The sequence below is a fragment of the Zingiber officinale genome, chromosome 4A (assembly GCF_018446385.1).
Source record: "Zingiber officinale cultivar Zhangliang chromosome 4A, Zo_v1.1, whole genome shotgun sequence".
Classification (NCBI taxonomy): Eukaryota; Viridiplantae; Streptophyta; class Magnoliopsida; order Zingiberales; family Zingiberaceae; genus Zingiber; species Zingiber officinale.
The window spans coordinates 57,878,860-57,950,948 of NC_055992.1; the positions used below are offsets into that span (position 1 = coordinate 57,878,860).

General features: G+C 39.9%; 1 protein-coding gene across 2 annotated transcripts; it reads left to right on the forward strand.

Moving 5' to 3' along the window:
• The first annotated feature begins 2,584 nt into the window (after positions 1 to 2,584).
• On the forward strand, positions 2,585 to 31,534 carry LOC121973315 (protein REVEILLE 8-like). Of its 2 annotated transcripts, XR_006109503.1 has the most exons (9): positions 2,585 to 3,144; positions 9,541 to 9,598; positions 10,190 to 10,313; positions 10,399 to 10,557; positions 10,637 to 10,762; positions 16,252 to 16,373; positions 17,096 to 17,155; positions 31,078 to 31,183; positions 31,256 to 31,534. XR_006109503.1 is itself a non-coding variant. In XM_042524822.1 (8 exons), the coding sequence occupies exons 1-8, from the start codon at positions 2,894 to 2,896 to the stop codon at positions 31,117 to 31,119; spliced, it is 942 nt and encodes a 313-aa protein (XP_042380756.1). In that variant the 5' UTR covers positions 2,585 to 2,893; the 3' UTR covers positions 31,120 to 31,534. The 2 variants fall into 2 exon arrangements, 1 of the variants encoding a protein (XP_042380756.1); XM_042524822.1 differs by having other exon boundaries at positions 31,078 to 31,534.
• Positions 31,535 to 72,089: the final 40,555 nt, after the last annotated feature.

The following is a 72,089-nucleotide window of genomic DNA, read 5'->3' on the forward strand; positions in this document are numbered from 1 at the left end:
TTAGTGTAGCGGGGCTCAGCAAGAGGGGAGTGAATTACCTGTAAAATTAAAATAATGTTTCCCGATCTTTGGACTTGATTAGTAGCATGATTAAATATAACAATAATAAAACTAAACTAAACAACTTAAAAGGAAGATTAAGAGACCAGAATTTTACTTGGTTACAACCTAGGTGGTTGTTAATCCAAAGCAATGAAAGACACTAAAAAATCTTCTTCGTTGCAGGATGAGAAGCCTTTTAAAATAGTTAAAAAGCTTAAAGAAATACTAGGAAAGTGTTACAAGAGTTGTAATTCAAGTTCTTGATTATTTCCTAGCTCCAGGGGTCTTTTTATAGCCCCTAGAAAACTCTATTCGAGGCTGGAAGGCACCTTCAAGATGGTCCAAGGCGCCTTCCATTAGATAAGTCTTATCCGTCGAAGATAAAACCTTATCCCTGCTATCGGTCACTGGATGGTGCCTTATATGGGCTGAAAGGTGCCTTTACACTATTAATCGAAAATGGTTAACTTCCAGAATTGAGCTCCAACCATCCGAAATTGAGTTCACCCAAACCCAACTCCTGCCTTCTCCTCGAGCAGCCTTCCTCCCCGGGTTCTCGTCCCTCAGGCTACCGCACGCGTCCTTCTAGTCTGTCGGTGTACTCTTTGGTAGCACCTCGTCCTTTGGATGCACCGAGCCCGTCACCTCCCTTCTCGTATCATCTTTCTCGCTAGTTGTATTTTTCAGTTGACTTATTGTGTTCATAAGTTCTTGGACACTTAAACACAAGGATCAAATACATACAAGACCTAACTGAACTTGGTTGATCATATCAAAACTATCCCGAGGTACTTACACCTCTAAGCTTCTTTAGCTATGCTTGAGGCGCCTCTAAAAGCCTTGGAGGTGCCTTCACTCTGAGCTAGTCTTCATGTGGGTGATGTCGGAGTCAACCAAAGTTGAGCTCACCTGAACTGAACTCTGACCTTCTCCTAAAGCAAACTTTCTCCCTGGCTCTCGTCCCTCGGATGTAGAGCACACCCTTCTCATTTTCCAGTGTACTGTTCCATAGTTTCTCATTCCTCGGATGCACTAAACTCATTAGCTCCCTTCCCTTGCCATCCTTCTTGCTTACTACATCTTCTGCTCGATTTTTTGTGTTCCTAAGTTCCTGCACACTTAGATATAAGGTATCAAAATCGCAAGACCTAACTTAACTAGATTGATTACATCAAAACTAATCTGGGGTACTTACATATCATGGACTTCCGTGCTCCCTATTGACTGATCTTCAGTCAATCCCTGTCATCAGAGCACGCCGTTCCCCAGGCCAGATTCTGCCATCATCAGAGTGTGCCGCTCCCAGGACTAGATATCGCTGTCATTGCCGATCGAGCTTTCGAGTCTCGTTGTCACGATTATTGTAGCTACCTCGGGTGCAAATTCAATTGCCATTGTCGCCTCCAGTGCATATCCCATTGTTGCTGCAGATGCCGCCACTTTCGGCATAGATGCCGCCATTGCCTCTACCACTATTGCTGCCTCCGGAGTAGATCTCAATGATGCCACCCTTCTTGTGCCCCTATCGTTCTTCACCTTCGGAGTTGTTTGGTCTCTAAGCCCCGTTGATCTTGATCCAGTTCATCTCCGAGTAGTCCCACTGTTCGGATGCTTCGATTCACATCCTACTCCGTGCTATAAGAAGTCCCATCCCTGTTAGCCAAGATACACGTATATTTTTACATACTACATACATGCATTTATTACTGTCCATATTCATCTCTCCCATCGAGGATTGATTTGAGCATTGGAGTGTATAAGTTGGGGCACCTTGACCTTCATTCTAACTCTCTCCTAGGCTCTTCTACTTCCCATAGGCTCTTCAGACAACTCAATTCTCTTGCAACGCTCAATGACGACGTTCTATAGCTCCACATGCATCTTTGATGACCTCATCTTCCACTAGGTCATGATGACTTTGTCAACATTTTTGACACCTTACTGGTGGCCCTTGCGGATAAAGGTCCTTTTTTTTTTATCTTCCCAATGATCTCTATGAGGAGTAACAAACGTCAATAAGTTTCATGACTATGACTTGACCATCCGTGGTATATTGGCCGGGATACTACTATTGATTAGAATGTGTCCAAAATGTCTAAAACAATCATTTAACATCTAAAACGTAAATAAAAATTTAGCATTACATAAAAGAAAGTATTATTGATCATGTTGGCCTCAAAATACATTGATGATCAACTACTGTTAGCAAAAATATTTAATGAACCATTTTAAATCAAAATTAATAGTTAAAAGTAGATCATTGATCTTGTAGATCTAAGAAGTAGATTGATTATTAGCATTAGAATGACATTTTAATAAAGGCACCAGTGTATAGTAATTTTAATCTATAGTAAAATAAATCTTAGTTAAATTTATATTCCAGAAGTAGTAATGGACAAAATCGATAAATTGCTTTTATATGATAATTTTCATTTTGAATGGTCCAATAAGTCACCTATATCACGTGCATCCATCGTGACAACCATTTGATTCTCTCCTTCCCTCTTCCTGTTTTTTTTTTTTTCCTTCCCTCCTCGCCTCGTTCCGTCTGCGTCGGCCGAACTCTTCCGCGTCGCCAAACCTGCATTTATCTCCTCGGTGGCATCCCGGGCCTCACTTTTTTCTGTTACCATGTGCTCGACGCTGAGATCCGCCCACTCCTTTGTCTCTGCGTTAGGCATGCCAACCTCCTCCCGCCCTCTTTCCCGCATTCACTCGAGCACCTTCCTTGCCCCTGTTCGGCTCCCATCCCATTCCATGCCTGCCCCGCCGACTCATCCCCACTCCCCTCCATTTATCCCTCCATCCGTCCTCCCAACTCAGGGCTACTGTCGTTTCCAGGTCGTTGTCGATGGCGGTCCATCGGATTCCTAGCCTCCGGATCCTTTTCTACCTGTGCTTCCCTCTCTTTGTCTCCTTCCGCTTCTTCCGATGTTTCACCTACCCACCGGAGAGCGCCAACCCCTCGACCCCTTCCACTTCCCAGGCCGCGCCGACTGCTGAGCGGACTACTAAGAAGCTGCGGAAGCCATACACTATCACCAAGTCCAGGGACAGGTGGACGGCCGAAGAGCACGAGAGGTTTCTCGATGCTCTCTTCCTGTAATTTTCCTTTTCCATCGCTTATTATTTCCATGATTGAGCTTAGTTTTCTTTGTTCTGAAAATTAATTTCATGAACATCTTCTATGTATTGTGATCCTGGATGGTAAGGCGGTAAACACGTTGCTTAATCTGGTAGTAAAAGAAAGTTGGAATTTATCCAGAAGTTGAAGATCATACATGCATATGTTAGTTGTGTGAGAATTTATCAATGTAATCAATCCATTAAAAGCACTTTCATCTCCTACATAACATTCAGAAATCTATATCTTCACGCCATCATTATTAATATAATATTTAACTTACTTTAGGGTTAATTAATCAATATAACACAACCTTTGCACCTTACTTCAAATTGATCACAACATTTAAATTTTTTTATATCTAGCACAGCATATTCTTTTTGCTTCAAATACAACACACATTTAAGTTTTCATCTTCTAATTTTTATTTCACCCCAAGGATTTGATAAATTAAACTCACCCCAAAGGTTGCAAAATTGTAGTAGTTTGTTCCTTAAGCTAAACGCCATTTGGTAAATATAATGGTAAACAATGATTTTTTTTTTTAATTTTGCCCCTATAATTTACCTTGTTTTTTCGAAATGCTTCTAGAATTTTAAAATGATCAAATTTCCTTGCTATATATTTTAACTCATATCTTTTTATCCCTTGAATATTAACACCATTATGTTATTGACGAGAAAATGACATGACATAATTACCAAGATAGTGTTCAATCAGATAATTAATTAACAATGTTAATGACTAATAAAGAATAAAAACTTACTTGCAACCCAAATTGAAAATTTGAATTGAATTGGCTCTAATTTTTTTTTCCAAACAAAGGCTCCAACATATAATAAATTATATCTCATATGGATCTAATTTTATATTTTTATATGAAAAGAAAAAAAAATACTCAACATAAACAAATTTTCTATATGATAACTTCTTTGTGATATTCTATAACTATATTACATATCATATACACGGTTAAACAATTAAAAGATAATTTAATTAGCTCATTATGATGTTATATAATATATGTGATAATCTGTTCTAATGTTTGTATAAGATATAAATTCTGAATCCATAGTTGAATTATCTAATTACAGAATTTAAATTTTGAATTCTCTTGCTTATAGTTGATCGTCCTATTTCAATCTATTAGATATTTCAATAGAGTAAAATAAAATATTGTTAGAACGTTAATGGTTTAGTTGGGGGAGTGAATAGTCATGCTAATTTTGCTCAAATAAAATGAGCAAAAAAAAACTCATATGCTATAATACAACAAAAATATATATGAAAGGAAATTACAGTGCTAGAAAGATGATATAATATATTAATTATGCTAATTCCTAATAGTAAGCAAAAAAACTCATGTCTAACCCAAATTGAAAAATCACATAAAATTAACTCTAATTTTTCTTTTTCGAGAAAAAGCATATAATATATCATATCCAGTTTTCTATTTTTATAGAAAAACAAAAAAATACTCAATGCAAGCTAATTCTCTATTTTAAAAATTATTTGTGACTTATTCTATAACTATATTAACAGACCCACTTAGTGGGGTAAGACTTGGTTGTTGTTGTCATTCTATAACTATATTGCATATACTATATAGTCAAAAAATTAAAATAATTTTCCCATGCTTTGTTGGTAAATTTTATGTTTTTTATGATTACATACCATTATAAAGGGAAAATGCCTAAATGTTTCATAGCTAAAGGGAATGCATGAGTTTTGAGATATTAAATGCTTAATACTTACCACTTGACTAATATATTATTGTGTTCATTCCCATGTATTGGTATTTTATCTATCACATGTTTGATGTTTTGATATATGTTAAAGGGGAAGAAATTGTTGAGGTTTAAGTTAGAAAATCTACCCCAATAAAGAATAAAGCCGTCACCTCAAAGGTAACTCAACTCGAAGGTGGAGTTTCATGGGTTGTCCAAATCAAGGGGATTAGATTTTATCTTTATTAATAATATAACATAAATATCCCAAGGTTTAAAATTTCGAGCCATGTTGAAATTTTAATTTATGGTTGGAATGATACTATTTTAGTATCATATTGTGTTCTACTGATATGATTTCGATACTTTTTAAAAGATAAAATAATTAATTAAAATATATTTTATTAATATTTGATTGCTATAGATGCTTACTCATGGTTATATTTGAGGTGTTGAATGCTGAGTTTAAGTTTTGATATTATCTCATGAAATTTTTGATGCTTATTGAGTAAAGCTGAAGTCCACCAAGTAGACATGACTCATTAGTTTAAATTAAACCAAATATATATAAAAGATAAATTAATTCATCAGTACAACAACAACTAAGTCTTATCCTATTAAGTGAGGTCGGCTAAACTTCATTCACGGTTAGAAATTTTATTTATTATTTTTCCTAACAATCTATTTCCTCGATTTTTTTCTTTGTTTATCTTATGGCAGATGGACAGAAAAAAAAACCATATCCTTAAAGAGGTTAATAGGTGTTTTTCTCTTTGTTTATCCTTGTGGTTGGATTATGAGAGAAAAAATAACGATGAAGTAGGGAAAAATTAATGATGATGGAGGAAAAAATTAAGAGCAAGAAAGCAATTGGAATTACTGTTTAAAAAAATAAAAAATAGAATAGGAGAAAAAGAAGAAAGGAAAAATAAAAAAATTGGTCGATCACAATAGCTTGCCTCCACGAGGTTGCGACCACACATGGCCTTCGTGACCTTGGAGCTTCGAACCCATACCATTGTCAGCCAGAGGGCAAAATAGTAAATTCCGCTCGTGTTGATTGACACGGCTCGACATTTTTTTCCATGATTTGAAATGATGAGGCAATATATTTTGGTGCCTAAATTAATTTGGGAACAGTTTGGTTCATTAGGTTATCTTCACGGTCAAAGTGTTAACTATATTTTTAGGTTTTATTCCCTTAGTGACATTCTAAGCCATAGAGGATCCATATGATTTATCCCTTTGTCTTGGTGGAAACCTACCTCCCTTTTGAAGGTGTAATGACCTTATCCTTATCCTTAGGTCGTAGCTTGTAATCCAATCCGGTCTTGTTGTTAGCTTCCCTTTCTCTCTCTAAGATTATATCTTGTTATTTAGAGCCATCGGTAAATTGTCCTCATGTTATCAAGTTTAATCTCAAGTCTTGATTTTCTAATTCTAGTTGCTTAAATTTAGACTTTTCATGCTCGGTAATCATAGGAATGGAATCTATCTTAGCCTTTAGATTTTCTAATTCTTTTTCAAGGGTTGTGGTCTTTTTCTTGGATTCTTTTGAATGTTTAGACAAATCATGCAATAAAAATAGCAATTTATCATGAGATGAGTCTTTTACCCTAATGTAGATTTTCCTTCTCATTTAGTTTCCTCCCCTTTCACTTGAGTTTCCCTCTTTTTATTGCATTTGGGTGCTTATACTTAGCTTCCCTTCTTCCTCATCTTAAGGTGCATACATAGTCTCTTGTAGTGCCCCTTCTTTTTGCAAGCATATCCTATTTGGTTGTTTTGTCTTTGCTTTCTTTTTTGTGTCTTCTTCATGGCTTGGAGTGATGGAGCTTGATTCTTCCTCTTCTTCATGTGCAATATGTTTAGGTGGATTCTCTATGGGAAGATTTAGGTCTTGAATCTTCGATTCATTGATTATGGCTACAAGTGCATAATGGTTGAAGGGTCTTGAAATGTGCACCTCATCATAATTTCAATTCTATATTACAGAAATGGACATGGATGCATCATCTTTATTTGATTGCATTTATGGAGCTCTTTCATGTAACTCCATAAGCTTCTCCATATATGTTTAGCATTCTTTCAATCTCTTACTTTCTCCAACTTCTCCTTTGAAAATCCATCCATCAAGATGTTTAATGCTCTTTTATTCTATCAAGGTGCTCTTGGGTCCATCTCCCTCTATTGATAATGTTTTCATGATTGACCAAGGCCCTTCAAAATCTTCTCTAGTGCTGCTATCATTCTAAAATTCTTGCCATCCTCATCTTCTAATAATCGAAATTAGTACCATTATGTAATGGAGGATGAACACTAAACTAGTTGACCATGCACTTGAATGTCAGCTTAACTCCTTGAGCACCCACTTCAATACTAATGTTGGAATGTTGATGATCTATCTAGAGAGGTGAAAACAGGATGCTCGATTTTTTTTTAAAATTCTTGCACAATGCAAAGCTCTAATAGAATGATTACTAACAAATTTGCATGTGTGATAATAATATGATGGAAATAAATAAGAAAGAAAATCAAAATGCTAATAATATGATATAATGTGGTTTAGAGGCCCTTCTCCTTTTCCATTTCCTATGAAGTGTCTGGTGTGTCACCCCCGAATGTTCCATTAATTCATCCTTTATTTGTGGTAGTGGGATAAACCTCAACAGAGAAGAATGAAATGTTTCTAGAATTTCTCAAAATGATAAGCTTCAAAGTTTCTAGAATTCTCACAATGATGAGCTTCAGAGCAATTGATGTAATCCTCAACTAGATGCCCTTTAGTTAAGATAGATTTCCTCACCTAAGATCCTCAACTAATAACGTGTTCACTTCATGTGGCCTATTAATGTTGTCTTGGGTGAACTTCTATTATTGCTAGTGACTTTCTATCAAACTATTACAATCCAACATAATGCTTCTAGATGCCCTTTAGAAACAAGCAAACTCCCAAACACCTCACCTAATAATTAAGGATCTAACTCTAGGTGAGAAGATTATTATGTAAAAGAGCTTCAAGTTGAAGGATGAAATCTTGCCTTTTCTTCTAATCAAAATCCTGGGAGTGAGATGGAGATGCTTTGCAATCTTTAAATGCAAAGTGAAATTTTCTCAAGAATAAAAAAAGAATCCATTTGACAATGGATACTTAGGGAACATGTTTACTTTCTTGAAGAAAAGATAAAAATTGACATGTAGCTTTATTTTATGGGGAAAATTATATGATAAAATGGTTCATCATTTTGCATTATATTAGTTCCTCACACATATACCAACCTTTCATCTGCAACTCAATTCACACATTATAGTGATTTCAAATTAAATCAGGAATTGATCATTTTATTCTTCTCACTAAAGCCAAAAAAATCTTTTTCATTACCTTTTATCGATAAGTTATTTATGTATTAATATATAATATGAACTATACTATCTTACTTGTTCATTTATAGCCTATTCTTTAAAATAATATTATTTTAATCTAATATATTGGTATAATTTAGGTGGCTAATTAAAAAATTAAGTACTTTTTGGAGGGATATTCTCTCTAGTGATTTTTGTATGACCATATATTTACCATGTATGCAGTATGCTCCATGTACATAGGGGTGGCAAAAAAATTGATGTATCCATTTTTATGACTCAAAAACTAAACCAACCCATTACAAAGATCTAGTTTTTTTTTTCTTCAAGTTTTGGTATTCAATATTTTACAATTTGGGTTTTGGAGTTTCTGGGGTTTATATGAAACTTGAAGAACCATAACCAAACTGCTATTATATATAATGTATACTATCTATAATATATTAACTAAATTATATCTCATGTAATTAATTAATAGTTTTATATTTTATGTATTATCAAACACGTTTTGAAATCTTGTACCATGTAAGATGAAAATGTCAAAACGTATCATTTCGGTAAATTATGGAAACTTGATACCACTTGGTACCAAGTTTCAAAATCTCAAGCCATGTAGTTTCGTCCTTTGATTGGAATGTTTTTGATTTAGTAGTCGACGCTCCAATGCATGGTGTCAGTGACATATTGTAGGTTGAAGGAGGAAAAAAATGAAGCAAAAGGAGATATTGTTTGTGCTAAGTGGTATCGAGTTTTGCTAATTTATTGAAATGATAAGTTTTGACTATCTTGCTCGTTTCGTCTGACATGGTACAAGATTTAAAATCATATTCAACACAAATAGTATTCCTTTCTATTCTTCATCTCCTTCCTCCTTCAACCTCCAATTCATATTGGCATCATGCATTGAAACATCAGCATGATACTGGAACAATATTGTTCTAGTTAAGGATCGAAACTTTGGTACAGCTTGAGATTTTGAACTTTGTTATCGAATATTTATTGTATATCTGATTATTATAACCTAGTTAAGTTTTGAGGAGATACATAACCATGACTTACTGCCCTTCTCCTTGTGACTTTATAGTTATTGTTTTCTCCTTCCATCAACCCATAATCTTGTTAACAAGATTGATCAATTTGATTCAATTGTATGTCGCTGTCTTTTGCATCTGTTCTCCAACTTTGTGTCTCTTTCCTATTTGATGTCCCTCGAGCAATCCTTCAATATTTAAAGGTTGTAAACGTGATTTTTCTTTGCTTAAAACATACACCCTCTACCCACAGGTTTGGTCGTGATTGGAAGAAAATTGAAGATTTTGTTGGCACAAAAACTACAATTCAGGTACATTTTTTTCCATACTTTCCATATCTGCTGCAATTCTTTTGCTCTCATGCAACCTTGAATTCTCTAATAAGATTTAATATTACTTGAACATATCTTTTATAACTGGGAAGTTTGTCAGGTAGCTAACATCCTCCAACTCAAACTCCTGGATATTGAATTCTCCTTTGTACTACCAAGAAGGAAAACATTAAATCATGTTTTTGGAGTTCCTGACAATTCTGTTTATTCCTATAAATGATGTTTTCTTTTTTGTTGGAGATAATAACTTTACTTTGTGCGCTTATTTTGTCTTCTATCTTCATTCTTTTGTTAGCTTTGCCCAGATTTCTTTTTGACTTAATGGAGTGTGTTGTTAATTTATATCCTAGAAGCAAATGTGTTTTCATTTTTTACCTCTTCCTTCAAATTTTAAGGATCTGTTTATCAAGTGATTTTTTTTTCAAAATTATTTAGTCATGAGTAAGATGTATTTGGCCAACGATGGAAAGGTTTGTATTTGCAAATTTGTTTTGAACTAATTAACTTTGTTGCATCAAACTGCATAATTTGGTCTTATTTAGTTCCTCATTGTTCTTTATATGTTTTCAGATTCGCAGTCATGCACAGAAGTATTTCCTTAAGGTACAGAAGATTGGGTTAGCTGCCCATGTGCCACCTCCACATCCTAAACGCAAAATGCCTCATTCAAACCAACGGAACACCCCCTACAATGGTTTGTATGTTCAACATATTTAAAAAAGTATGTTATTTTGTTTCTATTCTGTTGGCCTTGTATCAATTTTAACATATGTTGGTAGATATAGTACCATTGCAATCATCCGTTGCTTGCCCTTCTTCATCTTCTCATATTCTATCTGCACGCACTCTCTGGGACAATACCTCCCACAATATAAATTACTCATCCAATGAAGCAAACTCCTTACCTGCTTGCTATACCCTTCGCCCTGATACTGAAGGTATTACTCATTTTCCTATTAGGAGAAACATGCTTGAAGTTATTCAGTAATAATTTCTTTTATCAACTTGGTAATGTAGGTGTCAATGGACTACTAAGCAAAACTAGCATCTATAACCAAAATACTAATTGGAGTGGAAATTTAAGTGGATGTTGGCTAACTGAGAGTGCAACAATGCAAAGAGACCCACATTCTTCACAATCAGGTATGTTTTTTCAGTTTCTACAAACCCTACTTGTAATTCTCAATAGATTCATACTGCATTTTGAATTAAGGGTATTAGCTTCTCTGGAAAATGCATGTGAATAACTGATTTTACATGTCGCTCTCATGGCCACTTACAAGTAAAATTTTAATCACTAATTTTAACCAATTTCAATATATATGCTGTAAAATATCATGCTTATCAAGTTCAATATACCTATTAAATAGTCCATTATGGACCTAAAACATCAACAACTCTAAATAATTAATAATTTTATATAAGGTCTCTTGCACAAAGCAGGGTAAGGCTGCATATAATGGATCCTTCCCTGGATCCCACATGGTGGGAGCTTCGTGCACCGGGCTGCTCTTTTTTTTTTTTTAATTCATTTAAATTTATTGATGGCCTTTTGCATTGTTAACATAAAAAAGATGTGAGCTTCTCCATTTAGCTTTACATTTCGTTTTCATGCATGTACTATTCAGTTACTGCTCTCAAGTTATAGATTAAACAATGGCTTAACTGATAATGCTTAGTATTGATAACCTTTTGTTGAAAATATGGAATGTAATTATATTATAAATGGAAGAACATATTTATGCATCCTATATGCATTGATATGTAGTTATAAGAAATGATTGGAAAATTCAGAAAAGTAGAAGCTCTTTCCCTCTTACCATTTTTATTTTTGTTGTGACAAATTGAAAGCCAATTAAAACTGATGGCTTTTTCTGGTTTATCGGGTTACCTATGCATAATCTATTTGATTCCCCATTTCTGACAGCGTAGTTAAAAGATTAGCCACTCAAATAAATAACTATGCTAGGAACTTAATGAGAAGCCTATTGCCTCGTGCATTTTTTATAACTTCTAAGCTTTACTCTATCATCATTATGAGCCCCTTACTGTGGCTTATCTTCTTGATAAAGGAGATTGTTCTGGTGTGGGTACTTTCCAAATCTTAACAAGGACTGACATTGAAAGTTTTCAAGCAAATATATTTATGTTTATTTCAATATCTGTGTATCCTCTATATACAAGTCACATACTCCTACTTAAGGAATCAAAATTGCCTAATTAATTATAGAATATCTCCTAATTAATTATAGCAAATCAAATCAAATCTGCAATAAATAATAAATCCGTAATAAATCTTCCAAGATTGATTTTATTGCCAAGATTGATTTTCCACACTCCCTCTCAATCTAAGTAGTAGATGTTTTGCAACTCAAGGATCGTGTTCATCTCACATAGATTAGGTCTGAACAAGGCCTTGGTTAGGATGTCAGCTCCTTGATGCTTTGGTGGAATGTAGTTGAGGATGATTGATTTATCTTTAATTTTCTCATTGATGAAATGTCGATCAATCTCCACATGTTTGGTATGATCATGGTGAATAGGATTCCTTGCAATTGCGATAGCTGACTAGTTGTCGCATAAGATTTGAATAGGGCTCGATGTCCCAATTTTGATATCATTTAGCAGCCGCTTTAGCCATAGCCCCTCACAAATACATGAGGTTAGTGCTCTAAATTTAGCTTCTGCACTATTGCTGGCAACCACAATTTGCTTTTTGCTTTGCCATGTCACTAGTTTCCAGACGAAAGAGCAATATCCTGATGTAGATCGTCTATCATTTGGAGATCCTGCCCAATCAACATCAGTATATACTTCTAAAGATTTGCTACCTGATTTCTTGAACATAAGACCCTTCCATGGATCTTTCTTCGGGTATTTCAATATACGATTCATTGCCTCCATGTGATTTATAGATGGATTACTCAAAAACTGACTGACTCAACTCATTGAGAAACTTATGTCCGGACGTGTATGGGTTAGGTAAATCAACTTACCTACTAACCATTGGTATTGCTCCTTATCTGCCTCTAATTTATTAGTTCTAGGCATAAGCTTCGTATTAGAATCCATGGGGTTTTAGCTAGCTTGCACCCACTCATTCTGTTTCACGCAACAAACCAAGAACGTATTTGTTGCTTCGTGCTACCTCCATTCCCAAGAAATACTTTAAGTGTCCCAAGTCTTTGATCTTAAATTCTTTGCACATGAGAGACTTGAGTCTTCTAATTTCATCACCATGATTTCCTGTTTGTGTTGTTAAAGGCGCGCCCGAAGCGAGCTAGAGGCGTGAGGCGCACAAGGCATTGGGAAAAGTGCCTTTTCACACGTGAGTCGGGCGCTGTTCGTTAGGCGCGCACCTGGGCGCGCCTAGGGCGCCTTTACACCTTAATTGAGGCACGATTGAGGCGTGCCTTGTGAACAATTTCTGGATTTTTAACCAAAAAAAAATATTTCATTTGATTTGGAATTAAGGCATGAAGATGAAAGATAAAAGGGAAGAAGAAAAGAACGCAAGAAGAAGAAACCTAAATCCTAACTGGAGCATTTCCGTCTGTAGCCGCCGTTGCCTGAGTTGCGTCGCCGTACTCATGTATGTGTTTTTATATTCTTCTTCTCTTCTTCTTTTTCTTTTGTTATCTTCTTCTCTTCTTCTATTATCTTCTTTTCTTTTCTTTGTTTTCAATTTTTCTTCTTTTCTTCTTTTCTTCTCTTTGTTCTGGTATCTTCTTTTCTTCTTGCTGAGTTGCTGGTTCATGTTCTTGCTGCTATCCGATTTTGTTATTTTTTTCATCCTATTTTTCCATTTTTTGTCCTATTTTTCTATTGTTTTTCTATTGCTATTGATTTCCCATGAAGCTTTCAACATTTGTCTTTAGTGTGCCCTTGCTTTCGATAGTAGTCACACCAAGGTTGTCCCTTCTTTGTGTTGTAAGTGGGATTCCGGGCAGTTAGAGCACTTGCTTCAGTTGACTTAAGAGGCTGAATTTCAGGATTTAGATGTCCCAACATTACCCGCATATGACTTTCTTCCCTTCGAACTTCTGAAAATGTCTCTCGAAGACTTGATAGTGGTTTTGTGCTGAGGATTCTGTCCCTTACTGCATCTAGCTATTGATCAAGTCCCATCAGAAACTTAAAAAGTCTCTTGTTCTCCACAAATTTCTTGAAATATATTTGATCTTCAGAACATTTCCAGTTATTGGTTTCAAAGAGATCCACTTGTTGCCAATAGCGAGTGAGTTGTGAAATAAGTTGTCACTAGATAGTTTCTGTGCTTGAAGTCTTGGAGAGTGTTTTCAATGTGAAATAATTTAGCAATGTTGTATTAACTAGAGAAAGTATCCTGAACTACCTCCCATATATCTTGGGCTATTGTTAGCAATAGAAAATTCTCACCAGTTTCTACATCCATAGAACTGATTAGCCATGACATAACCAGATTGTTTTCGGCTCTCCAGATTCGGTACTCCGAACTACTTATTCCTGATTTTGGAACATTTAAGAGATAATCATCTTTTCCTCGTCCGTTGATGAATATCATTACATATTGTGACCACTGAAGATAATTTGGCCATTCAGTTTGTGAATGGTAATTGAACTAGAGATAGTTTCTAGTTGAGTTGAGAATCATGACATCATGGGGAGATTTGGAGCAGAATTGATTACGGAAGAGCTTGCTGAAATATGCTCGAAGTTTGACATGATTAACTATAGGAAGAGATGTTCTGGTCCAAAGAGATGGAAGTTGGTGATGGCTGGGCAAAAGATTTAGGGTTAGGGTAGCTCTGATACTATGAAAGTTTTCGAGAAAATATATTTATGTTTATTTCAATATCCGTATGTCCTCTATATATAAGTCATATACTCCTACTTAAGGAATCAAAATCTCCTAATTAATTACAAAATATCTCCTAATTAATTATAGCAAATCAAATCAAATTTACAATAAATAATATATCTGTAATAAATCTGTCGAAATTGATTTTATTGCCAAGATTGATTTTCCACGGACATATCCAAATCTTAACCTATGAACCTAACTGAATCAAAGCATTTCTACATGGTTCAATAATGATTCAGCCAAAGTAAGGTTCAGACTGGGACTTTGACTCTGTTAATTCATAGAATGCCTCTTTCCCGTGTAGGAAGGTCGAGCAACAATACAAGAAGGGCTGAGAGTAATGACCGGCTCTCCTGCAACTTACGATTCACAGAAGGAATGGAAGATTAATCTCTTTCTCTCGGAAGGGCACTTAATGTATCCTGTCTCTATATAAGAAGACATAAAGCAAAGGAAAGACTGAAAATAAGTTCCATGTATATTCAATGAGAACAAAAGCAGTCAATCTTAGAAAGCAATCGGAATTCACTCTAATGGAAACTGCTGCTATTAGCAACTTCTCATTAACTTCAGGTGCGTAACCGATAAATATGGGACAGTATTAAATCAACAGCTGCAGGCTCTACACCTTATTGTATTAGAAGTAGCTCCACCTTAGGAAGTGGGAGAGGAAGAAGACAAGGAGCGACAGCGAGAGAGCCGAATCTTTTACATCTGGAGGGCTCGATTGACAAGGATAGAGTATCATAGGCTCGACTGAAAGGACAAATAACAGGAGCTACTGCTAGTGGGTATGATTGAATCGAGATTGAGTCCTGTTCAAATCCAAAGCAAATCCAGCTCAATCACCCCCTAATACAATCCTCAGCTGGCTAAAACCTAGATTGGATCCAAGTACTACTAAATCTGCATTTAAGCTTGCTGGTTCATCTTTAATAATTTCTACTAGTAAACCACAATTAACTTTCTTATCCTGTAATAACCTCTATTTGGACCTAGAAATATAACAAAAGATGACAGAGATGGGAGGTGGGCTGGGCGTGGGGCTGGTACTGAAGTAACAACAACAGTGTTGCCAATGAGAGCATCCTATAGGAAGGGTTGTAGGTCACCCCTCTGGGCTGTTTGTTACGCAGAAGGAGTTGGGGTTATTGCTGAGAGCATATGTTGGATGCAAGGGAGATGCCTAGCTACTAGCTAGGCATCAAAGTTGATCGAGAGTGCAAAGTAGGATGGAGAAAATCAGCAGCAGGAAGAGAAGGCGGAGATGGTTTGGGGCAAGGAGGAAGCTAGTGTCAAAGAGTTGTTCAAATTTAAAGATTCAGTTTTGATACAACGAGATACAGCAACAAGAAGACTCAACAACTCTCCAAAATACAAATTTTACTAAATTGAGGGATGACTGGTCTCTTTTAAAGGGTCAACACATGGAAAGAAATAACCCTATATCCAAAGTGTTTAATGGAACTTAAAAAGTAAACTAAAAAAAACTTGGAAAAAAGATACCACTGATACTAAAATGACTCATCATATTTGGAACTAAGTGTCCCATTCTCTAAATAGCTTATTGCTCAAAATAAGAGTGTAAATTTATCTACATTTTTTTGACATGCTTAAAATAAAAACTTTATGAAATTCAAAACTTCTTAATTTAAAACTAGCAAATTTAAAACTTCCACATTAATCTGCATTTTTTTCATATTCCTCTCACACCTGGTCTATGGGAAATCTTTAAGGGTTTCACTCCCTTGTGAATATGGTGTTCATTTAATCATAATCTAACTTGCAGTTGTACCAGATTTTGCACAAGTGTATAGTTTCATTGGAAGTATGTTTGATCCAGATGTTATATGGAGCGTGGAACTATTTTTAGAAAAGATACAAGATATGGATCCAATGACTGCCAAAATTGTAAGTTTTTTAGAAATCGACAAACTTTTTTATGGACACTTTTCCTTCAACATCTTAATCCTCCTGTATATGAAATGTGTAGAATCCATATTGTTAATTTCTTTTCATTTAGAACCTTATTATGACCTATTTGAGGAAAACAAGTTCTAGATCTTTCTCATTCTTTGCTGACTAAAATCCTTCTTGTGACAGTCATAAATGACCCTTGTATTTGTTAGTAAATTTTACTATCTGAATAGATATTCTGCCGGGTAGATTAACCCATCGATTTTTTCCACCCTAAGGCAATAAACTTTGTCATTTGAAGTATTAATATCAGGGTCTCCAGCTCTCGCTTAGAAACAGAGAGAGCGCACATGAAATAAAACCCACATCAGTAGGATTACATTGTTAGAAAAAAGATGAAACTTTTTCAAAAACCAAATTTAAGGGTACCTCAATTCTCCAAAAAAGTCTTACCTTAATCCTGGTTCATTTAAGCTAATATGACAATGATACAAGATGACCTACCATCAAGGTGTACAATTGTGCAGAGAATTGGTGTAAGGTGCAAAATAGTTGGGTTATGTAAGACAATTTGTTACATGTACTTGTGAAAAACATTTGCAAATTATCCTGCTTTTACAGACTCTGATGCACATGTCTAGATTATAGAACCAGTAAATTGAGTTTGTATTTTTATTATGCTTAGCATAAATAATTTTCTTTTGAAAACTTTGCAGATTGTGATGTTAATGAGGAATGTTGCTGTAAACCTATCCAATCCTGGTCATGAGTCTCTTGTGAGTATATTTTATTTTTCACGTTGTGGCATTTGAGTATTATTTATAATTTGGAACTTTATCTGAATTATATAACTTTATAATGAAAACTGCCCTCAGAAACATATTTCAATAGTATTATAGGCAAATCGTGGAATGAAATTTCCACATGCAGTCACATTCCAGAAATGTTAACTGGCAAATATAAAAATTTTAGTACCAAAAATCTGGGATACAAGATGAACAAAAATAGAGGTACGTCAGGCTGAACTGGAACTGAGACATCTGTCAGCACATGCGTCGGGTCAGGTACGTATCTCCTCAGCATAGATACGTGAAATACATCGTGGACGCCTGCCAGGGACGGTGGTAGTGCCAGCCGGTAAGCTACCACTCCGATCCTCTCCAAGATCTCGAAAGGGCCAATGTACCGCGGATCTAGCTTACCTCTGAGGCCAAATCTCTTCACCCCTTTCGTGGGTGAAACTCGTAGAAAAACATGATCACCAGTAGAGAACTCCAAAGGTCTGCGTCTCCGATCAGCATAACTCTTCTGGCGGTCCTGCGTCTCTTACATCCTCCGTCTGATAATACGGACCAACTCTGCCTCCTGCTGAGCTCTATGAGGTCTCAACAGCTGGGCCTCCCCAACCTCATCCCAGAGGGTGGGTGTCCGACAAGGCCTACCATACAACGCCTCAAACGGTGCCATCTGGATAGCCGAATGAAAGCTGTTGTTGTAGGCAAACTCTACCAACGGCAGATGGTCCTCTCAACTGCCTCCGAAATCCGTAACACATGACCTCAACAGATCCTCTAAAGTCTGAATGGTCCGCTCTGACTGTCCATCTGTCTGTGGATGGAAAGCTGTACTGAAACGGAGCTGTGTGCCCAAGGCCTGCTGCAGACTCTGCCAGAAACGAGACGTGAACCGGGGGTCTCTATCTGAAATGATATTCAATGGAACACCATGTAGTCTGATGATCTCTCGGCAATACAGATCTGCTAATCGATCCATTGAATCAATCCTCCGGATCGCTAAGAAGTGCGCGGATTTGGTTAATCGATCAACGATTACCCAAATCGCGTCATGACCTCGTCGTGTCCTCGGCAAACCCACCACAAAGTCCATGGTAATGTGATCCCACTTCCACTCAGGAATAGGAATCCGCTGAACTAATCCTGCAGGTCTCTGGTGCTCAGCCTTCACCTGTTGACAAACAAGACATCTAGCTACGAAATCCGCGATGTCTTTCTTCATGCCGTTCCACCAGTAGGAACGCCTCAAGTCTCGATACATACGGGTCCCGCCTGGGTGGATCGCAAATCGAGAGCGATGAGCCTCCTGAAGTAGCTCTTGTAAGACCGGATAAGACTGAGGTATGCACAATCTGCCTCGGAAGTATATAATACCCTCCTCGTCTCGTGTAAACTTGGTCTGCTTCCCAGAAGCTATCTGACTGCCAATAAACTGCAAATGCTAATCACTGGCCTGGGCCTCTCGGATCCTCGTCCTGATCGACGACTGAGCAACCATGGTAACAAGAATACCCTGCTCTGTCTGTCCCTGCTCCTTAAGGTCTAACTCAGAGAAACCCTGAACCAAGTTTGTAACTGAAACTCGGTGGCAAGCCAAAGTCCCTCTGGATTTCCTGCTGAGTGCATTGGCAACCACATTAGCTTTGCCCGGGTGGTAGCTAATGGTACAATCGTAATCCTTCAGGAACTCCATCAATCTCCTCTGTCGGAGATTAAGCTCCTTCTGAGTGAAAATATATTTGAGACTCTTATGATCAGTGAGAATCTCAAATGTAATACCGTATAAATGATGCCGCCAAAGCTTCAGAGCAAAGATGATGGCAACTAATTCCAGATCATGAACTGGGTAGTTCTTCTCATGCTCCTTCAACTGTCGAGAAGCATAGGAGACTACCCTGCCGTGTTGCATCAGAACAACGCCCAAACCCTGAAGAGACGCATCGGTGTAGAGTACAAATCCATCCTCTCCAGAAGGTAAAACCAAAACTGGAGCTGACACTAATCTCCGCTTCAGCTCCTGAAAGTTGGTCTCGCAATCCTCGGACCACATGAACTTCACGCCTTTCTTGGTAAGGCGTGTCAATGGCATAGCAATGCGCAAGAAACCCTCGACAAAACGTCGATAATATCCAGCCAATCCCAGAAAACTGCGAATCTCCTGAACTGACTTCGGCTGCTCCCAACTGGTGACAGCCTCGATCTTCTGAGGATCAACTGAAATACCTCTGCTAGAAACCACGTGTCCCATAAAACCGACTGAAGATAGCCAGAATGCACACTTGCTGAACTTCGCGTACATCTGATGTCGTCTAAGAGTCTCCAAGACTATGCGAAGATGCTGTGCATGCTCCTCCTCGGAATGCGAGTAGACCAATATGTCATCAATGAAAACGATAACAAACTGATCCAGATACTCCAGAAAAATGCGGTTCATCAAGTCCATAAACACCGCTGGAGCATTGGTAAGCCCAAATGGCATTACCAAAAACTCATAATGACCATATCTGGTACGGAAAGCTGTCTTCTGAATATCTGAGTCTCTGACCCTCAACTGATGATATCCGGAACGCAGATCAATCTTAGAATACACTGATGTACCTCTGAGCTGATCAAACAAATTCTCGATCTGTGGTAAAGGATATTTATTTTTGACGGTAACTGCATTCAGCTGTTTGTAGTCAATACATAACCTCATAGTACCGTCTTTTTTCTTGACAAACAGAACTGGAGAACCCCATGGTGAAACACTAGGCCGTATAAATCCCCTATCCAAGAGCTCCTGAAGTTGAACCTTCAGCTCGTTCAACTCTTTCGGTGCCATACGATACGGAGCTTTCGATGTCGGCGCGGTTCCCGGAATCAGCTCAATAGCGAACTCCACTAGCCTTCTGGGAGGCAAACCAGGTAGCTCCTCAGGAAACACATCCGGGTACTCACGGACCACAGGAACGTCAGAGAGCTGCGAACTACTGCTGTCTTCAGTACTAATCAGAGATAATAGGAAACCGTGACAGCCGTGAGACAGCAGCTTCTGCGCCTAGATCGCCGAAATAATCGAGATGCCGTCGTCTCTGATGCCAGTGAAACTCCACGAGGGTTGGTTCGGAGGCCGGAAGGTGACCACCCTCGTCTGCCAATCGACGGTAGCATGATATACTGACAGCCAATCCATGCCAAGTATGATATCAAACTCGACCATCTCCAATACTAAAAGATCTACAGTAAGTATCATGTTGCCAAAGTCTAACGGGCAACCTCTGACCTCCTAGGTGACGTCTAAAGTATCATCGGATGGTAGGGAGACGGTCAGTCGCTGCAGTCTAAAAGTAGGTAATCTACCAATCTCCCGCATAAAGGTACGAGATATAAAAGAATGCGAGCTACCAGTATCAATCAATATATCAGCGGAAAATGCATAAATGGAAATCGTACCGCGGAAAACAGATCCATCGGCTCGCTGCGCATCCTCTCTGGTAATCGCATGAATACGTCCAGTCTCTGGCGGAGGAGTAGGTGGTAACGCTGCCAGCGGCTGCTGCGGCTGCTGCGGCTGGGCAGAAGCCTGCCACTGAGGCCGTGCTGGATAATGTGCCAGAGAAGACTGAGAGGGCGGTGACTGATACTGTGCCGATGGCTGGAACTGAGTCTGGTACTGGCCAAAAGGCTGAGGTTGCATCTGATACTGCCCCTGTGTCGGATAATAAGGTCCTACAACAGAACTCTGGGGTGCTATGGAAGCACTGGAGTACTCCTGTCCAAGCATGCCAAATGCCGCTGCTGCAGGTGAAGCTATCCCCTGCTGACGATGTGAAGATTGAGCTTTCTGCCCTCCTCGATATGCCCCTGTTTGACTAGACTGTCCCCTCTGACCCGGCCCTCCGGAAGCCGTGTGATGAGCCTTCAGCTGACAACCTCGTCTCTGGTGCCCAGGCAGTTTGCAATAAAAGCAAACTGGCTGTCCCAGAGAGCAGGTTGGGGTGAGGTGATCTCTGGACCCACATCGGAAACAGTGAGTATCGCTGGGAGGTGGTTGCCGGTTCTGCTGAGAAAACCGGGAACGTCCTGAAGAAGACCGCCCTGACTTCTGAGGCCTACGCAAGACTCCAGAAGTACCCTGACCTGGCCGACTGCGACCACTCTGATACTGTCCTGTCGCCTGTGTCTGCTGGATCTGCCCGGATGCCTGACCCGTATGCTTCCTCTTCCTGTCCGGAAATGCTCTCTGCTGAGCTAACTCTATCATCAAGGCTCGATCCAGTGCATCTGAGTAAGATGCGATCCCTAAACCGGCAAGCCTTAATTGCAGATGACCGTCCAGTCCCTGAATAAACTGCATCATGCGGGATCTGTCCTCCGCAACTAACTCTGGACAAAACCTAGCCAACCGGTTGAATTCAGTATTATACTCTGTCACCGAGCGATTGTTCTGCCGCAGACTCATGAAATCCTGCCGGCGAGCCATCTGATATGCTAGTGGAAAGAAACGGCTCTCAAAAGCCTCTCTGAACCTGGCCCAAGTAATGCTCCGCTCGCCGATGATGGAACGCTGAGTAATCCACCAGGCGTTAGCCTCATCCCGTAAATGAAAAGCAGCCAGCTCTGCTTTCTCCCACTCGGAGCAAGCCATATAGAAGAAGGTCTGCTCCATAGTCTCTATCCATGATAGAGTGATACTCGGGTCAAGGTCTCCTTGGAAGAGTGTGAATCGACTCTTCATCGACTCTGCTAATACTGGAATCCTAGCTCGAGCCACGGCAATGTCAGTGAGGTGTGTCGGGACGGCTGCAGGAACTGGAGGAACTACTGGTGCTGGTGCTACAGGTGGTACCGCTGAATAAACCGGAGGAGTTACTCCCGGTGTTGCTGTATAAACTAGAGCATAAGCCGTCGGTGGCACTGTAGGGTGAACATAGGTGGCCGCGACTGGAGGTACAGTAGGTAGTGATACCGGAGGTGGAGCAGCCGACATCGCTGGTGCAGGTGCTGCTGGGTATACTGTAGGTACTGGGGGCATAGGTGCCACTGGTGTCGGATACATTGTAGGTCCAGGTGGCGGTGGTGCCGAGTACGCCGTAGACTGGGCCGGAGCAGGTGCGGGGTATGCCGGTAGTACCTCTAAAGGAGCCATCGGAATCTGAGAGCCCGACGCGCCCGCAGCATCCTGAGTCTGTCCCTGACTGACAGGCTCAGCACTAGTAGGCATCTTTGGCAAGTCCAGAGATCCCACGGTCCTCGTACGTGGCCGTCCAGCACCACGTCTCGCAGCAATATGTGTAGACCTCCTCATATCTGTTAAGTTATATCACAGATATCATTACCAGTATAACCATCATAAAATAACATCATACCTATTTGCCGTCTGGAGATGTTCCGTCGCTGTCCAGTCCCCAATTTGATCTCAAAATTCCGAACGAGAAAATCGCCGGAAATCCATATAAATCTGAAACAGATATCCAAATATCCAGAACACCAAAAGCAGGTATCATAACCCGCTCTGATACCAATAAATTGGTATCAAATAAATCTCGAAAATCCAACACACGGAAATCAAACAAGTATCGCCAACCTGGCTCTGATACCACAAAATTGTCATACCCTGGAGGAAGTCCTTGTTCGAAGAAATTTCGGTAGCATCTCCCCTGTACGGTGGACAATCTGAAACTTTACTACATCACCATATACCTCAGCCACATGCGGCTAGAATAAATAACAATAATAAACAAATCAAAACATATAGACATCCACGCAGTTTAATAAGCAATGATAATTAGATTCAAAATCCACCCTACTCAACTACACCCATAAAGCTCAAAACCGATATCCTACTCCACTACACTCATAAAACACAAATCCGACGATCAAATCAACTTACCTCTTCTGCCGTCTAGGCAGGCATATAGTAAAACAAATCCAATTAAAAAAACCCATCGACAAGTACAATCCATGCAAGCTCCAAGTATCAAAACAAAACAAGTCCAAACATAGTCTAGTACATAAAGCCAAAAGATAAATAAACATCCTCGTGGGCTGCAGGGGACTAGCAACTGGAACTCTCTCCTGACAGCATCAACCTGAAAATAGTAAATATCCACGGGGTGAGTCAACTCCTCAGCGGGTAACAACTGATATACATAGTAGAGAAATAACATCTAGCACTAATCATGCGTACAGTCTCCTGATATAAGAAGGATAAAATGCAACTGTAGTAAACAGGAGAAAACTGTACTAACCAGGACCTGGTACAAGGATAAACAGTCCGAGAGGTATAGAAATCCTGTATGCATGTCAAGCATGACATCCAACCAATATGCAGCAAATAAATGCAGCAAACACAATCACAAGAAATAAATGCATCAATGCGTATGATGCCAATGATGCGTCCTGGTCACCCCTGACACCAGTCAACCATCTCACACACAATAGTGAGACAGAGTGGGTAGGGCTGTGACAACCGTGCACTCTGTCGTCACTGCTCCTGATGAGTGACCGAGTGGACGGGATGCTGTCGGAGTACACCTATCCTCCTACCCCAAATCATAAATGGGGGAGCGCAATGCTCTCAACTCCCGGTACACGATGACGGGGAGGAATCTCTACCGGCTACCACGCTGCGTCACACTACCCATGAGCAGACCAACGAAGCCAAACAAAGTCCCTGCTGCAACACATTCTGCCTGAATCGACTACTAACCCATGAGTGGTGGTATGTGCAGATCCATGTAACTGGCGATGTGCTCAACAATAATGGAGCGGACTATCGCACAGCATGCAATCATGCGAATAGTGCATGGCACTAACGATGTAAATATCCTGAGCTAAACCATATATATATAGAAGGTGCACCTTAGGTCGATGAATCAAATCAAAGGTACACAGATAAGATAAGGTATAAAACCTAGGTCCTGAACATGGTGAAGCATGGTATATCACTACCCCCTATAAGCATGCATAAGCAGGTAAGGAATAACATGAGATGCAAAACAAGTATCAACCAAGCATGTAACAAGTATCGGGTAGTGACTAACCGAAACAGATAAGAAACATAATTATTGCAATTTGTTAAATTCACTATTATGCATATCAAACGACATAAAGTCAGAAGTACCTGCCTCCAATAGGAATGTCCAAATCCGACATCGAGATACTCGTCTCGCGTCAAAGTCCTGTATCCAATAGATATACGATTATTTAGCTAAATTCCTATAAATAGCTAAATAAATTCTTTAACCCTAAATTAGGGCAAAACCCTAATCAACAATAACATAAACCTAATCCACATTCGACCACTAATTACAACCTCCAATTCAAACCTACACATAATCATGTAATTAAATCATACCTAAATCAATCCATTATCCACTACAACAAGCAGCCAAATTCCTACAACATACCTCAAACTCACAGCTATAAACAAGGTGGCTGCAGGAAATCCACCTCACTGCTCCCCTTGCCTCTCCAATTGCTGGTGACGAGATCAGAAGCAAGGAAGAGGATCAATACCCGAGGAATAAGAAGTCATCACCATAGATCAAATCCACAACACAGCTTGGTATAGCCCTTACCTTCAAGATTCGGCTAGGGCAGAGACGCAATGGTAGGGCTGATCCATCCTTCCGGCGAGCTCCTTTGTCCGCAACCAAGAGAGGGAGGGGTCGAGTGGCGCACGACGGCTATCACAGAGGAGGCATCGATGGGAGATCTAGGGCACAGCGTAAGGTCGACGATGCAGAGAGGCGGCGCTAGGCAATGTCAGCACTGCTCCCTTCGGCCTCAAGTGGCGCCGTCCGGTGTGGCTCGGGAAGGAAGAAGAGAGGCCGACGCGAGGGCTGAGGAGGAGCGGCACCCGATGGTGCTAGGGCACATGCGATGGCTCGAGTACCGGCGAAGAGAGGGAGTCGGCGCCGATCGGAGTCGAGGAAGATGAAGAAGCTTCGGCAGTGGTGAGAAGAAGCGAGAAACAGAAGTGACCGAGGGGTTTTGTACACTCGGGGAGGAGGAACTGCCGCGGTGCCGGTTAGGGCACGCGAGGAGGAGGAGGTGGATCGGGCGGCTCTGCGCGAAGAGGGAAGAAACGAAGGAAAAGAGAAAAATAAAGAAAAAGAAATAGAAATAGAAAAGAAAAGGAATTCCTCGTTTAAATGGGGTAGCCTAAACAGGCTTTCCCGGTACCCAAATTTTATCCCCGTTAACTCGTCCATATGAGATCTGAAAAATTCCCGAAAAATTTCCAAAAATTCCGGAAAAGTCCCTTTTTATTATTCTCTATTTTCCGGTATTTTACAGCATATATCATGACACACAAACATGGTAAGCATAAATAACATGATAATGTAAAGATACCTAGTTCTCTAATCCAAGCATCATCTTCTAACATTATGCCAAATATAAAATTTAATATAAACGGACAAACTCCCAAGAATGTGCCAAAAACTCCAAACTTGGCACACTTTTGGACTCTATTCTACTGTGTCAATATTTGATCAACTTAAGAGCTCAATTCTTTTTTGACACTCTACAAATCTTCCAAGATAAGATTTTAAGTTTCAGTCTCAAGATATTACTATAATTTGAAAATATCCTAAAATGTCAACTTTACCATGGTTTGGTTAACTACCCTTCCAATCTAGATTGACACATTCTAAACCATCTACTCTGAAAGGATTACATTCTTAGGAATCCATATCTATTGGAACTCCTTCGGTGTATTAGGTACTCACTAGGGATAACCTCCCTAGATACCTTTCTAATATTTTTAGGCTCTTAAAAACCTTAGCCATGCTAGTCTCATCAAGATCAACACTAGGGATAATATAGAATTGTTCTTAGATTTATTAACATTCCTATTTTCATGATAATAAATACAAAAGTCATAAAACTTACTTCAAGCATGCTTCTATCATGACGCAAGGGAATTTCATTATAAAATGATGCCTTAGAAGCTCCCTCCAAAGTTTGAGCTTCCTTCCTTGTCTTTACTTGGGTGGCTTCCCCATGGACATTGATTTCAATAGTGTCCTTGTTAGTTGCATGAAAAGCATACTATACCTTTCCGTACCATGGGTTTGGCTTTCTTTGTCTTAGGTGCCACGTGTCTTCTTCATGGTCAATTTTAGACACTTGTTCTTATAATGTTCCTTCTCCCTATATTCAAAACACATGATATGATCTTTATTTTTATTAAATGAAATCGTAATACCTTCTATGGTTGTAGAGGTGGCATGTGCTTCATCTTCATTGGCTCCAGATGTTGAGGGTTCCTTTCGTTCCAATGTCAATTGCCTATCCTCCCCCTCAAACCTTAAGGCAGATGCTTTTTCAACCTTCTCCATGTTGAATGTTGAGCACCTCTCAACCTCCGAGTACTTGTTCTTGAAGCAATGAGTCTTCCTCGGACTCATCCTCATCTTGTGTCGGTGATGGACTTTATGTTTGGCCAACTTGCTCCATAGATCGCTTGCGTGCTTGTATTTACCTAATTTACATAAGATGTCATTAGACACTAAATTAGTCAAAATCTTTATTTTCTTCTCAGGTGCCTTGGATCTTTGGACTCGCTCCTTCGTTCATGTTCCCTTGTTGAGATGTCTTCTTTGATCTTTTAGTGCTTCAAATCCTTCCATTAGAGCAAACCACTGCTTTATATATTCATTTAGAAGAACATCTCCGTTCTTGCTTTCCATTGAGCAAATCCCCCTAATCCAAAAGGCAACATAGCTCGAATGTCATATCCAAATCAGTGTCGAGGATCTATTCTGAAAGCACAACTTCTAGCATTAGCTCCTATGGCAGTCAGTTCGATGAAGAATGACCTTGCTATAATACCACTTGTTGGTATTGGAGGACTTAGTTTACAACTCTTCATTCTTCCGCCTAGCGTTGTGCTTGAGGTTGTTAAGCTTCTTCAAAGTATTACGACTCTGATACCACTTGTTAGGACCAGTGAATAGCAATGTGCTTCACTCAATCGTTGTTCGTTGTGCTCGTACTCCACTATCCTTTCTCCTTATCGGATACCTTTCGCAGGCTTAAAAACTTCTTACGAGACTTGTTCTTATACAAGCAACCCAAACAAAATATAAAGATGAGGATGAAAAATAAAATACAATGTAAGCAATAATTTACACAAGTGATCTTTGCTTTTGCTTGCCGTTTGATTGCTTTGGATTGCCTTTTGAAGGTCTCGAATATAGCAACACTTCACCTTCAAAGTCCAAGAATCGACGCTAAAATCCTCCATGTAACCCTTCTTTTATAGTTTTTTTTGTGGGGGTGATTTTTGCCTAACAATTGACTAATAGCACACATCAGTTGATTGCTCTACTAAATCGAACATTTCACCTACATAACGACTCTTTCTAAGTCAACTTTAACCATAAATAATTGTTTACTATAATTGATGCCAAAATAGTCAGTGCCACAGTTGAGTTCAAAACATTCCGAACTTAGGCAAAGATTAATTAGATGATTGTAGTCAACGATCTTGTTGACTACAGAATGTTTTCAGTCTAGAGGTGGTTGAGTCGACCAAGTACTCAACTCAAATACATTAGCCAATAAAAAAAAATATTTCTACTTGGTACTGAGTTTGAAGTTAAATCGACTAGATCGCTGAGTTGACTAGGTAGTCAACTCAAACAAAATGTTGTTGTGCGTGGTTGAGTTGATTAGAGAGTCAATTGATATGATTCAATTAACTAATATTATAGTGGAAAAGTTAGTGAGAGCCATTGATATGACATAGTTGCACAAGAAGGTTGGATGACTCTACTGATATGGATTCTTATCGACTAGTTGGCATCCATACAACACAACAGTGCAATCAAGACTAAGTAAAGGTGATGAAAGCTTATATAAAGGGAGTAAGAGGATCTAATGTTTACGACAATATTAAAAGAAAAACATATAAGAGGTTTCTCCATCTCCAAGAGAAGTTTGAGAAAGAGAAATTAATGGGGCTTTCAAGACTTATCCGCCGAAGGATTATAAGCCATAGAGTAAGAATGAGGGTTTTGAATCACGTAAATCAACATGTTAGCATTTGTATTTCTTCCTTGTTTTACTTTGCACTACATATTCTTGTCTAGGTCTTAATTTCAAGAAAAATCACTATTCACCCTTCTCCTCTCTAACATACCAACCATGTAACATATCAATTCCAACATTTTTTAGAATACAATAAGATAGTTCATTCTTTTGCAACGTACTATCAAGGAAGAGTTTGTGGTCTACCTACTTCCAAAGATTGGGTCGAGAAATCCAACCACCAGAGTCTGCAAATTTAGCTGTTGAGCTTCATCTGTAGGAAAGAAATGATGTTTTGTAGAGAGAGAAGACTTGTTGTTTGCTAATTTTTGCTTAATTTTATGCAATTCTATCTATTATTTGAAATATTGTACTATATTGGACAACACAATATAATAAATTTCCGAAACTTAATATTACTCAACACAAGTAATATTTTTTGTATAGCAGTGTCAATCATGTTGATGAGTATCATGTCATGCCAATACTTGATATCAATTGGTATTCTACAACATCAAGATGATCTAAGATAATGTTTTAATTTTTTTTTATTATATGCATACAAAATAATGTCCAAATTGTACCATTCCAGATAAAACACAAAATTTGAAGTTAAGTATATAGTTGTTATATCTCCCTTTTATTTGTCACCACCTTCTTCACCCTCTAATTCGTCACCGACATCATGCATCAGAACGTTGGCATAATATAGAAAAAGTTCGTTTGAGTTAAAGACCAAAACTCTAACAGCCTCTAGATTTTTAACCTTAGTTCTATCTCTAGCGCATTCCATTGTAGCCTTTCTATAAACATGTCCTTGCCCCTTATAGCTAGGCTACGCTTAGGTTTATTCTAAGCCATGTGATTTCTTGGGCAATCCCAAACACACCAATTCAAATTGGTTGTAAAACTTGGGCCAAAATCTCACACGTTGCATTGTGCCACACGTGTCACCATGGTTGATGGACCATCATGCATGATTAAGGTAGAGGGCAATTTCTAACATGATAGTAAATCAAATAAATGCGCCATGGTCTATCGACCGTTATGAGTGACTAAAGTAGAGGGTGCCTTCCAACATCATAATAAATCAATAAATGCATTTAATATGATTTGTGATGATGAAAGGTACTCTAACAATGCACCACATAAACCTCATTGCCATTGTTCCTACTTGTGTCACAAGGATATGAAAATTATGTGCGTGCACACATCTTTGCAAAGGTGCTCATTCATATGCTTTGAATATGACCCTATTCAACTTTACCCATGGTACACAATGTTGGATTGCTGGTGCCGGTGTGGTAGTGGGTAATACCACTCTTTGTTTGCAATATTAGTTTTCTAGACACAACAAAATTAGTAAAGGAAATTAAAGAGATTGAGACCTACGATAAATCACTGGAGGTGAAGAAACCTCTTACAATCAGTTAAGTAGATACAACAATAGAAGAACAATGAAAGCTAAAAATAATAGAGCTTGGGTGTGATTTTTCTGATTAAGACTTGTTCTTCTTACAGCCCCTCGAGCCACTTTTATAGCCTTTAGCTCAAATTTACCTGTTGGCTGATCTAGTGGCCATTAGTTGTCTATCACCATCAATCAATTGATCTTTAGATTCTATCTATATTGTGTCGTTGATCTTTCCATAACTGGCTCTATTTCAAACGGTCATTGTAGTAGTAGTCGATAGATTGAGCTCTATATCCAATCAATTTCTCCCATCGATTCTTGAACTTATTATGCTTCTTATGTGGATGCTATTCGACTGTGCTAGTCGACTACCGAACTTTTTATTCGGCTTGTCACAACCCTACCACCAACAATCGATTGAACCTTACCCATCAGTCGATTGTCACAGACTTAATATCCCAAACAACATAAACTTAGGGTATTCGAATTACCAGTCGACTAGAACTCACATATCAGTCGATTGATATATCCTTAATACCCCAACTAGACCAAACTTGGAGTGTGGATCACCAATCAATTGAGTCTTACCTATCAGTCGACTAATGTATTGACTTTGATCAATTCTAAGGTCGAGTCTGTCTAATACACAAGCTGCGCCCCTTAGATGCTTTGAGCCTATAGCTCCTCCTTAGCCATCCTTCTCGCCTTTGCTTGCGTAGATCTACTTGACTTGCTATGTTCCGATGTTCCTCATCATGCGGTCCCTTGGATGCACCATGCTTCTTTGATCTTATTATGGACCTTGAGCCATCAAATCCTCATAACTTGTGTACTATGCACAACTTAACACACATATCAGATCACCACAAAAATTAACTAAACCCTTTGCCAATATCATCAAAATCATCAAGACAAAGGAATGACAGTCCTAACACACAAAATCATATGGGGCTTTCACTAGGTTCACCTTTAACCAAGACATAACTTCATACTGAAATTTATATTTAGATGTATCAATCTCCCTTATTTGTGATTGAAATTTTACATGAGAATCCCAAATGCTTTGAGATCTCTTTTTCTTCTTCTTCCTTCTCCATGTTTTGAAAACCTTTCCCAAAACAGCATTCGAAAATAAAAATTGCAACACATTATCATTGAGGAACTATAAAATTGCGGGTTATAGGGAGTGTCTCCCTAATAAACTTTTTTGCTAACTTTAAGCCCTTCACATTCTTACCACATTGTGGTCAATGTAGACAGGGTGCTTTAAGGTGGCGATTAGAACATCTATTTTATTTGGTTGATATGTCAATAGCTCAGTGTTTTTTCAATAATACTGATACCAAATGGTTTAGGTAGCCATTAAGTGACATAAGAGCTTATCTATTCCAACAAAAATTTATACCTACTTATTTTATTTTTTGACTTGATAATTGTTTTGGCTAATGGCTTGTTATTCATCCAACAGCTAGGTTGGTTGGGCAACACCGACGATGTGAATGCAAAGTGACAGTGGCTGGCAGACCTGTCTCTTTTGCAAAATCAAACATATAAGCCTCCTATCATCTCAATAAGTTGCTGATACATATATCATTTCTTCCTCTACTCTATTTTGTCATCGCTGTAATGTTCTTCCTTGTGAACAGAGGAGATGACATGGAACGTGTAAAAGGGCCACCGGTATTAACAAGATGCTTAAGGCATGGACTTTATTATGGTGCCCAAACCCACTTCATGTTTGATGAAGAAAGACTACATTTGCATGTGATTAGATGATCTATTCAACTGTAATATTGTGACAATTGTTGCCTTGGCGTTGGATAACTTAGCTATTTTCTGTTTGTTTTTGTTGAAGAAGAAACCATATTGGAGAACTTGTGCTTATGGGTGTAGCATTTTGTCAGTGAACTGATCTTAACATGGAATTTCTGGTGTTCGTTCAGTCTGCCATTCCGAGCATTATCATTTCATAGCATGAACGTAGAAATATTAGAAATGTTGGTTAACCAACTTGTGCTGTGACTAAGTTTAATCAATCTTCATATATATAATCAGTTCCTCCTATATATCACTGAGCCTTGAGATGAAATAGAGCCAAGAGATCCAAGAGAGAACCTTGAAGAGTGTCATATTAAACCAGAGCATATTAGTTGACTCTATTAAAGACTTTGTTATTGTATAGCTTGAGAATTATGTTACGCAACCACAAGTGCACGGATTTATCGTCAGTAATAAAAGATTATCGATCCCACAGGAATTGGTTATAAGCACCAGAGATGTCTCATGTATAATTAGTTAAACAATTAACAAGGTAAGGAAATGTACCAACTAAGCAACTAGAAATAGAAATAGGAAAGGAAATGAAGTATTTGGTTTTGTGAGTGTTTTAGGAATTCGGTTTCTTTGTGATATTCATTGATGTATCATGGTTCTTCAATTCATATCCTCAATTGATATGATTTTGTAGGAAGTTGTCGGTTTTCTCTTGCAAAAGACGACCGGCAAGGGATTTTAATCTACACATCTATCAATTAAATAGTTATGATCCCTATGAAGTTCGTTAGTAGGACAACTTATCACCAACGTCACTCGGTCATACAACACAGAAATAAATCGTCATTTAATCTACATAAAGGTGCAGGAACTAAGCGTATTCAACTATCTCACCTCCTTGTAGGGACTAGCTTCACCCCTCAAGGTAATCCCCTAGACGTTCGTTAGTGGGGTAGCCTGTCATTGACGCTCCTCTGTCATACGATCTAGGGATTCCCTCTATGAGATCTCCAAGCATCACAAACATCCAATCAAACATGGTAAGTAGGTCCAAACACAAGAATCTATACAAGATTAAATAGATACAAATACCTAATAGTGTTGCGGTTCTCCAAGTTATGTCCGATCAGATGGAGGCCGTTGAGGATGTCTTTTAGTCGAGCATGTAGTTGCAAAACTGTCTCTTCGGGGAGCATTTTAATGTTAAATACATTGTTTAATAAAAGATCTCTTTTACTTACCTTGGACTCATCAGTCCCTTCATGTAGCTTAACCAGGTAGCCCCATAGATCTTTAGCATTGTCGTAGGGGTTGACTCGGTTCAACTCCTCCATTATAAGCCCGCATTGAATAGTGTTGATCGCCTTGTAGTTTAGTTGTGCTTTCTTGATCATTAGAGGAGTCAAATCTTCTGGTTCTAGTGGCGTTCCATCTTTTATCGGAGGTGTGTAGCCTTTCAGTATTTTGAACCAAAGCTCGATATCGGACTTAAGGTAGCATTCCATTCTGTTTTTCCAATAGCTGAAGTTTTCCCCTTTGAAAAGGGGAGGCCGGACTGTGCTGTATCCTTCTTGGTAGGAATTTGACATTCTTGAATCAAAGAAAATAACAAACAGATTTTCAAGACTCTCGTCTTTAGATTAGTAGTGCTGAAAAAAAATGAATAAGAGAATGAAGGAAAATACTAAAAGAAAAAGAAGAGGAATAAATGAAAGAAAAGTTTTAAAAGTGCTTTGAAAAATGATTAAGTAATTTCAGAGCTTACGAGGCTCTGATACCAATTGTTAGATCGGAATAGTGCAATAGAGGGAGGGGGATGAATATCGCGCTTACAACTTTTCTTATCGTATTTTAAAAACAATCAGAATATGTAGCGGAAAGTAAAATACTCAGTTCGGTTACTTGGTTCGAAGCCTAGGTCGTCTCCTACTCCAAGGCCCGCGATCCTCGACCGCACCGATGAGCAATCCACTAAAACCCTTCTTTCCGAAAATCTCGGAAAGAAGCAGTGCGTACAATATGCAAGATAGTAACACCCTACTATCTTGTAAGAGTTTAAGTACAATGCAAGTTTAAATAAATGTACCGACAATAATAAAAGACGAAGCTTGATCGACACTTCTGAATGGAGCAACTTACGAGTTGTAGAGCAGTAGCACGATCAGCAGAAGCTTGCACAGATATGAATTTCGAACCAAACAACGTTACTCAGCCTTGGACCTTGAGCTCTCTTTTATAAGAACCGTCGACGTTCGGTCGACCGATCCCTGGGTTTACTTCGTTGAGATCTGATGTTGATTCGATCTTAGGCATTAATTCATCATTAAGGGTTCGGTCGACCGATCCTTCTTTTCGGTCAACCAAGCAGTATCCTTCCCTGTTCATTGAGATTTACTGAGATGTGCACTTAATGCCGCATTGATGAGATGATTTGTTCGATCGACCGATCTACCCATTCGGTCGACCGATCTACCCATTCGGTCGACCGATCAGCGTTGTTTCCTTCTCTGCTTCTAATCGATCTGAACTGTGCTGATCATCAGGATTCGGTCGACCGATCATATGGTTCGATTGACCGATCAATCTTTGACCGGACTCCATTTTAGTCTGAACTTGTATCTAATCTGAGTTGGCCTTTTTCGGTCGACCGATCCTCCGGTTTGGTCAATTGATCAGGCCGAACCTGCAAAACAGTGTTAGACAATAATCCTGCATAATAGATGTTAGCATAGTAATAATACATCTAATGCATGAGTAAAAATAGATAGTTTAACCATCTTGATCTCAACTTAGAAACCTTCCCGGTTTCTTCAGTTGGATCAGCGACCTTAGGTTGCTCCCTTCAGGAACCCGACCTCACTGTCGCCCCTCCAGTTGTTTACCTCGGCTTACCTGCCAAACATTGATCTTCCAGATCTGTTTGGACTTTTCACTTAGCCTTGATTGGCTCGCCAGGACTTTCTCTTGATCTTCGGTCCTCCAGACCTCTCGATCTCACTGCCAAGTGTCGGGTCCTCTCGCCCCACTTGGTCTTTCCATCTGGGTTCCATGATCTGCTAAGACTTTTCCTGCTTAGCCTTCAACTAGGTCTTTCCCGGTTGAGTAAACAGCCTGCACACTTAGTTAACTTGTTAGATCACAACAGACTTAACTTGAACCTTTGACAACATCAAAACTCAGGTTTGATTCTGGTGTAACTTGAACCAATAGGAGATCAAAGGCTCTACTAGTGTGGACCCAAACTAAGTAGTGAAATAGATAAAGGAGGATTGGATACAGGAAGGCGAATTCAAACTGCATCATTTTTGGCATCATTTGTTGGAAAGGATCTCTAAGGCTGAGGATGGTGGGCACTAGGAGGACAGTTCGGCCATGCCTTTTTAAGGAGCAGGAGTCTTGATGGGAATGACTTCGGTAAGTAAACCCTCTAAATAGAGTTCAAAAGAAGTAGCATCCACTTCTTGCCCTTGGTGAAAATTGGTCAGTTCTATCAAGCAAATTAGTTAGGCTAGACTAGCTAGCCCGGTCAAGCTAACCAGCCTTGTGATGTGTATAATCTGCAAGTGCATGGTTGTCGTCACGTAATAAAAATATTGATTCCATAGACACTATTGATTAAACATTAGTTAACTTCGCATAGTGAATTATCTAGACAATCAAATGGTGGTTCGGTCACTAACGCTTAAGAAGAGAGAGATTGAGAGAAGAGATAGAGAGAGAGAGGGAGCGTAAGTGAGTTAAATGTGATAGATTCGAGGATTTTAGTTTTATTATGATGCTTGTTAATGTCCCTATGCATTGTTCACCTGCCTAACTCCATGCTTACACTCTTGCAGGAATTCTAACTAAAGTCTGTCACAACCCCGCGCAGGTCACACAAGAGAGTTTACCCAAATTCTAACGCCAGTAAGTAAAGAACAACCTAGAAAGTCTGGTTAAAGGGATACCCTAGGGTCCCCCAGTCATATAATCTCTAGAGTTAACCGATTTTCTTTCTAACGGTAGATTAATACAATTAAATAGAAGATGTAACCTAAAGAGTCCGATTAAAAGGATACCCTCTGTCACAGGGCCCCTCGGTCATATACTCACTAGATTATACAAATCCCTTACTAACATTAATTAGGAAAAAACCCCTCTAAACTCTAATTATCTTTCCTATAGGGAATTGCCTCTCATTTCAAGGGAAATACTCTAGAAAGTAAGGGATACCCTCTGTCACAGGGTCCTCGGTTAAACAAACTAGAATATCTCCTCTACACGGTAAATAAAACTCTACATCTATATAAATTGACATCACACACATTTTGTCAAACACATACAAAGCACAACACACATAGAATATAGTATAAACACTCCATAGTACAAGAAAATATTCAAATATATAGTTCATACATCACATCACATTACAACTACTTTCTACATTCTAGATCTAGAGAATCTACTCCATAGAAAAGGAAATACAACCAAGAGACAAGAAGTAAAGCAATCTACAACTCAAAACATAAAGAGAAGAGAAGGCTTCTCCATGTAGCAATGATCTTCTTGGATGCAATCTTTGCTATGGAGATGGATGGATCGGTGAAGATGAAGCTTTTAGGGTTCTCCTAAGGGGGGAGAACTCTGTTGGAATCCCAAGGCTGTTTTGGTGTGATCAACAAGTTAAGTTAGATCCTGTGTGTTTCTAACCTTGTGTCTAAGTGTGCAGAAGCTTAGGAACACAGGTAGTCGAGCAGAAGACGCAGCTAGCGAGAAGGACGGCAGTCCGAGGGACGAGGTGTTGCGGAAGACTACACCGGCGGACGAGAAGGAAGCGTGCGGTGGTTCGAGGGACGAAACCCAGAGCGGAAGATTGCTCGGGGAGCAAGAGACGCAGCTAGCGAGAAGGACGGTACGCGGTGCGTCTGAGGGACGAAGACTGCGGATGAGAACGCCGGCGGACGAGAAGGAAACACGTGGCGATTCCGAGGGACGAGAAGCCGGAGGGAAGCCCGCTCGAGAAGATCGGAAGTTAGGTTCGGGTGAGCCCTTTTCCGGATGGCAGAGATCACCCAAGCGAACGGATCCGGAATAGAAGACCCAGACTGAGCTAAACCGAACTGGAGCAGAGGTCCCGGACGAAAAAGTCAACTGCTATTGACTTTTGGCTTCGAGGCTCCCGGAGTAGTCCGGGGCACCCGGAGAAGCCCGAGGCGCCCGGAACCCTTCCGGGCGCCCGGACCAGAGGTTTTGACCAGATCGAGATTTATCTCGATCTGAACGTTGGGGGATAAAATTTATCCCCCCAGGGCGCCCGGAACCCTTCCAGGCGCCCCGACTATGGCTATAAATATAGCCTTGGTCCAGAAGTTTTTCATCAGTTCAGAAATTGTAACGACGCTTGTGCGCTTTCTATTGTTTAGATCAGCTTCTTTCTTTTTGTGCTTCAACGCTGTAAGAGACTTCTCCGCCTGAAGGAGATTGATAGTGTGCTTCATTCTTTCCTTGGATTAACAACCTCCCCGGTTGTAACCAAGTAAACAATTGTGCCTCTTTCTTTTCTGCTTTTAATTTACTACTTTGATTATTTTACAAGTGTTAATTTGAAAAGTCGAGGAAGGGTTTTTGCTTATTTTTTTTCAGGGCTATTCAACCCCCCTCTTCTAGTTGACCCAACGGTCCTACAAGTGGTATTAGAGCCGAGTCACTTCAGGAGGAGTAACCGCCGAACGAAGCAACGAGATGGTCGGACCAAGCATCAACCCGCCGAAATACGAAGGGGATTTCGCTACCTGGAAGAATCTGATGCAGGTATTTTTTACAACAGACTTTGAATTAACTTTAATAATGGAATCTGGCTTTGTAGCTCCAGAAGGTAAGGAAAAATGTCAATGGACAAAAAAGGAGCAGGCTGAATTCGTGGCGAACGACAAAGCAGAATACCATCTGCTAAGCGTTCTTCCACCTCAAGAAGTCAATAGGATCGGGCACTACAACTCGGCAAAGGAACTTTGGGAGAAGTTCCTCGAGCTGCACGAAGGGACGTCCGAAGCCAAGCTCGCTAGAAGAGATCTGCTTCGCAATCAGCTCACCAGCCTGTGACTTGGGGAAGACGAGTCAGTCACACATCTGCACTCGAGAATAAACGAAATTATTACTGGACTTTCGAATCTCGGAGAAAAGGTAAGTAACCGAGATTCGCACAGGTACGCACTGAATTCATTTCCTAGAAATACCAAATGGGCATCATTAGTAGATGCCTTTTACATTTCTAAGGATTTAGAAAAAATTTCGTTAGAAGATTTCTTTTCAACATTTGAAGTGCATGAGTCAAGATGTGCAGGAATGAAGGAGCCCAAGAACAACGTCGCCCTTAAAGCTTCGAGAGACGAACCAGAGTTGAAATCTTCTCTCGACGACGAGGAAATGGTAACGATGGTAAGAAGATTCAAGAAACTTTGTAAATCCAGATCTACTAACCATCCGCAGGGGAAGAAGAAAAGGACAATCCGCTGCTACCACTGCGACGAAGAAGGGCACGTCAAGGACAACTACCCGAAGCTGAAGAATAAGGACAAGGAGAAGGGTAAGAAGCCTATCCAAAAGTGAAAGGCCCTAAAGGCGACGGGGATGATACGTCGTCCGAATCGGAAGTCGAAGCATTCTCCGGACTCACACTGATGATGAGTCATCAAGACGACGACTGCGATTTAAGCTCTTCTGAGACGAGCATCGAGAGCATCGATGAAGGGGGAGCTTCGTCAGAAGAAAGCAGCAGTTCAGGGGGAGACACGGACAACGAACTCGACAAGGTAAGTCAGGTACATTCTCTTCCTCCCGATAAACTTTTTAAGTTCGTTAAATTATTAACTAAAGACTGCTGTAAATTAGAAAAGGAAATAAAAAATTTAAAAATAATTTTGGCTAAATCTTGTCCCTTAGAAGAATTAGGCAAATCAAAATTGGAAAGTGAAAAATTGAAATCAGAAAATCAAAATTTGAAACTTCAAATAGATAACTTGAAAACTTATGCATGTTCATCTAAAACCAATTTTAGAAGATCCAATAATTTAAATTGGTACTTTAGATATCACCCGAGATAAATTAGGAACATTTCAAGAAAGTATGTCCCTAAAAACTTGTTGGTTAATTCAGTAGGCTGGAACCTTTATTGGGTTCCTAAATCTTATTTAGTCTAAATTTTAAAATTAAAATTAGCGCTTTCCAGTGAGAAAATTAAACAATGAATTTCTCTATGAGGCTTTGTCTAAGGAAGTGGTTGTTGCTTCAATAACCAAGAAGGCCTAGTGCTTCGCCACGACCTGGAAGCCAAAATATTGAAATAAATGTTTAATTAACTTTCTGTCAAAGCATTAAAATTAGAATTAATTAATGCTTTCAAAGTTTTTCAAACATTTTTTTCTCTCAAAATATTTTTATACTTAGAAAAATACTTTTTGAAATTGACTTAGAAATTTAATTACTTAGAAAAATTTTCAAAGATTTAAGAAAATCTTTGCTCAAAAATATTTTTTTTTAAAAAAAATATTTTTGCAAAACTGTTTAAGATTTTTTTTCTTATAATTTTACTTAGAAAATTTTATTAAAATTTTACTTAATTTTTTTTAGAGACTGTTTATGTGAAAATTATTGCAAATATTTAAGGATCTCAAAATTTTCTAAGTCTTTAACCCTTAGATTGTTTCTTGAAACCCCATTTTTTTGTGATCAAAGGGGGAGAAAGATTAGTAGAAGTCTAGGGGGAGGTAGACCAAAATTTAACTTGTTTTATTTTTTGCACTTAATTACAAATTTAGTTAAATTTATTTTCTTTTTTAACCCTATCTTAACTTGGGTTGATCACACCAAAAAGGGGGAGATTGTTGGAACCCCAAGGCTGTTTTGGTGTGATCAACAAGTTAAGTTAGATCCTATGTGTTTCTAACCTTGTGTCTAAGTGTGCAGGAGCTTAGGAGCACAGGTAGTCGAGCGGAAGACGCAGCTAGCGAGAAGGACAGCAGTCCGAGGGACGAGGTGCTGCGGAAGAGTACACCGGCGGACGAGAAGGAAGCGTGCGGTGGTTCCTAGGGACGAAAGCCAAAGCGGAAGATTGTTCGGGGAGCAAGAGACACAGCTGGCGAGAAGGACGACACACGGTGCATCCGAGGGACAAAGACTGCGGATGAGTACGCCGACGGACGAGAAGGAAACACGCGGCGATTCCGAGGGACGAGAAGCCGGAGGGAAGCCCGCTCGAGAAGACCGGAAGTTGGGTTCGGGTGAGCCCTTTTTCGGATGGCAGAGATCACCCAAGCGAACGGATCCAGAATAGAAGACCCGGACTGAGCTGAACCGAACTGGAGTAGAGGTCCCGGATGAAAAAGTGAACCACTGTTGACTTTTAGCTCTGGGGCGCCCGGAGCAGCCCGGGGCGCCTGGAACCCTTCCGGGCGCCCGGACTAGAGGTTTTGACCAGATCGAGATTTATCTCGATCTGAATGTTGGGGGATAAAATTTATCCCCCAGGGCACCCGAAACCCTTCCAGGCGCCCTGACCAAGGCTATAAATATAGCCTTGGTCCAGAAGCTTTTCATCAGTTCAGAAATTGTAACAACACTTGTGCGCTTTCCACTGTTTAGATCAGCTTCTTTCTTTTTGTGCTTCAACGCTGTAAGAGGCTTCTCCGCCTGAAGGAGATTGATAGTGCGCTTCATCCTTTCCTTGGATTAACAACCTCCCCGGTTGTAACCAAGTAAACAATTGTGCCTCTTTCTTTTCTACTTTTAATTTATTGCTTTGATTATTTTACAAGTGTTAGCTTGAAAAGTCGAGGAATGGTTTTTGCTTATTTTTTTCAGGGCTATTCAACCCCCCCTTCTAGCCGACCCAACGGTCCTACAAACTCTTCTCCAAGGAATGGGGTGGACCCTCAAGGCAAAGATTAGTCAAAGAATGAGGTTCTTGACCTTTTTATACCTCCTCTAAACTGCTCAGATTAGCTAGGATTATAGGAGTCCGGTAAAATAGGTTCAGCCCTTAAACATAGTTTTCTCATATTTCACTCTGAACTAAAGTTGTATCCCTTGAAATTATATACATTTTGATATTTAAATTGAGTCATGTCTCTAATCAAGTGGCAAAAGGCGATTCGCTCGCCCCCAGTGCCCCCGCCAACCCGTCCCTAGGCCAACACGGAGGAGGTAAATCACGGGTGACTACTAGCCATTAGTGCAAATGGCCAAGACATGGGGAGGTCATGCTCAGTCACGCTGAGTTTTGACCCCAAGACCTCATGTGGCAACACCCCATGCCTTAACCATCGCACCGCCCCGAGGGGACGAGTCATGTCTCTAATCAAGCCGAAAGTTATTATAGTTCAAATTTTGGTTTGTAGTCTGGACGGAGGGTGTGACGCAGCCAAGGATAGGAGGCACTGTTGTGCCTTTTAGCATGGGTATACAACTATTTCTCTCTGTTGAACCTGAAGAAAAGTTGTAGATCTTGAAATTGTTGGTGCAACGGGACCGACAAGAGGGGGGTGAATTGCCTGCCCAATAAAAGTATATCCTCCTCGGATTTTCAACTCAAAAATATGCAATAATAATAAAATAATAAAACAACAAGACTTAGAGAAGACCAGAAGTTGACTTGGTTACAACCAAGATGTCTGTTAATCCAAGGCGATGAAAAGTGCACTAACGATCTCCTTTTCTGAAGGTGGAGAAGCCTTTTACATACTAAAAGCTCAGAACTATTGCTTGGAATGGAATACAAGAGTTGAATGCAGTTGATTGATTAATTCCTAGCTCCAGGGGCCTTTATATAGGTCCTGAAAATCTTATCTCGAGGGTTCAAGGCGCCTCCAATAGCCTTGAGGGCGCCTCCAACTCGGTGAATGGATAAAACTCTATCTGGTGCTCGAACGGTCACTTCGACCTGGATGAAGGAGCCTTCAACAAGTAATGAGGGCGCCTTCAATGTTGAAGGCACCCTCAATGCTTGATGAAGGCACCTTCAAGGCTGGTATAAGTAGTTTCCTGCTTGTATGATATAAATAGTTTCCAGCTCTTCTTTTTCTTCGCTTTGGCTTCCGAAGCTCCGTTTGCTTGAGTGATTTTGGCCAACCGAAATAGGGCTCACCCGAACTCAATTTCCAGCCTTCTCCTCAAGTAGTCTTCCATCCCGGCTTTACGCCCCTCAAACGTCGTGCACATTCTTCTCGCCCATCGGTGTACTCTTCTGCAACTCTCTCGTCCTTTGGATGCACCGAGCCCGTCGGCTCCTTTCCCGTGTCGTCCTTCTCGCTAGCTGCGTCTTCCACTCGACTTCCTATGCTCCTATACCCCTGCACACTTAGACACAGGGATAAAAAATAAACAGGACCTAACTAACTTGGTTGATCACATCTAAATAACCACGTGGTCCAACAATCTTCCCCTTTTTGATGTACATCAACCCAAGTTCAAGTTAGGGTAAAAACAAACAAATAGTAATGATATGGGTTAGGTTTCAGGGGTCCCCGATAAGGAAAGGAAGGAAAAGGAGCAAACGAGGAAGATAGGTTAATATCGGCCGGGACATACCTCAAGAGAGGGTAGGTTTGTATCGATCGAAATATACTTCCTAGGAGGAAGATTCACATCAATTGGCATATACCTCAAAGGAGGTAGGCCAATATCGGCCGGGACATACCTCCTGAGAGGGTAGGTTTGTATCGACCGAAATATACTTCCCAGGAGGAAGATTCACATCAATTGGCATATACCTCAAGGGAGGTAGGCCAATATTGGCCGGGATATACCTCTAGAGAGGGTAGGTTTGTATCGATCGAAATATACTTCCTAGGAGGAAGATTCACATCAATTGGCATATACCTAAAAGGAGGTAGGCCAATATCGACAGGGATATACCTCCAGAGAGGGTAGGTTTGTATCGACCGAAATATACTTTCCAGGAGGAAGATTCACATCAATTGGCATATACCTCAAAGGAGGTAGGCCAATATCGACCGGGGTATACCTCTAGAGAGGGTAGGTTTGTATCGACCGAAATATACTTCCTAGGAGGAAGATTCACATCAATTGGCATATATCTCAAAGGAGGTAGGCCAATATCGGCCGGGATATACCTCCAGAGAGGGTAGGTTTGTATCGACCTAAATATACTTCCCAGGAGGAAGATTCACATCAATTGACATATACCTCAAAGGAGGTAGGCCAATATCGGCCGGGATATACATCCAGAGAGGGTAGATTCGCATCGACCGAAATATACTTCCCAGGAGGAAGATTCACATCAATTGACATATACCTCAAAGGAGGTAGGCCACCTCAAAGGAGGTAGGCCAATATCGGCCGGGATATACCTCCAGAGATGGTAGATTCGCATCGACCGAAATATACTTCCCAGGAGGAAAAGCCGAGACCGGCTGATTGACCAATACCTGGGAAAGATACTTGATAAAATATAGCCTAGGGCTAGTTAGGATCTGTAACGTAGAAGGTTGCCTCATTAACTAAACCTAATCATGACTAACTTCGATCGATATAAGGAATATTGGTACAATGAGTTATCTGCAGCAAGTGGGGTGAAACAATAATTAATGAAAATATCTGCAATATGTAACTATATGACAGGAATTATATATTTTTTGGTGGGAAAGGTGTTTTTAGATTGTTTTGCAAGTGCTAAACGACAAAGAAGGTACATCTGGGGTACAAGAAAGATTCCTTAAAAAGTCATTCACCACAAGTACACGGCTGACGCCATCTCATAACAAACTCTAACAAACCGGGGTCCACTTCATGGCTACGGAGGTTATATGAAGTGGTATAAAAGGGGGAATCCTCTCCGTTGGCAAGGTAAGTTCATATCATTGCACACACTCATAATCCTAATTTCTGATTACTGTTCATCTTCTCCTTCTTCCTTCTTCTACACCGAGAGAGATCACTGACTTGAGCGTCGGAGGGCCTAGCCAGGGATTCCCACCGCGGTCTTAGGTCACTGACGATAGTGTTGGTTGGTCTCTTGTGCGCAGGAAATCTGGGAGGCTCCGGATTTGGGTGTCTCTTTGATTGGGTTTCTCCCTCGACATTGGATCTTCGCACAAGGAAGGCATTCGGTAACCCTGTTTTCCCCGATCCGCTTTGGGTTGCTCGGATCGCGGTTCTCCAGGCTTTCTTCTCCATCAACAGTGGGTTTCTTCTTCCGGATCTCCGTCTTGCCTAGCTTCTCAGACGGGATCAAATTTGGCGTCGTCTGTGGGAAATTCACCTGAATCTGAGACTACAGGATGGAAGAGGCCCGAAAATCAAACCTACTCACTATCAGTCGTGAGGATTTGGATTTCCTCATCAATTCTCACGTACAGAAAGCCTTACAACAACAACAACAACAACTTCAAGCCCACACTGGAGCCACTCTACCAACAGCTCATAATCCTGCAGTTTCAACTACTGAACATCGAAAAGGAAAGGAACCGGAAGAGGAGGAACATGCGTATTTTCCTCCAACTGTTGTCTCTCCGACAAGGCATCCACGAGCCTTCCTTCGCACTCCCATGGTGCAAGGGGGTAGGAGGCCCGTGTTCCAAGAATCCTCTGGCGAAGCACCAATAGAGAAAAGCATAAGATCAGGATGATAACTAGCGATAGCTCACCAGAGAAAGTCATCTCCACATTCTCTCAGAGTGTACTGGATGATCCGCTCCCTAAGCGGTATCAAAATCTTCAGATCGGTGAGTACACCGGAACAACAGATCCAGAAGATCATTTGTTGAAATTTGAAAACATAGCATTATTACAACAATTCTCTGATGGGGTGAAGTGTCGGATATTTCTTACTACCCTCGGAGGAGCTGCACAGCGTTGGTTTAAGAGACTGCCAGAGAAGTCTATTCGAAAATTCAAAGACTTCAAGAAAGTTTTTCTACACCATTTTTCCAGCAACAAGAGGTATCATAAGACTCCTTGGAGTCTATTTTCAATTAAGCAAACATCCAAAGAATCCATCCGAGCATACATTAAAAGGTTCAATCAAGTAGCTATTGATGTACCTAATGATACCACTGAAATATTAGTAAGCGCTTTCTCTCAGGGTTTAAATGATAACAATTTCTTTAAAGATTTAGTAAGAAATCCTCCTGCTAATTTTGATTCATTGATTGAGCGTGCCACCGAATTCATTAATGTGGAAGAAGCTCAAGCTGCTCGAAGGAAGGAGGGTGTTACCTCTTCTCCTATCCAGATTAAGGAGAAAGCTCTAGCCCCTGTTCCTCCACCAAGAGGGCCTAGAGCAACTCATTCACCTCATCGACAACCAGAATATCGTCCACAAGCTGTACAACACGTGGAGATACAGCTAGAAGCACCAAGGAGATGATGCACTTATCATAAAACTAGCAGTCATCATACTGAAGACTGTTTTGTTTTGAAAAATAAACGAGCTAATAGGGAGCGTTATCAGAGGCAAAACTATTATCGGCAACAATACCTCAGGTAGCAAAGCCCACTCAAATTAGAATATCACCCGGTCAAGCCTCGGCAAGATGCATTGCCAGTCCCGGCCGGTACAAGCCAAGTGTCAGGAAAAGCACCTTCTGAAACTATGACAACTCGGCAGGAAGAAAACAGGAGTAATGCCGCTCGGGGCAACATCAATATGATTGCAGGTGGACCCACTGATGGGGATTCTAACAGGGCCAGAAAGGCGCATGCTCGAAGACTGGAGATTCATGCCGTGGGGTGTAGCAGGGAACGAGCGATCGGTCCCGAGATAAGTTTTGGGCATAGAGATCTCGAGGGGGTAGAAATACCCCGTGACGACGCCCTAATTATAAAAGCCGTGATAGCTAACTACACCATTTCTCGTACCTTCATAGATACGGGAAGTTCTATCAATATTATATTCAAAAAGGCTTTCGACCAACTACAAATTGACCCAAGTGAACTTCAGCAGATAGTCACTCCTCTATATGGATTCACAGGCAATGAAGTACAACCATTAGGTCAAATAAAGTTGGCCATATCTTTGGGAGAGGAGCCTCTGATGAGAAGAAGGAGATCTTATTTCATGGTAGTAGACGCTCCATCCTCTTACAATGTAATACTGGGTCGGCCTGCCTTAAACGAGTTTAGGGGGGTCGTTTCTACTTTTTGTCAGAAAATTAAATTTCCCATGGATGACCAAGTTGGGGAGGTGCGAGGTGATCAGAAGACAACCCGAAAATGTTATGTAGAGATAATTCGGGCAGAAGCCAACACTGCCCAAAAGATTCAAAGAATGGAAGTTAACGCTATTCAAGAGAAGCAACCTGTTTTGGTTTATGAAGAAAAGGAAGAAGTTCAGATCTAGACCGGTCGACCTGAAGCTACTACATATATTGCAGCTGATCTTGATCCCACTCTAAAAGATGAATTGGTACAATGCCTGAAGAAGAATAATGATGTGTTTGCCAGGACGCCCAAAGAAGTCTCGGGCGTTTCTCCTACAGTCATGGAGCATGCTTTACATGTCTTCCCAGATGCCCGCCCGGTCATGCAAAGAAAGAGAAATTTTAGTGCAGAACAAAATCAAATTATCAAAGAAGAAATAACTAAACTTATGGAGGCTGGTTATATCCGGGAAGTACAATTCCCTAGCTGGTTAGCTAATGTGGTGTTAGTCTCTAAGCCGGGAAACAAATGGCGAGTGTGCATTAATTTCGGGATCTCAACAAGGCTTGCCCAAAAGATTATTATCCATTACTCAGGATCGATCAATTGGTGGACTCCACTGCTGGATGTGAGTACATCTCTATGTTAGACGCTTATCAAGGCTATCATCAAGTTCCCTTGGCTAAAGAAGATCAAGAAAAGGTTAGTTTTATAACATCTGAAGGTACTTATTGTTATAATGTTATGCCCTTCGGACTGAAAAATGCAGGAGTAACTTATCAAAGGCTTATGAATAAGGTCTTCCAGAAGCAGATTGGTAGAAATATGGAGGTATATGTTGATGATATCTTAATTAAGTCTCTTCAAGCTGCTGATCTGTGCAGGGATGTGGAGGAAACTTGCAAGACATTGAGACAATATGGACTCAAGTTAAATCCTAGCAAATGTTTATTTGGCGCGAAAGGAGGGAAATTCCTGGGATATATGGTGTCCGAACGGGGAATAGAAGCCAACCCGAGCAAGGTCAAGACACTTCAGAACATGGAGCCACCACGTAACATGAGAGAAGCTCAAAGATTGACCGGCCGTATTACAACCCTGTCTAGGTTTATTTCTAGATCGGCCGATCGTAGCTTTCATTTCTTTTAAATACTTAGAAAAGCCAATAAATTCGGTGGAATGAGGAATGTGATAAGGCTTTCCAAGAGTTGAAACATTATTTGTCTACTCTCCCTGTATTAGCTAAGCCTATAGTAGGAGAGACTCTTTGGGTATATTTGTCTGCTAATGAAAACGCTGTAGGCTCTATGTTAGTCAGACAAGAAGGAAAAGAGCAACAACCTGTATATTTTTCTAGCCATTTATTAAAGGGAGCTGAGTGTAGATATACTACACTAGAGAAATTGGCTTATGCACTAGTATTGACTGCTCGGAGGTTGCACCCATATTTCTTAGCACATGAAATTATTGTATTGACCAACAGTACTCTGGGATGGGTGCTACTCAACCCAGAGGCATCAGGTCGGCTGATCAAATGGACAACTGAACTTGGAGAATATGACATTCAATATCAACCTCGCTCGGCCATCAAAGCACAAGCTTTAGCAGACATCATTATAGAAGTTCAAGGCCCCAAAGAAGAAAGCATTTGGAAAGTTTATGTAGATAGCTCCTCAACTAGACAAGGTAGCGGAATTGGTGTTCTTCTTATATCTCCAAGGGAAGACAGACTTCAACTCTCTATCAGATTGAATTATAGAGCTATTAACAATGAAGCCGAATATGAAGCCTTGATAGCAGGATTGCAAGCTGCTCGACATATAGGGGTAGCTCGAGTCCTTATCTATTCTGATTCTCAATTGGCAGCCCAACAACTATCAGGTAATTTTGAAATTAATAATGACAGACTCCGGTTATATGCTGAGGCATTTGATAAGTTGAAATCTCAGTTTCAAGAAGTGAATATACAAAAGGTTCCTCGATCTGAGAATCAGGTTGCAGATGAGTTGGCTAAGCTGACCTCTGTTGTAGTACCATGGAGTTTAGATCGGTCTGTAGAACAAACTCTATTAATATCCTATGTCGAAAGACAGGCTGAAGCAGAAATTCAAGGTGACTGGAGGGCTCAAATCATATTGTATTTATAGCAAGGTATTCTTCCAAGTAATACAGAACAGGCAAGGGTATTTAAGAAGAGAGATGCTCAGTACACTATGGTAGGAGAACAGTTATATAAAAGAGTTTTTTCTAGACCATTGCTCAAGTGTATTGGTATAGAAGATATACAATTTATTCTACAGGAGGTTCATCAAGGTTCATGTGGTAGTCATCTAGGGGGAAGATCCTTGGCCTGTAAAATCTTATTAGCAGGATATTTTTGGCCTACTCTACAATGAAGACGCCAACAAATTGGTAAGAACTTGTATGTCTTGCCAGAAACATCAAAATATTTCACATCATCCCACACAGTTGTTGAAAACCTCTATAGTCTCATGTCCCTTTGATCAGTGGGGCATGGACATAGTAGGTCCATTTCCTATGGCAGCTGCACAAAGAAAATTCTTATTGGTAGCAGTAGATTATTTTTCCAAATGGGTAGAAACAGAACCACTCGCCCGGATTACTGAAGATGCGGTAATTAAATTTCTGTGGAAAAATATCTTATGTAGATTTGGCATTCCTCACAAATTAGTCTCTGATAATGGAAGACAATTTCAAGGGGATAGAATTCTAGTTTGGTGCAAAAGTTATGGTATTACTCAAGCTTTCACCTCTGTAGCTTATCCGCAAAGTAATGGTCAAGTGGAAGTGACTAATAGAGAAATCATAAGAGGTTTAAAAACCAAACTAGATCATGTCGGAGGTAGCTGGGTGGATGAATTACCCAATATTCTTTGGGTATACCGCACCACACCTCGAGAAGCTACAGGAATCACTCCCTTTCAATTAGTTTACGGAGGAGAAGCAATAATTCCCATAGAAGTGGGAGTGGAATCCGATAGAAGGCAATTATATGATGCAGACAATGAAAGTCGACGACTCATGGAGCTGGACTTGATAGAGGAAATCAGAGATAAGGCTGCTGCTCGTCTCGTATCATATCGACAAAGAATGAGACAAAATTACAACAAAAGGGTCATACCCAGATTTTTTCAAGTAGGAGATTTAGTATGGAAACGTATTAAACCTGTCGGGGATGTTAGTAAGTTGGCACCGCAATGAGGTGGACCCTACAAAGTGGTGGAAAAGCTCGCATCAGGCTCATACTATCTCCAAGATGCTGAAGGAAGAATTCTGGAACGTCCTTGGAGTGCAAATCATTTACAACCTTACCGGATTTAACGAAGATCATGCTACTTAAAAAATATGTCAAAGGGAACAAACCATGATTATCTGAAGTAAGTTTTCAATGAAAAGAAGACAAGTATTCTTACAGTTTATGTACTCCATTTCTTTCAATAAATGCAATGCAAAGCGAATACCGCCACAAAAACAAATGTGGCTCATACAGATTGACCAGTATTGGCAGAACTTTTATAATCTATATTCGGACAATCAACAGTAGGGAATCTTAAAGATTTATTCAACCCCCCCCCCTTTCTTGAAGAATCCAGAAATTTTAATTATCATAAGGTCAGTGCAATCATAATTTTACAACAGAACACAGTCGATCAGGAAATCTCATGAAGTAACTCGGACGGGTCTTCATGGGAGGAACCGGAGACTCTAAACCATCATAGAACATAGTCGATCGGGAAATCTCATGAAGTAACTCGGACGGGTCTTCATGGGAGGAACCGGAGACTCTAAACCATCATAGAATACAGTCGATCGGGAAATCTCATGAAGTAACTCGGACGGGTCTTATCGGAGACTCTAAACCATCATAGAACATAGTCGATCGGGAAATTTCATGAAGTAACTCGGACGGGTCATCATGGGAGGAACCGGAGACACTAAACCATCATAGAACATAGTCGATCGGGAAATCTCATGAAGTAACTCGGACGGGTCTTCATGGGAGGAACCAGAGACTCTAAACCATCATAGAACACAGTCGATCGGGAAATCTCATGAAGTAACTCGGACGGGTCTTCATGGGAGGAACCGGAGACTCTAAACCATCATAGAACATAGTTAATCGGAAAATTTCATGAAGTAACTCGGACGGGTCTTCATGGGAGAAACCGGAGACTCTAAACCATCATAGAACATAGTCGATCGGGAAATCTCATGAAGTAACTCGGACGGGTCTTCATGGGAGGAACCGGAGACTCTAAAACATCATAGAACACAGTCGATAGGGAAATCTCATGAAGTAACTCGGACGGGTCTTCATGGGAGGAGCCGGAGACTCTAAACCATCATAGAATACAATCGATCAGAAAATCTCATGAAGTAACTCGGACGGGTCTTCATGGGAGGAACCGGAGACTCTAAACCATCATAGAACATAGTCGATTGGGAAATTTCATGAAGTAACTCAGATGGGTCTTCATGGGAGGAACCGGAGACTCTAAACCATCATAGAACATAGTCGATCAGGAAATCTCATGAAGTAACTTGGACGGGTCTTCATGGGAGGAACCGGAGACTCTAAACCATCATAGAACGCAGTCGATCGGGAAATCTCATGAAGTAACTCGGACGGGTCTTCATGGGAGGAACCGGAGACTCTAAACCATCATAGAACATAGTCGATCAGAAAATTTCATGAAGTAACTCGGACAGGTCTTCATGGGAGGAACCGGAGACTCTAAACCATCATAGAACATAGTCGATCGGGAAATCTCATGAAGTAACTCGGACGGGTCTTCATGGGAGGAACCAGAGACTCTAAACCATCATAGAACATAGTCGATCGGGAAATTTCATGAAGTAACTCGGACGGGTCTTCATGGGAGGCACCGAAGACTCTAAACCATCATAGAACACAGTCGATCGGGAAATCTCATGAAGTAACTCGGACGGGTCTTCATGGGAGGAACCGGAGACTCTAAACCATCATAGAACATAGTCGATCGGGAAATCTCATGAAGTAACTCGGACGGGTCTTCATGGGAGGAATCAGATACTCTAAACCATCATAGAACACAGTCGATCGGGAAATCTCATGATGTAAATCAGACGGGTCTTCATGGGAGGAACTAGAGACTCTAAACCATCATAGAACATAGTCGATCGGGAAAGCTCATGAATTAACTCGGACGGGTCTTCATGAGAGGAACCGGAGACTCTAAACCATCACGGAACATAATTAATCGGGAAATCTCACGACTTCAAAGCCTAATCAACTGGGATTACATTAGCCTGAAGCCAGGATTCAAGGTGGATCCTATGCATATGACACATTATTCATCTGGAGGCCCATTCATATGGAAGTCTTTATATAAAAATCCGGAGTATTATACTCAGCTCGGAACTCAAGAGTTCTATATAGTGCCTTGTCTAAGACCAATCGGGATTATTTATTCTTTTAAAAATATGGAGCACATTGGATGTTATCTGCAGAAGGATTCATCAGGACAAACCTTAACTTCAAAAGATGAGCAAGGAATTCTAGAATAAAGCTTATACTTAATGTTCGGAAGCATTTCAAAAGAAGCATTTTCAAACCAGCACAATAGAAAAGCAGGCAAGTATCAAAAATTTCGTATACATCGCAATCACTTAATTACCAGGCTTTGGTTACATTTCTTTTCATTACTAGTTTTTCATTTACAAGTCTTTTATGAACAATCTCTTTAGACATTTAGAAAATGACCTTTTAAATCTGCGGGTAGTTCTTCGTTAAGCCTGCGACGATTTATGAAAGAAAGGGGAGGTTCCTTGGGTAAATAGCCACCCTCTCTTAATTGTTGAAGAACTCTCGATACAGAATGATTTAAAGCACCCACTATCCTGCGGACAAATTCTTGGGCAAATGCTGAAGATTTTAAATAAGCCTGACGCCACTCTTCCCATCGACTCTTCTCCTACTCCTTATAGCTAAAAATCAGCTTGCAGTTTTGCATTTTGATCTTTTAAAGCATCCTTTTCTGATTTAAGTTGTTCCAATTCCTTCTGGAACAATGACAATTCAATATCTTGAGCTTTCCTTTGTTCTTGTTCCTGTAGGATAGTGAAATCATGAGGGCTAGGTCTTGAGCTTGGTCATAAAGACAGGCATTATGAGCCTTCTCTACTTTCTCTAAAATAAGACTTTTATGAGAAGCATCTGAGAGAGCTTTCTCTTTTAAGGCAATCTCCAGCCGAAGACCAGAATGTAGTCGATCCACCTGTAATTCCAAAGTTCTTCTTGCAAGCTCTTTATCTTTCAATAATTGTTGGCACTCCAATTCTTGTTTCAAGGTCCCCAATTGTTGATTTTGTAAGGCCACTTTCTCTTGCAACTGAGCCAGGTCGCTATTAGGAGAAGGTAAGGTAGCCTTCAATGTCTCCAGTTGAGTTTTCAATTTGTTGTTCTCCTGGTCTTTAGCCACAAGTAGCTGGTCGATATACAAACTTGAGGCAAGGAACTAAACAAAAGGATGATGTAGTTAAAAATGAAGATACAAGGGTGACAACGTATAACTAGAAATACTTACAGCTATCGCCTGACGACCATGGCGGTCAGCTCGATGTGGCAGACTAAGGCCTCTTAGTTGTTCTTGACCTTGTCGCCAAGATTCGGCTAATAGGCCTTGTAGTTGCAGAGAACCATAGCTAGATGGATCAGAGGATTGGCCCAATTGAGAGGGTAGACCCACAGTCTGTTTAAATAGAGGTCGGGGAATGGAGGAAGAAGGAGGTATAGAAGAAGAAGATGCAATGGAAGGAAAAGAAATAGTAGAAACAAGAGAAGCAGAGGAAGAACTAGATGGAATAGAGGGTGACAATGCGGGAAAGGTCGATTCAGTTATGGAAGCACTAATAGCTGAAGGACTAGCACTTGGAGAAGATTGCCGGCAAGGTGTCCGTTTTGCTCGACGCCCAGAAGCCAAAGGGCAGGGCTAAGGCGAGGGGTGCAGAAGACACAGAAGGGATAACAGCCACCTCAGAAGCAGAAGCAGAAGGAGCTGAAATAATAGAAGAAGAGGGGATGAGTAGACCGGGTCTCATCATCCTAAGAGAAGGATTATGGATAATATGAGTAGGAGTTATCGGTGTTTTACCTCTCTCAAGAAAAACAAGCGCCGGAACAAGAGGAGCTTGCACAAAAGTACCAAAGAAATTGCTAAAGGGGGAATCCTTAGTAAGATTTGGCTTTTTAACTAAGGCAACAAAAGGCTCTTCTTCTTCCTCTTCTATGGCTGCGACAGCCCCGACCCGTTGTTCTTCTTCAGATAGCAAACCCAAGGTGGAGGAATTAGGATCAGATTGGCAGGCGCGCAACCATTCTTCTCCAAGATTATTGACAAAGAACTTAGTCATAGCAGGATTCTTGTACATAAAAGCTGGAAGAAGAACATCAGCTGAAATGCAGGAATTAAATGCCATTATAAAAGAAGTATGTTAATCAGTAAATATGGACCAAAATGTTTACCCATACCAAAAGATCCATCCAAAGGGGTGTCAATATTGCTTATCCCGAGAGGGAACATTAAACCCTCCACAATTAGATGCGGCAAGCTGAATTTCGCTCCTCTCAGTTTAGGTAAGGCAGAAGCCACGGGGGGATCGTTAAGAAGATTATGGGTACTAGGAAGTGGAGGTAAATCATGTATCCATTGGATGGGAAATGGAGGAGGAGAAGGAAGACGCATATAGAAAAATTTGCGATACCATTCCCCTTGAGGAGGAATTCGGTTGAACAGAATAGCCTTAGGACGAGATTGGAATTTGAAAACACCCACATCTACTCGACGAGGAATGAAGAAGTGATGAAAAAGACGAGGAGACAAAGGAAAATCTAACAGTTTGGATACCCCAATAAAACCCATAAGAATAAAAAAAGATTGAGGAATAAACTGGTTGAGGGGAATATTAAAATAGAGGCTAACATTATAGAAAAAAGGGTGAAGAGGAAATCGAAAACCTTGGAGGACTTGATCTCGAAAGATAGATATACATCCTAAAGGAGGAAGGTGTGGACCCTCATGAGGAGCGGGACGCGTTATATAAGAAGGAAAACCATAGGTAGCCTTTAAATCTACTTCTTCTATATTTATAAGGTCGGAAGGGCACGAGAGAAACCATGCGGGAGGGGAAGTTGCCATAGAGAGACAATAAAAGAGGAACCCAGGAAGATGAAGAAAGATGGGGGAAAGCGGAAGAAAACCTTGTAAAACCCTTGTTTTTCTTTCAGCCCTGTGCTAAAACCCCCAAACAGAAACAGCAGAAGAAAAGAAGAAAAGAAAAGGTACTTAGAATTTCAATCGTCATAAATGAGTGATAATGGTAAAAGATAAAATCAAAAGAAAGAAGTAAAATTAAGTAATCTTCCTCAAAAGACGTGTAAAGTTTCCCTAGAAACAATTCTTAAAGAAAGCTTGACGGATATAAGGAAAAATTAGCCCAGTACTTATAAGTTCAGGGTATTGGTGTAATAAAATAAGGCAAAAATTGAGCGCAAGGTATTAATTGGTAAACATGACTTGGTTAGAGGCTATAGGATGAGGTACACAGAGATGAATCGGGCGGTTCTGATGGATTGGCCGAGACAAAGACCACCCAAATGTGTCGGCCAAAAGCTTATCACAGTAAGTTAAATGACATACACTATGATAAAATCATATGAGATTTGATTAATACATAAAATGACATATGAAAATATAGGTGTAAATCAATCAAGTAGAATAAATCGACCGATATCGAGAGTATCATAATAAAATTGCACTAGATCGGACGAGACATAAGGGATCGTTAAAATATCGGACGGTACTTATCAACCTTGATATATATCGTCCGGTCATGAGGAAACAATCTAAAACATAATAATCCGTTAATTGAGGTGATATGATGACCTGACAAGCAACATTTGACATATTTAAACAAAAACAGATGACTATTGTGAGAAAGAATGAAATTTACAATGAAAAGGGGATAGTCAGCATCACATAAGTCTGTCAGATCGTCATCACAGAGTTTTGATTTCACTTTTTTACAAAAACTAGAATTTAAGTCTAACTAAAGCCAGCTAAGGGTATAGGTCAGGGGGCTTGTTCTCAATAAGTCTACGACGATTCAGGAAATTAGGAGGAGGGTCGCGAGATAAGTGGCTCCCCTCTCGTAATTACTGAATCGCCCCTTGAGCTCCCGCAGTAAAGGCTGATAAGATAGACTTCACAATCGACCTATTAAATTCAGGAGATTCAATCATGGCAGTAGCCCGCTCCTCGTAACGAGTATCTTCGTTCGCTTTGTAGACCACCAAAGCCGATTGAGAAGTCTTCAGTTCATCCTCTTTGACAAAAACCTCGGCTTTAACTGAATCAAGGGAGGTGTTCAAGGAAGTTATTTCATCTTCCTTCAGCTGCAGGGCTTTGAGTTTTTCAGCCAATTCTGCTTCATAATCAACCTTGAGTTTGCCAATTCTGGAAGTTAACTCTTGGTTAAGGTCCGTGGCCGATTTGAATTGTGCTTGAAGACTTTCAAGCTGAGCTTTAAGTTGCTTCTTGGCAGCAGCAGAAAACGCGGTAGAAGATAACTCAGCAACCTGTTGTCTCAACTGATCATTCTCAAATCTCAATTTCTTGTTCTCGTTGTATAAATTGTGCATCAGTCGAGACAACCCCATGTTTTCTATCCATCGCTAGAAATATAATAAAATGCTATGAGATAATCGATAAGAAATAGAGAGTAGACATTAGTAGACATACCTGATTCTCCTTACGGGAAAAACGATCAATTGCTTCAGGAGTATTAAGTTCTTCAAAAATGGGACGAACTTCATCTCAAGCACTGGCGAAGGAACCTCCTAGCAATATGGGAAGGACCGGAATAGTAGAGGAACCCGTAGAGAAGGAGGAAGTAGGGATAGAAGGAGGAGCAAAGACTAAATAAGAAGAAGGTGAAGAGGGTAAAGACCCAGAGGTTGGAATAGATAGGGGAAAAGTGAAAGAGACATCACCAGAAGCACTGACATTAGAGAAGGGTGAGGCAGGAAAACTGAGAGAAGGGTAGAGTTCAGCCAATGTAGGTTCATCAGAAGGAAGGTCAGCAGGAACAAAACCTTCTGAAACTTGTTCATCAGCAGGGAGGAGCACCCTCCTTTTTGAGGGAGGAATTCTGGTAAGTTTACGCCCCGGACGTTTGCCGGTGACAAGTTCAGCTATTGATTTACTTGGGCTACCAGAAGATGTGAGTTCAATGATGGGAAGAGGGGCAGATGAAGAAACAGCAGCAACCACCGGTGAAGTAACAGCGGGTGAAGAGATGGCAAGGATCTCTGCAGAAGGGCCCTCAAGAGCTTCAAGAACCCCGAAAGAACTGGGTGCCTTCGCTAAAGGAACCGGCTCTTCAATTGAAGGAGGAGTAATAGCAGCCAGAAGTTCGGCTTCCTTAGCATGAATTGTGTCCTCTTCCAGACGTAGTTCTTCGTCAATCAAGGCGTCATAAAAGCTCTCCACTACATAGAAAAGAAAAATAGTTTAGTTAGTTAAAAGCAAGAAGAAAGAAACAAGGTGTTACCTAAAGGAACTTGAGCATCAGGTTTGACGAAGCTTAAGCTAAATAGGTATAGAAGATCGACTCTCAACCATTTAGGAATAGAAAGTCGATGGCCTAGCAACTTCTCATAATAAACAGGAAAAGAAGGATGGAGATGAAACTCCTTGACGTCGGGCAAGGGGGGCAAGAAGGATTTCCAGGCATGTGACCAAGGAATGGGTCCCAGAAACTTTAGGAAGAAAAAAATGAGATTTCCAAGCTTTGAGAGACGAGGGCATATCCTCAAAAAGAACCATTTTAGTCCGTGAATGAAACAAGAAAACACCCGGTTTTGAACATTTCGGATAAGAAAACATGAAGAAATTTTGAGGAGTAGGAGGAATATCCCGCAAACGAAACAGCATGTAAGTACCGCATAGATAACGAAATGCGTTGGGGGCAAATTGTTGCAAAGGAATATTAAAATACTGGCTTATTTCAATCAAGAAAGGAGGAATGGGAAACCTTAAACCTCCTATCAACTGATCCCTGAAAAAGGTTATACAATTAGCAGGGGGACGATGAGGGCGATCATCCGGTCTTGGGATTATGGTGCTATACTCTCGTGGAATTTCATACTGATGACGGATGGCTAGCCTCACATTTTTATCAAAGGAAGAAGACATATGGACATACCAAGGAGCAATTGCTTCCTCAGCCATTGACAAAAGTATAGGCTAGTGAAACAATAGATGACTTACTGAAGACAAGAAAGAAGGTCATTGAGAAACGGTGAGCACGGGGTTTGGTCGAGGACTGCAGCAAAAAGAGAATACTAAGAAAAAGAGAAGAAGGGACAAAGTTGAAAAGAAGACGAAGGGTTTAGGGTTTGGAAAACACACAACAGTCATCAGATTAAAACACTTTTATCTCAGCAGACGCTGAGGATTACGGGAAAAAGGCAAAGGCTTGTGTGACGTGGTGGCCAAGGAAAGTATGTGTCATATCATCATAAAAAAACACTTATACCGGATGTGACAGGTCGGATCACGTTGGGGTTGGTAACACCTCGTGGTACGCTTTTAACATTCTCTCACCCGAAGAAAAGCCAATCACCAGCTAGGAAGCTTCGAAAGGAGACGTAATTAACTGGACATAATAAAGTGAAAAGGATTGAATTTTGACTAAGCCCAGGCTAAGGACAAAAACATTTAAGGATAGAGATTTAGGCTAACAACAAATTTTAAATCAATATCCTTACAAAATGCGTACTAGCATTATTAGTTTAAATAGCAAGTACATAATGTTATGCGTACTAGCATTATTTTAAATCAATACTGGCTGGCATAACTTTGGTTATGCTAGGCAAGTATAATATTAGTTTAAATAGCATTATTTATGATCAACGAGACAATACTAGTCAGTATAATGTTAGTTACAGTAGATGAATGCAACATTGACTAAAACAGTGTTGTTTATGATAGATCAAGCTAATATTGGTTGATATAACATTTAGGTATAATATAGAAGCATTCCCACGGTTAAGATAGCCTCGGCCATGACAAATGACACATAAGATATACAAAGGGATAATGGGCACAACATCACATTTATTCTTATAGATTAAAGAGGGGTACAATAGAATCACTTAATTCAATACAAAAGTTTGTTTTTACACTTAGAATCTGATCAAGTACATAACATTACATTTCCCCTCAGAACAGTAAACCTAGATAGATAATAAAAATTACAAACATAAGCTCTTGAAACGCTCGAAAAATTTCAGTCCCACTGGATTCAAACTTACCATGGAGCAGAGATGGAAATATCTTACTTCGCCCAGGCTTGTAAGTGGAAATATTTTACCTGGGATGAAGAAAGTAACAAAGCAGAAAGACTCAAGGGCAAGGGGAAGAGGAAGGATCTATTCTGACCATGATGGAAAAGTAAATGTAAAAATCACTTCCCCTCTCAAGCCTTGGAGTTCTGCAACTAGAGCAACCAAGCATAGCCCAAGGGTAACATGTGTTGTGCCCTTCACACAACATCCATGGGATATTTAGTTGCCCCTTCATGAGTAGTGAAAATCTCTCTGAAGTTTCTTGAGTTCTTCAGAGCATCGACACCTTTGGATGAAAAGTCTGAACCGTCAAGCTTCATCTCTTAAGACAATCCCTTGAACCCTAGAGTTAGCCGGAGTAAAAATCCCAATAAACTCATATATAGATCTCACCTTGTCCGACAAAAGTCGCCTCCAAAGAGGAGGACCCAAGACCATAACCTTAGCAATGAAAGTTAGCAAGTAAGGAAAAGAACTGGGATGGGTGGTGAACGAAGAAAAGGTTGTAATCCTATTTAAAGGATCAAAAGACTCAAGGAATCACTATACTGAGGCTCACGGGATCACTATACTTGGTTTCGATTAGACAGTTGTACACAAAATATGTGAGGTCATTTCAATATCTAGGGCAAAGTCACGGGTAGGAAAAGACAAAACCAGACTTGTGTCTAGTCAATCATCTATGTAACGCTCGAAAATTCTCAAAATAATTATTAGAAATATCCTAGTATTTTTCAGGAATTTTAGGATATTTTTATGGAATTTTTAGAGTAGCAGAAGTAGCAAAAATAAATAGAAAATGAAAATAGCTTATGCGGGAATTGAACCCGAGACCTATGGGTCCTATGACTTAGGGTGAACCTTAGTAACCAAGTGAACCCAGCAGGGCCGTGCTGAAAGAAAAGGGAATCAATTAGATTTATATTTGAGTTGGGTGAATCTACCACTTAATATAAATAGGGAGGAATTAAGTGAAGAGTTATTTCTTTTAACGTAACTTGTCTTCTCCTCGACCTAATTCTGCCGACCCCTCTCCCTTCCTCTTCTTCTCTCGGCGCCAACCACAAGCAAGGCTAGGGTTCCGTCCCCAAGGGCACTTTCCGGCGACGACTTCGACACGGGGACGCTTCCCTCCGCGAGAGGAACACATAGACGCGAGAAGATTGTCGAAAGGATCGTCTCCTCCAGAAATCTAGCGATTAGAATCGTAAGAAAATCCGAACAGGAGGTAAGAAACCCCTCATCTGCAGTATAAGTAGCTTTCGTGTGAATTCCATGTTTTAGTTAGTAGTATATAGCTTTTCGGCACAAAGGATGCGAATTAGCGCATACCAAGTGTTCGATTAAATTACTAGCACAGTTAAAATGCAACTTAGGTATTTTAATAGCTTAGTTAAATGCAATAGAAGCATTTCACAGATCATATAGTCTTGCTACAGCTTTTACAGGACTAGATGTCCAATGGGTGGGCTCCCACAGTCGCCTCTAGGTTTAGATAACCTAGTTCTGGGTTTAGACAACCTAGTAAAAGCAAGATAGGAATTTATTAGCTTATGTTCAGTATTTTACTTTCTCAGTGGCACTGTACTAGATTAGATATCCATTGGGTTGGGCTCCCACAGTTGTCCCTAGGTTCAGATAACCTAGTAACCCTACTAAATTCGGGACTTGCAAACCCGGGTCTAGTTAGGGATGCGCGCACAACACGTACAGTTGCCGGGCCCAAACAGCAGCATGATTAGTATTTTCATCTATTATATATGTAGTTTTAAACTCTCACAAAATAGTTAAGTGAAATCAGTATAGCTTTAGCATTTGCTAGAATTAGCTTAGTTCATGCTTCAGTTCAGCTAACTCTTATGATTATGTATGATAGCTCTATGTTCAGTTTTTATTACACATGCTTTAGGTGATAGTATGTCTTGACTAGCTTTGATTTCTATGTATGATAGCATGCCATGTTTAGTCTAAACAGTACATATTTCAAATAGCATGTTTTAAAAAGCATATTGCATCGAAAGCATGTTTTTGTGAGGTAGATGGTTTCTTACTAAGCGAAAGCTTACAGATACTTTTTCCTTATACTGCAGATAGAGGTAAAGGAAAAATGGACTAATGGAGGCTGGAGGGCAATGCAATGAAGATGTGTGTGGATGGAACCTGGAACAAAGGTCTTAGGGAATTGCAGTGAACCTTGTTTTGGACATTTATGAACTTAGCATTTCTTATTACGCTACCTTTACTCATTTAAGTGTTTGCATGCATAGAGTAATAGAAACTCTACTTAGATTGTTAGTAAACCTGTTTAGAATGCTAGCTGATTGTTATTAGAATATTTTCTAGTCATTTTAGAACTTGTAATGTGATTGAGGCACGAAACAGTGCTGAAATCAGAGCTTAGCTGCAAAATCAGAAACCCCAATCGATCGGTGGATCGATTGGGGGTTCCCAATCGATCAGCTGATCGATTGGGCAATTTGTTCCGCGAACAGTAGGCTTCTGGATCTATCAGCCGATCGATCCAGCAATTTCTGTCGCGAACAGAGAGCTCCGGGATCGATCGCTGGATCGATCAGCCGATCGATCCAGAATATTGCCCCGAGCACAGTAGCGTGCTGAATCGATCACTGGATCGATCCAACCCAAGTTCCGCATACAGTAGCATGCTGGATCGATTACTGGATCGATTCGACTATTCCAATCGATCCGTGGATCGATTGGGAGGCCTGATAATAGCTAGAAACCCTTAGTTAAGTTCCTTGACCACAAGGGGAGGTAATAATGACATGAATAGTTTAGATTACACCCCTTAGCACATGTAGAATAGAGAAAAGATAATAGTTAAGCAAAATTTTAATTAGTACAGCTTCCGCACCTAGATTTAGTAATGGTCATGGAATAGTTTAGCACAGCATAATGTGACGGTCCGGCCTTACAGCCTAGCCAGTAGAAGGCGGGTCGTTACAGTCTACACCTCCTTCAACTAGACTTGAAGGGAAGGCTAGTGATATGGGTTAGGTTTCAGGGGTCCCCGATAAGAAAAGGAAGGAAAAGGAGCAAACGAGGAAGATAGGTTAATATCGGCCGGGACATACCTCCAGAGAGGATAGGTTTGTATCGACCAAAATATACTTCCCAGGAGGAAGATTCACATCAATTGGCATATACCTCAAAGGAGGTAGGTTAATATCGGCCTGGACATACCTCCAGAGAGGGTAGGTTTGTATCGATCGAAATATACTTCCCAGGAGGAAGATTCACATCAATTGGCATATACCTCAAGGGAGGTAGGCCAATATCGGTCGGGATATACCTCTAGAGAGGGTAGGTTTGTATCGACTGAAATATACTTCCCAGGAGGAAGATTCACATCAATTGGCATATAACTCAAAGGAGGTAGGCCAATATCGACCGGGATATACCTCCAGAGAGGGTAGGTTTGTATCGACCGAAATATACTTCCTAGGAGGAAGATTCACATCAATTGGCATATACCTCAAAGGAGGTAGGCCAATATCGGCCGGGATATGCCTCTAGAGAGGGTAGGTTTGTATCGACCGAAATATACTTCCCAGGAGGAAGATTCACATCAATTAGCATATACCTCAAAGGAGGTAGGCCAATATCGGCCGAGATATACCTCCAGAGAGGGTAGGTTTGTATCGATCGAAATATACTTCTCAGGAGAAAGATTCACATCAATTGGCATATACCTCAAAGGAGGTATGCCAATATCGGCCGGGATATACCTCCAGAGAGGGTAGATTCGCATTGACCAAAATATACTTCCCAGGAGGAAGATTCACATCAATTGGCATATACCTCAAAGGAGGTAGGCCAATATCGGCCGGGATATACCTCCAGAGAGGGTAGGTTTGTATCGACCGAAATATACTTCCCAGGAGGAAGATTCACATCAATTGGCATATACCTCAAAGGAGGTAGGCCAATATCGGCCGGGATATACCTCCAGAGAGGGTAGATTCGCATCGACCGAAATATACTTCCCAGGAGGAAAAGCCGAGACAAGCCGATTGACCAATACCTGGGAAAGATACTTGATAAAATATAGCCTAGGGCTAGTTGGGATCAGTAACATAGAAGGTTGCCTCATCAACTAAACCTAATCATGACTAACTTCGATCGATATAAGGAATATTGGTACAATGAGTTACTTGCAGCAGGTGGGGTGAAACAATAATTAATGAAGATATCTGCAATATGTAACTATATGACAGGAATTATATATTTTTTGGCGGGAAAGGTGTTTTTAGATTGTTTTGCTGGTGCGAAACGACAAAGAAGGTACATCTGGGGTGCAAGAAAGATTCCTTAAAATGTCATTCACCACAAGTACACGGCTGACGTCATCTCATAACAAACTTTAACAAACTGGGGTCCACTTCATGGCTACGGAGGTTATATGAAGTGGTATAAAAAGGGGAATCCTCTCCGTTGGCAAGGTAAGTTCACATCATTGTGTACACTCATAATCCTAATTTCCGATTACTGTTCATCTTCTCCTTCTTCCTTCTTCCACACCGAGAGAGATCACTGACTTGAGCGTCGTAGCGCCTAGCCAGGGATTCCCACCCCGGTCTTAGTTCACTGACGATAGTGTTGGTTGGTCTCTTGTGCGCAGGAAATCTAGGAGGCTCCGGATTTGGGTGTCTCTTTGATTGGGTTTCTCCCTCGACATTAGATCTTCGCACAAGGAAGGCATTCGGTAACCCTGTTTTCCCCGATCCGCTTTGGGTTTCTCGGATCGCGGTTCTCCAGGCTTTCTTCTCCATCAACAGTGGGTTTCTTCTTCCGGATCTCCGTCTTGCCTAGCTTCTCAGACGAGATCAAGTAATTTTAAGAAAATTACTAAACTAACATTTTAAGCACAAAAATTACAATAATAGAATTTGCATAAGTTAGAATAAAAAAATTTAATTTTCCTAACTCCCCCTAAACTTCAACTTGTACTTAACTATCTCCCCCTTTGATCACAGCAAAAAAGAATAATATGTAAAAACAATTTCTAAGTAAAACTTTGAAATTTCGAATTTAAAATCCATGTAAAAAATTTCTAAGTCAAAAGTATTTTTAAGAATTTTCAAGGAAAAGTTCTAATTTTTAGACAACAATTTTTAACTTTGGCAAAAAAAATATTGAAGAATTTGTTGGTTGCTACTCGGAAAACCTAGAGGTTCCACTGTATAAAAATTTTGTACAAAGGTCTGAATATTTTCCTAGCTACCATGTGTTCTTTTAAATTAAATTTTGGATCGCCTGCGGAACTTAACACGTTTGATCCAAAACTTAATCTATTCGTTCTTTTAGGTTTTGACTTGGGTCTCCTGCGGAACTTAACACGTTCGACCCAAATCACCTTAAGTTATTAATTCCATTAAATATTAATTTCCATAATTGGTTCCCAGTACTGACGTGGCGACGAGACACACGACCTTCTTGGATATGGGAGCAACCACCACCGACTAGACAAAACCTTTTATGGAAAGCTAATATTTAATTTCCTAAAATAACTTTAGGTTAACCGAAAAGAACAATTAAATCACAAGGATAAATAAAACAAAAGAACACAACATCGAAAAATATATTCGAAATACTAGAATCGTAAGCCTCTTGTATTTGATATTATTTCCATAAATAACTAGTATGATGCGGAAAGGAAAAATTACTAGTTATACCTTCTAGAAAGACCTCTTGATCTTCTACCGTATTCCTCTTCTAACCTCGGACGTTGTGTGGGCAACGATCTTCCGAGATGAGAAAACACCAACCACCTTCTTCTCCTCCTAGCTAGGTTCGGCCACAATAAGGAAGCTTTACCAAGGATGAAGAACAAAACACCAACCAAGCTCCAAGAGATGCAAGCTTTCTCTCCTTCTTCTTCTTCTCCAAGTAGTATCCGGCCACCACAAGAACTCCAAGGGAGATGAAGGATTCGGCCACCACAAGAGGAAGAGAGGGAGAGGATGATGGCCGGCCACAACACCAAGGAAAAGAGGGAGAGAAATAATAGAGGTTGTCTCCAATGAAGGCACCCCCACCCCTTCTTTTATATTCCTTAGCCTTGGTAAATTAGGAAATTTAATTACGATAAAATTTCCTTAATTTCCTTGACATGATTTAATTGAGAAAAATAAAATAAAATTTCCCAATTAAACTATAATGGCCGGCCACATCATGGAGGAATAAATTAGACAAGTTTTAATCAACAAATTAAAACTTCCTAATTTGTTTCCGAAAATTTTAAAAATAAAATTTCTCTTCAAAAATCTCTTCATGGTTGATAAAAAGAAATTTCTATAATTTTAATTTTTCAACATGTGAATAATTTTTAAAGAGAAAATAAAATATCTCACCAATCTACAAATAAGGAAAGAGATCTAATCTCTTTCTTTAATCTTTTGTAGATCCTTTACAAGAGAGATATTTTAATTTTAATTCTCTTTAATAAATTATATCTTCCACATAATAAAAATTAAAATTAAAATTCTTTTAAATTTAATATGGCCGGCCCCCTCTTGCTTGGGTTCAAGCTAGGGCCGGCCACCTTAAATCATGCTTAGGCCGGCCCTAGCTTGATTCCAAGCTAGCTTGACCGGCCCCCTTTAGGTGGGTATAGAAGGTGGATATAGGTGGGTATAGTACTCTATAAATAAGAGGCTACGATAGGGACCGAGAGGAGGAATTGGTTTTGGTCTCCCGATAAAATTAAGCATCCCGTGTTCGCCCCGAACACACAACTTAATTTTATCAATAATAATTCATTCCACTAGAGAACTATTATTGAACTACCGCACCAATCCCAAATTACATTTTTGGGCTCCTTCTTATTATGAGTGTGTTAGTCTCCCTGTGTTTAAGATATCGAATGTCCACTAATTAAGTGAGTTACTGACAACTCATTTAATTAATATCTTAGTCCAAGAGTAGTACCACTCAACCTTATAGTCATGTCGGACTAAGTCCACCTGCAGGGTTTAACATGACAATCCTTATGAGCTCCTCTTGGGGACATTATCAACCTAGTATCTCTAGGACACAGTTTCCTTCTATAATCAACAACACACACTATAAGTGATATCATTTCCCAACTTATCGGGTTTATTGATTCATTGAACTAAATCTCACCCATTGAAAAATTAAAGAAATAAATATCAAATATATGTGCTTGTTATTATATTAGGATTAAGAGCACACACTTCCATAATAACTGAGATATTTGTTCCTTTATAAAGTCAGTATAAAAGAAACAACCTCAAATGGTCCTACTCAATACACTCTAAGTGTACTAGTGTAATTATATAGTCAAGATAAACTAATTCCTAATTACACTACGACCTTCCAATGGTTTGTTCCTTTCCATTTTGGTCGTGAGCTACTGTTTATAATTTATAAGGTACTGATAACATCATCTTCTATATGTGACACCACATACTATGTTATTTACAATATAAATTAATTGAACAACTACAAACAAATGTAGATAAATTGACCAAATGTGATTCTTTATTTAACATAAATGTTTACAAAAGCTTAGGCTTTCAGTATACACTCCAACAGAATTTTCATAAACAAATGTTTTTTTTAAAAACTTTTCAAAGCATTATATAATTCTAATTTTAATGCTTTACTAGAAAGTTAATTAAACATTTTATTTCAATATTTTGGTTTCCAGGTCGTGGCGAGGCACTAGGCCTTCTTGGTTATTGGAGCAACAACCACTTCCTTAGACAAAACCTCATAAAGAAATTGTAATGTTTAATTTTCTCGCTGTAAGCCCTAACTTAAAAATAATTTAAACTAGCAAAGATCTTAGAACCCAGTATAAGTTCCTTCCTACAGGATTGTTTAAGAACTTAGGGGGTATATAATTTCTTGGAATTCATCTAAGTTGTCCCTGATGCTTTCTTATATACCAGTTTAATTTTCCATAAACTTTAATTTTTAATTTTTGAAAAAACATTAGTTTTTAAACATGCATGAGATTCTAACTTTTCAATTTGGTGTTTCAATTTATCATTTTCTAATTTTAAATTGTTAAATAATTCTAATGAGCATGAATTTTCTAGTTTCATTTTTAATTCAGTGTTTTCTTTTTCTAATTTTGCTAGATCTTTCGTAAAAACTTTGATAAACTGAAAAGATTGAGTAGGGGTGAGATCACGTACCTTACTTACCTCACTTGGTGATGCTCCCCCTTCGTCACAGCTTTCTTCAGATTCTCCCCCTTGATCTATGCTCATCTCTGAGTCCGAATCATCTTCAAAGAGATGGTTGGCCATCATCGCTAGTCCCAAGAGTGCTTCGACTTCAGATTCGGAGGACGTTGATGTTGGAGTGTATACTGAAAGCCTAAGCTTTTGTAAAGAAGTGTTAGAATTGGTTCACTCTGATTTGTGTGGTCCTATGTCTGTCCAGGCAAGAGGAGGTTTTGAATATTTTGTCTCTTTCATAGACGATTATTCAAGATATGGATACATTTACCTAATGCGCCGCAAGTCCGAGTACTTTGATAAGTTCAAAGAATACAAGGCTGATGTGGAGAAACGACTAAGTAAAAGTATCAAGACACTACGGTCAGATCGTGGTGGCGAATACCTCTTAGGAGAGTTTAGGAATTACTTATCAGAGGCCGGGATTCAATCCCAATTGTCTGCACCTGGAACACCCCAACAGAATGGTGTAGCAGAACGAAGGAATAGGACTCTTATGGAGATGGTTAGATCAATGATGAGTTATTCAGAATTACCAAATTCGTTTTGGGGATATGCTCTGGAAACAGCAGTATACGTTCTGAACTTAGTACCTTCTAAATCAGTTTCTTCTACTCCCATAGAATTGTGGAATGGGCGAAAGCCCAGTCTAAAACATATTCGGATTTGGGGTAGTCCACCAGATGCTGATAAGTTAGAATCTCGTACAGAAGTTCGCGTGTTTGTAGGATATCCCAAAGGAACGAAAGGTGGTTTATTTTATAGTCCTAAAGACCAGAAGGTCATTGTTAGCACCAATGCCCAGTTTTTAGAAGAAGACTATATAATGGATCACAAGCCCAGTAGTAAAATTGTTTTAGAAGAACTTAGAGAGGACATGTCTACTTCAGTACCAACAGTACAAGATGAAGTACCACAAGAGACTGCAACACGTGTCACACATGATACACAACCACGAATGCCTCGTCGTAGTGGGAGGGTTGTAAAGCGACTGAAGATTCATGTTTTTGGAGAGTCTTCGGACTTCTCCGGTAAACATGAACCTGATCCACGAACATACGACTAAGCACTCCAAGATATAGATGCAGATCTTGGCAAAAGGCAATGAATTCAAATAGAGTCTATGTACTCTAATAAAGTCTGGAGCTTGTAGAACCACCGATGGTGTAAAAGCCCGTTGGATGCAAGTGGATCTACAAAAGGAAAAGAGGGATGACGGAAGGTAGAGACCTTCAAAGCTAGGCTTGTTGCGAAAGGGTACACTCGGAAAGAGGGAATCGATTATGAGGAGACCTTTTCACCGTAGTCATGCTTAAGTCTATCCGGATACTCTTATCCATTCCGCTCATATGGATTATGAGATTTGGCAAATGGATGTCAAGACGACTTTCCTTAATGGAAGTCTTGAAGAGAACATTCATATGAAGCAACGGAAGGGTTCATTGAAAAAGGCAAAGAGCATCTAGTGTGCAAGCTCAATCGGTCCATTTATGGACTGAAGCAAGCTTCAAGGTCTTTTAATGAAGTAATCAACATATGGATTTATTCATTGTCCGGATGAGTCTTGTGTATACAAGAAGTGTAACGGAAACGTGGTGGTATTTCTTGTACTATACGTAGATGATATTTTGTTAATTGGCAACAATGTCAAGGTATTATCAGACGTAAGGGTATGGTTGTCCAAACAATTTGATATGAAGGACTTAGGAGAGTGTGCACACATTCTTGGGATCAAAGTGATAAGGGATCGCAAGAAAAGAATGTTGTGTCTGTCCCAAGCTTCATATATAGATACAATCCTTGCTCGTTTTAGTATGCAGGATTCCAAGAAAGGTTTCTTACCTTTTAGGCATGGAATAGCTCTATCTAAAGAGATGTCTCCGAAGACATCAAAGGAGATAGAAGACATGAAAGCAGTTCCTTATGCTTCGGCTGTAGGAAGCCTTATGTATGCAATGCTATGTACGAGACCTGATATTTGTTTTGCCGTGGGCATGGTCAGCAGATATCAGAGTAACCTTGGACAAGGACATTGGACTGCAATAAAGCATATATTAAAGTTCCTGAGAAGGACTAGAGATTATATGCTAATTTACCAAGCAGACGATTTGATCCCTGTGGGTTACACGGATTCAGATTTCCAATCAGATAGAGACAATAGTAAGTCTACATCAGGCTATGTGTTTACTTTAGGAGGTGGAGCCATTTCATGGAGGAGTGTTAAGCAGAAATGCGTATCGGACTCAACCATGGAAGCTGAGTATGTAGCAGCCTCTGAGGCAGTATGGCTCAGGAACTTTCTAATGGACTTAGATGTGATTCCTGGTTTGCCCAAAATTATCACAATTTATTGTGATAATAGCGGTGCAGTTGCAAACTCGAAGGAACCACGAGCTCATAAGGCAAGTAAACATATAGAGCACAAGTACCACCTGATACGAGATATCGTGAAGCGCGGAGAAGTTGTCATCGCCAAGATTGCATCAGCGGATAACCTGACAGATCCTTTCACTAAGGCCCTTCCTGAAAGCTGAGTGAGGAGGGATGTGAGAATCGTGTATATAAGATACTACATGATTAGTATAAGTGGGAGATTGTTGGAGTGTATACTGAAAGCCTAAGCTTTTGTAAACATTTGTCTTGAATAAAGAATCACATTTGGTCAAATTATCTACATTTGTTTGTAGTTGTTCAATTAATTTATATTGTAGATAACATAGCATGTGGTGTCATATGCAGAAGATAATGTTATCAGTACATTATAAATTATAAACAGTAGCTCACGACCAAAATGGAAAGGAACAAACCATTAGAAGGTCGTAGTGTAATTAGGTATCAGTTTATCTTGACTGTATAATTACACTAGTACACTAGAGTGTATTGAGTAGGACCATTTGAGGTCGTTTCTTTTATACTGATTTTATAAAGAAACAAAGACCTCGGTTATTATGGAAGTGTGTGCTCTTAATCCTAATATAATAACAAGCACATGTATTTGATATTTATTTCTTTAATTTATCAATGGGTGAGATTTAGTTCGATGAATCAATAAGCCCGATAAGTTAGGAAATGGTATCACTTTTAGTGTGTGTTGTTGATTATAGAAGGAAACTGTGTCCTAGAGATACTAGGTTGATACTGTCCCCAAGAGGAGCTCATAAGGATTGTCATGTTAAACCCTGCAGGTGGACTTAGTCCGACATGACGATAAGGTTGAGTGGTACTACTCTTGTACTAAGATATTAATTAAATGAGTTGTCAGTAACTCATTTAATTAGTGGACATTCGATATCTTAAACACAGGGAGACTAACACACTTATAATAAGAAGGAGCCCAAAAATGTAATTTGGGATTGGTGCGGTAGTTGAATGATAGTTCTCTAGTGGAATGAATTATCATTGATAAAAATAAGTTGTGTGTTCGGGGCGAACACGGGATGCTTAATTTTATCGGGAGACCAAAACCAATTCCTCCTCTCGGTCCCTATCGTAGCCTCTTATTTATAGAGTTCTATACCCACCTATACCCACCTTCTATACCCACCCAATAGGGGCCGGCCAAGCTAGCTTGGGAACAAGCTAGGGCCGGCCTAGGGGTGGCCGGCCCTAGCTTGAACCCAAGCTAGTAGGGCCGGCCAAAATAAATTAAAAAGAATTTTAATTTTAATTTTTATTATGTGGAAGAAATAATTTATTAAAGAGAATTTAAATTAAATTATCTCTCTTGTAAAATTTACAAAAGATTAAAGAAAGAGATTAGATCTCTTTCCTTATTTGTAGATTGGTGAGATATTTTATTTTCTCTTTAAAAATTATTCACATGTTGTAAAATTAAAATTATAGAAATTTCTTTTATTAACCATGTAGAGATTTTTAAAGAGAAATTTTAATTTTAAAATTTCCGGAAACAAATTAGGAAGTTTTAATTGTTGATTGAAACTTGTCCAATTTGTTCTCCAATGATGTGGCCGGCCAATGTAGATTTAATTGGGAAATTTTATTATTATTATTATTTTTTTCTCAATTAAATCATGTCAAGAAAATTGAGGAAATTTTATTGCAATTAAATTTCCTAATTTGCCTAGGCCAAGGAATATAAAAGAAGGGGTGAGGGTGCCTTCATGAGACACAACATCTATTATTTCTCTCCCTCTTTTGTTCCTTGGTGTGGCTGGCCATCCTCTCCCTCTCTTCCTCTTGTGGTGGCCGAACCTCTCTCTCTCCCTTGGAGCTCTTGTGGTGGCCGGATACTACTTGGAGAAGAAGAAGAAGAAGGAGAGAAAGCTAGCATCTCTTGGAGCTTAGTTAGTATTTTGGTTTTTCTCCTTGGTGAAGTTTTCCTTTGTGGCCGAACCTTGCTTGGAGGAGAAGAAGGTGGTTGGTGGTTTCTCATCTCGGTAGATCGTTGCCCACACAACGTCCGAGGTTAGAAGAGGAATACGGTAGAAGATCAAGAGGTTTTTCTACAAGGTATAACTAGTAATTTTTATTTCCACATCATGCTAGTTATTTATGGAAATAATACCAAATACAAGAGGCTTACGTTCTAGAATTTCGAATATGTTTTTTCGATGCTGTGTTCTTTTGTTTTTTCTTTTCCTTGTGATTTGATTGTTCTCTTTGGTTAACCTAAAGTTATTTTAGGAAATTAAATATTAGCTTTCTATAAAAGGTTTTGTCTAGTCGGTGGTGGTTGCTCCCATATCCAAGAAGGCCATGTGCCTCGCCACGTCAGTACTGGGAACCAATTATGGAAATTAATATTTAATGGAATTAATAACTTAAGGAGACTTGGGTCGAACGTGTAAAGTTCCGCAGGAGATCCAAGTCAAAACCTAAAAGAACAAATAGATTAAGTTTTGGATCAAACGTGTTAAGTTCCGCAGGCGATCCAAAATTTAATTTAAAAGAACACATGGTAGCTAGGAAAAGGTTCAGACCTTTGTACAAAATTTTTGTACAGTGGAACCTATAGGTTTTTCGAGTAGCAACCAACAGTTGAATCGTCCCAAGTGGCCTTCAGGATTTTGTGCTTGGAGGAATTTGACTTGTACTTTAACTTCTCCTTGTCTTTTGTCTTTAACTTTATCTTTGGACACTCATTCTTGATGTGCCCTTCTTCGTTGCAATTGTAGCACCGGACCGTCCTTTTGTTGCGTTGATGCTTCCTCGACTGCGATTTAAATTTATTAGTTTTAACAAATTTATTCAACTTTCTTACCAATAACGCTGCTTCGATTTAATCGGTTGACGCTTCGGAGTCGGGATCGTCCTTTTCGACTTGTAGGGCAATATTGAGATTTGTCTTCTCCATTTGTTTAGGCTCTGCGATTCAAGACTCGTGAAGTTTAAATGTAGAGAATAAAGTTTCTAAACTACTTACCTCAAAGTCCTTAGAGATGTAGTACACATCTACTAAGGAAGCCCATTCCGGAGATCTGGGGAAGGCGTTGAGTGCATACCGAATGGAATCTCGATTCGTTACCGATTCACCGAGATTCGTTAGTTGCGTTATCATCTCCTTGATCCTCGCTTGGAGTTGCGCTACCTTCTCGCCGGTGTACAATCGGAGATTCGTCAGTTGTGTCCGGAGGATGTCCCGCGTTGCTAACTTAGCTTCCGAGGTACCTTTGTGAAACTCCAGGAATTTATCCCAAAGGTCTTTAGCAGAGTCGTAGCTCCCGATCCGACTTACCTCTTGGGGTGGCAGAACACTGAGCAGGTGGAATTTCGCCTTTTCGTTGGCCACAAAATCGGCCTGCTCCTTCTTTGTCCGGTTGTATTCCTCTTTATCTTTTGGCGATGTATATCCATATTTCATTATTAAAAGAATATCAAATTTGGTCTTAAGAAATACCTCCATTTTTCGCTTCCATGTAGCGAAGTCTCCTTCGAATTTTGTGGGATGAATGTTCGCGCCGGCCATCGTCT

What these genes read in the sequence shown, in the direction of transcription:
- LOC121973315 (XM_042524822.1), top strand. Translation starts at nt 2,894, where the DNA reads ATGGCGGTCCATCGGATTCCTAGCCTCCGGATCCTTTTCTACCTGTGC. An exon ending in CCTTCGCCCTGATACTGAAG is followed by an intron (nt 10,558 to 10,636) that starts GTATTACTCATT and finishes TTGGTAATGTAG; the next exon opens with GTGTCAATGGACTACTAAGC. An exon ending in ATCCTGGTCATGAGTCTCTT is followed by an intron (nt 17,156 to 31,077) that starts GTGAGTATATTT and finishes TTCATCCAACAG; the next exon opens with CTAGGTTGGTTGGGCAACAC.